Source organism: Quercus robur, chromosome 10, assembly GCF_932294415.1.
Source record: "Quercus robur chromosome 10, dhQueRobu3.1, whole genome shotgun sequence".
Lineage (NCBI taxonomy): Eukaryota > Viridiplantae > Streptophyta > Magnoliopsida > Fagales > Fagaceae > Quercus > Quercus robur.
The window spans coordinates 9,039,418-9,111,506 of NC_065543.1; the positions used below are offsets into that span (position 1 = coordinate 9,039,418).

The 72,089-nt window shown below is 32.9% G+C and overlaps 3 protein-coding genes across 5 annotated transcripts; 1 reads left to right on the plus strand and 2 right to left on the minus strand.

Annotated features, from left to right (window-relative positions):
- The first annotated feature begins 5,470 nt into the window (after positions 1 to 5,470).
- Positions 5,471 to 10,971, plus strand: LOC126703452 (isovalerate--CoA ligase AAE2-like). The gene is made up of 2 exons (XM_050402409.1): positions 5,471 to 7,045; positions 9,405 to 10,971. Exons 1-2 carry the CDS (start codon positions 6,842 to 6,844, stop codon positions 10,848 to 10,850), a joined length of 1,650 nt encoding a protein of 549 aa, XP_050258366.1. The 5' UTR covers positions 5,471 to 6,841; the 3' UTR covers positions 10,851 to 10,971.
- Positions 10,972 to 13,131: 2,160 nt separating this feature from the next.
- On the minus strand, positions 13,132 to 19,223 carry LOC126701757 (peroxisomal membrane protein 13). Its single transcript, XM_050400107.1, has 5 exons — positions 19,046 to 19,223; positions 15,208 to 15,444; positions 14,793 to 15,109; positions 14,137 to 14,229; positions 13,132 to 13,592 (listed from the first exon to the last, which is right to left on the minus strand). Exons 1-5 carry the CDS (start codon positions 19,068 to 19,070, stop codon positions 13,371 to 13,373), a joined length of 894 nt encoding a protein of 297 aa, XP_050256064.1. The 5' UTR covers positions 19,071 to 19,223; the 3' UTR covers positions 13,132 to 13,370.
- An 8,628-nt stretch (positions 19,224 to 27,851) lies between these two features.
- Positions 27,852 to 35,882, minus strand: LOC126703704 (protein NLP8-like). Of its 3 annotated transcripts, none has more exons than XM_050402760.1 (7): positions 35,406 to 35,882; positions 35,143 to 35,197; positions 33,805 to 34,972; positions 33,466 to 33,510; positions 32,643 to 33,356; positions 29,996 to 30,116; positions 27,852 to 29,416 (listed from the first exon to the last, which is right to left on the minus strand). In XM_050402760.1, the coding sequence occupies exons 3-7, from the start codon at positions 34,750 to 34,752 to the stop codon at positions 28,332 to 28,334; spliced, it is 2,913 nt and encodes a 970-aa protein (XP_050258717.1). In that variant the 5' UTR covers positions 34,753 to 34,972; positions 35,143 to 35,197; positions 35,406 to 35,882; the 3' UTR covers positions 27,852 to 28,331. The 3 variants fall into 3 exon arrangements, with proteins under 3 accessions (XP_050258717.1, XP_050258719.1, XP_050258718.1); XM_050402762.1 differs by having other exon boundaries at positions 33,805 to 34,977; XM_050402761.1 differs by having other exon boundaries at positions 35,143 to 35,264.
- Positions 35,883 to 72,089: the final 36,207 nt, after the last annotated feature.

A 72,089-nucleotide genomic window follows, 5' to 3' on the forward strand; every position in this document is an offset into this window, starting at 1 on the left:
TATCCTTGCCATTCCAGTGTCAACTGTTGCCTCAGAGTCATCATTTAGCACAAGTGGTCGATTGTTAAGTCCACATCGCAGTAAACTTCATCAAAAGACTGTGGAGGCATTAATGTGTGCTCAAAATTGGTTATGGGCTGAAATTAATGGTAATTAAATTTACTAGTTTAATTATGCAATGATTTATGTTGTTGCATTCTTTATTATATTTTTCAATTGTTTGATTGAATTTATTTTATCTTTTTTTTAGGTTCTTCATCTACCATAGATGGAATTGAAGATAAATTCCAAAATATCTTGGATGATTATGATGATGAAGAAGAAAGTGGTGTCACAATGATGGAAGAAAGTGGAGATTCTTTTTGAAGAACTAGGCAATTTTTATTTTGTTATGTATTAGGAGTTTGGATTATTTTATTGTGTCATACTATGAGATTTTTGGTGTGATATTGTCTTGTTAAACATTTAGATAATATTATTTAATTTTTGCTAAAAATTAGTTTGATTTGATAGGATAAATTTATTTATAATTTCAAGTATATTTTTATTATTGAAACATGTCATTTTATTTGAAAAAATGGTAATAGTTGTAGGGAAAATTAACAAGAAATAAAGTTTTACGGTGCAGGGTGGGGCTTCGCGGGTCTTCGCGGGGCCTTAAGGGGCGGGGATGGGGCAAGAAATTTTCCCCGTCATGCGGGGCGGGGTGGGGATGGGGCAAGAAAAATCCATGCGGGGCGGGGGCGAATGTCTCATCCTTCGGCCCCGCCCCGCCCCATTGCCATCCCTAATTGGTGCATGGACGGAATGGATAAAACCCAAATGTTTTGTAGCATTTGGAGTTTATAAAAAAGGAAATTAATTAAAATTACCTCAAACTTTTAGGATGTAATTTATGATTTGGGTTTTTAGATTTGTATATGTTCTCTCCTTAATTCTTTCTAATCTTATTTTTTGATTTATTTTCATGCTTCTGAGCTCCCAGGAGTCAGGACCCAGATTTCTTTCTTATGTTTTATTAATTGGGGTATAGATATACAGCAATTCGAGTATCACCCTGACCGCTTCTACTACAAGAGCATGGATGCTCACAAAGTCCACAAGAGCGTTCACATTGGCCAGAATGTCCCATGCATGATCCTTCTTCTTTTTCTTTTTTTCTTTTTAATTTTATTAGTATTGCTTAGTAAATCTAAGAGCGAAACTCCATTTTTTAGGTTAGGGTTGAATTATAAATGGAACATGCTCTTTGTATGATGGGCACAATGCAAAATAAAATAAAAATAAAAAAGTGAGTGTTCATAATTTTTTTCTCCAAATTTCTTATTTTATCAATAAGTAACTAAAGTTTTAATAAGTTCAATCAAACAAATAGATCTATAAAATAATAAGTCATACATAGATCGAATATTTTAATCTTAAAAATATATCATAGATTGATTAGAAAATAATCAATTTTCTATTTATCAAAAGCTATAATTTACAATAGATTCTAAAAACACATAAGCAATTTCTAGGACTTAAAACAGTTCAAATACTGAAACATAATTTATATTCTTAATAATCTTTTATAACTATGGTCACGCTATATCTCTGTGACTGGACATTAAAATCAGATGAAACTAGTTCCGTGCTAATGTATATCCCTTTATTAGCTAGGTCTAGAAACACGATAAGCTCATGATGTCCCAGATAGAGCTAGTTTCGGTACCAATAAATAACCTCATTGGTTGGGTATCAGAGTAAAAAAAAAAAAATTTGGAATAAGGTTAAATAGAAATAAGTGAGGGTTTTTATAGCAAGAAATCTACGAAGCATGGTCACATGGCCATAGACGACATGGCAATTCTCAATAAAATAGGACATGAAACCATGGAGATACTACAATTAATTAATTTATTAATATATATATATATATATTAGATAATTTTATTTATTTATAGGCATATTTCATGTTTATTTATAATTTTTCAAAATAAATAACTATCAAAAAAATTTATAAAACATATATAAAAATAAATGATTTTTTTTTTCTCTCAACATAATAAGGACACACATTCAGAACTCAGAAGTGTATCCAACATGTATTCAACACAGACACAAAGCTTTGAAGTATTTGTGTTTCTTAGCGAGAAATAATGAAAATTTGCATTTGAATCTCCGAGGTGCACATTCCCCATGGGTTACTCAAATTCCACTTCATGATTGAAACTCTAGATTTGTTTATGCAGGTTGCAAATACCTGGCCCCTAACGTCCCACCAATGCATGAGCTGCATTTTTTGTAGTTCCAATGTGTGTTGTGGGTTGGTGGGTTGTCGTTGCTATTGGTGGATGTGGGGTTTCTATTATGGGTTGCCGTTGATGTTGTTGGTTGCAGGTGATGGGTATTTGGCTATGATTTGTTCTATAGGTTCGAATTTGGCTGGGTTTGGTTTTTGAATTTCAATTTGGTGTTGCAATGATGGGTTTTGGGGTTTGATTTGGTGTTTTAATGGAATTTCGGTGGTGGTGGTGGTGGTTGGTGTTTCGGGTGGTTGGTTCGGTGGTGCTGGGGTGTGGGCTTGGTTGTTAAGGATAGAGACAGAGATGAAGGGACGGAGGAGATAATAATTTTTAATATTATTTGCTGGTATATTTTATATTATTTTAATGAACTCTTTGTAAAAATAAAAACTGGAATGTTAGGAAAGTTGTAAAATAAGATAATAATATAGTTAAAGTAGGTTTTTAGGGTGTAAAATAGGACTTTTTTTGGGCCTCCAAATGCTCTAATAAATGCCATGATTGTTATCTGCCCTACTAGTACATCCAAATTAAAGCCAAGATCATATCTGTAGACTACTATGCATTTATTTTATATTGCTTATAGAGCACTCAACACTCAAGCTTCTAGCCTCTAGCAAAGGGAAAATGGATAGCCAGAAAACCTAGTCTAGGAAAGTAGCTGAATCTAATGGGAGTGGAGTTGCAACCTTTTGTACCATGGGGAGCTATCAACTAGGCTTCCATCTTTATCTATTTATAAAATCTCTTTTATTTTTATGTATAATTATTAAAAAAATTTAAATAATTAGCTACAAAAAAAAAAAGAAAAAAAAAAAAGAAAAGAAAAGAAAAGAAGAAGTTAGCCCACCTAAATATTTAAGCTCCCCCCTCCTAAATATTTAAGTTAGTCCAATGATTCTCATAAAAAAACAATAGATTTTGTAAATGACAAAATTTAGTTACAAAATTGGTTATAGTTTAAGGCTGCAACCTTACTTAATATCTTTTTATTAGAGGTAAATTTTGACAAATTTACTATTGGACTATATATATTTTTTTTATATCCTCTATGCTTCCAAAATTTCTAAAAAATTAAAGATTAATAGCTATATTATCAATAAATTGTTTAATTGCAAGTTTTTATAATTTAAAATTATGCATAAAATATCATCTTATAAATTATATAGCAAATAATATCGGATTAACACAAAATTTTACATGTATATTAAGAGTGTAAAGAACATGCAATCCAACAATTAGATTTTCGAAATATGTAGTAATGTTAATATTATTAAGAAATGTTGTAACCTTAGGCTACAATAAATTTTGTCCATTTGTCAATTGGTATAGTACTTAAGGAGATAGCGTAGTTTTTTTTTTTCACCTCAAAATTTTTTTTTACATGTTTGATATCAAACTAGACAACTTTTGTATACTCATAGGAGTTTAAAAGATAATAGGTACCCCTAAAAATTATCTAGCGAATATACATATTTTATAGTTTGATAGTTTTATATACAATATATTTATAAATTATGACTTACACTAGTATCAAACTATTAAGGTCTATATATATATGTATGCGTGTTTATGCATGCTTGTGACAATTTGTCTGGACTCTTTGACTAATATATCCACAATTTGGCCCCTCCAAACCAAAAAAATCCTAGCTCCGCCCTTGCTATGGGTGTGAAAAAATAGGTGACAAAAATTGTGCCACCAAACTTTTCCTAACAAATTTTGTTCCTGTTAACTACCCTAATTCTTACAAATATATATATATATATATATATATAGTGACACACTTTGCTATAACTTACTTGTGATTAGATTATTTTTCATCAAGCACAATTTGTATGTAATCTAATCATAAGTTAACGCCAAAACAAATTGTGGCAAATTATGTGACAAAGAATGTGTCCATAGAAGAACTATAGTTCTTAAATACCCATAACTCATTGTCACAATTGTTTATCAAAAAAACATATAAATTTTAGAAAAATATTAAAAACCATTATAAATTTTATTACAAAAAATTTATAAGTTGATGTACCAATAAATGTGATTAATGCCAAATAACAAAAATTTTACATAAGGATGTCTTAATAAATATAGTTGACAATGACTTTGATTTGAAAAATGGTCCTGTTAATGGGGCCCTTAGAGCATTTTTTTAATAGATCATATTAGAAAAAAAATTTATACTAATTTTATAAAAAATATAAAAAAAATTGTCAAAAAAGTTGTAAGGACTCAATTTGTAACGATCCCAAACTGGTATTGGGTTCGAATGTTAAAGGCCCAAACAATAAAATTTGTAAAGCGTGGGTGTCCAAGAACTAGGTTAAATCTAAAAGAAAAACGATTAAACCTCACGTTTATAGATAGATTAGCACTGATATAACGATCAATTTTTCCTTGAAACAAGTTCAGTTCTTTGGTTCATAAGGTTTTTTTTTCTGAGTACTCTTTATTTTTCGATGTTCCGATCCCTTTCCTCAATGCCTTCTTTCATGTTATATACTACCCTCTTGATATCATCTTCACCACACACGTGTAGGTTGGGTTCGAAGGATCTCTTTTTGTCCCATCTAACACCTTCTGGAACCTCCAACTAGCAGCTGTAAGGCATCACTGTTCAAGCATCACCTCCACATTAATGCGGCCAGAGAGTTAGTTGAGAGTCAATTAATGCGGAGGCAGCTGTTGTTATAGATATTTGTTTACCTTTTCTTTCTTGCCCTTGGTCCCATATCCCACTTTTAGTGGTAACGTAGCTCCGAAGTACGTTTGTAACAAGGTGGCGTTCAGATCGTCCTCGGACTCATATTGTTGAGAAGGATTTTGTCCTCGAACAAATACTGAACTCTCCTTACGTGATATCTACTCTTCCTTTCGTTTGGTTACCCTTATAACCTGATATGGGCCTCCTCGGACAGTTTTACGTCCTCAGATGAGCCACAGGCCCAATTAACACGACTTTAATAATTTATTGATTATGCGGCCCCCCACAAAAGTAGTTAATTTTTTTCCCATAAAAAATTTTAAAAAATATTTTCTAAACTAACATCCTTAGAATATTCATTAACTTTTTTTTCTTTGAGAAATACCCACGTGCAAATATATCTAACTGTCAGTAAATGTTTATCCGCCAACTATGAACTACTTCACCAACTCATTTATTTATAACTTGAATGCAGGGCCCGCCTAAGGTATTTTGGGGCCTTAAGCGAAACTTTTAAATTGAGCTTTTTTTACTGTTTAAATATTTACTTTATATTATTAACTTTATATAAAATATTTTTATTTAAATTTTATTTTTCTTGCTTGTTAAGATGCAAAATTATAAATTAAGTTTTTGTATTCAACTTCTTTTAAAATATTCTTTTTAATTGATAATAATTGCAATTATTTCATTGTTATCTTCTTACTCTGTTTTATAAATTTATTGTTCATTTGTAAGATTTTTAACTGAATTTTTAGTTATATTTTTTTATTGCTAGTGACAAATTAATCTAGAGATCTGTTCTGAGATTTGATTTAAAAAGTTTTTTAAATTTTTTTATGCCAAATTCACAGATTTATTTAATAAAATCAAATAGAATAAATACTTTTCAAAAAATAAAGATTAAATAACGTCTAATTGGACCAAGAAACAACGAATTAAGTAGCTAGTGTTAGACTATTCTTTATATTTTAAAATAAGAATTTATGAATTAAAAAAAATAAAAAAGAACAAAATGATAAATCTAGAAGAGCGTAGTCACTGTAATACAACCACTAGAGGAGTCTTTACTCTTTACCAAACATTTGCCTCAAAAACCCAGAGAACCTCTACCGTGTTCTTTAAAAAGCAAAAAAAAAATTGTCTTCTTTCTCCCATTCTTTTCTAAATAACCCAGAGAAAGTAAAATAAGAAAGCTATGTCACAAAAAGGTAAAATATTGGCTTTGTTTTACTTCTTCAAGGGACTGTCGATTGCCGAGGGAGCTGCTTGTAACTGACTACCATTTTAGGTAGAGACGGAAGATCTAGCGGCAATTTTTGATTATCTGGGAGAATATTTCAACCTCTTTAGGTATTCAGTTTTAGTTTAGGAGTTTTGGAGAGATTGAGAGAGTTTGGTCTATGTTTTTACTTTTTAGTGTGTCAAGGAGACTCAATTTAGTCTAAAATTCGGAATAATTCTAACTGTTTGAAAGTGAGAGTCAAACAAAATACACACATATTGAGATTGAAATTTCATGTATTAATACTCTTTTGGGGCATAATTAATACTCTTCAAGATAATTAATAATCCAAAATTTTCTTCTACCGGTCTTTGTTTTTTAAATATAGTATTGGATAAATATTGACTAATATTTGAGATTATATTTTTAAATTTTGTTGACCTGGAGCTTGATTTTGGGGGCCTTCTATCACTTGGGGCCTTAGGCAATGGCATTAGTTGCTTCTACTGTTGAGCCGCCCCTGCTTGAACGGCCTTAACTTCTCATCAATATTCACTCAAAGTTGTCGCAAATTCTCTCACTTTTCTGAGCACGTACTCTGAGCTTAAAGTCGGAGAGATATCAATGGAATTGGAAGGCCTGGTTCGTTGCTCAACAAATTACGTTCCTTTGACTCCCATAAGCTTCTTGGAACGAGCAGCAAAGGCCTACAGAGACACAACCTCGGTTGTGAACGGTTCTGTGAAGTACACTTGGGGTGACATGCATGAACGATGTCTGAAAATAGCTTCTGCTCTGAACCAGTTGGGAATTTCTCGTGGGGATGTGGTGAGTTGATTCTTTTGATTTTGTTCATGCTTCATTGATTTGATTTCGGCTTTTGATCATTGTTTTTAGGAGTCCGTGTTTATTTGACTTTGGATATAAAATGAAAGAGAAGTGCTTTTTATTATATTTTCACTACAAATAATAGGTGGTTAGTTATTATTGATTCAAATTTGAACCTAACACTAAGATTATTTTTTTCTCCAATAATAACAATTAATAACAACCTACTAATTAGAATTTATTGAAAAAATATTGTGGACATATCATTTTGTCAAAATAGAAAATATTTTTGACCAACTAGCCTCCTGAGCCAAAAAGAGACTACCAAAATTTGAGTAAGGGCAATTACACACTAATTATACACACATGGCCACATGTCAAAAAAACTAATAAAATTTTATCTAAACATGATTTCACAGTTTTAACTAAAATACAATTTCAAAAGGTACGTGGCCATAGGCGGGTTACATACAAAACAGGGGGTTCAATTGAACCTCCCAACCTAGCCCAAAAAAAAAAAAATATATATATATATATATATATAAATTTTTTTGACCCCCTCAAAAACAAATATTTGAACACCCTAACCCTGACCATTTTTTTTAAACGCAACTGATATAAACTTGAATATGATTATTTTAGTGTTACTTTCACAATATTTTCACATTAATTTCACAATAAAAGTTAAGTGGTAAGTTGTAATTGGTTTTTTTATCTAGCCCATAACTAACATAATTTTTTTACCTACCTTTAACAACTTGCCACCTAAATTTTGTTGTGAAATTTTTGTGAAAGTGTTGTGTTAATAACACAGCTCTTAAATTATTTAATTTTATAAGAAAGAAAACAAGGTTTCAAATTTTTTCTCATTTGTTAAATAAATAAATATCTCCAGGACTTTGGCATTGACAGCGGAATGAAGCTAGTTTTTCACTGCACTTTTCTTTCTCATTAGCAAAATATTATACCACCGATACAACCAACACATATGTATTTACATCTATGATTCTTCCCTCATTCTCTCTATCTCTCTCTCGTTCTGTTTTCTTAGTTTTTCTCTCTATCCGATTAAGTAGCTAGTTTGATAAGTGCTCTTCTGACCAAGTCCAAGAAGTCTTTTGGTGCTTGTTTCAATTCCAAGAAAGTGACCAAATGTATGATTAAAAGACCATACTCTTTGAAAAAAAAAAAAAAACTTATATTAGTTTCTGTTCTTTTTCTTAATTTCACGTTTACTCCCAATCAAACTCCTAAGTGTTTTAGTATTCTTCTTTATCATATATTTTTGTTTAATTGATATTACATATAAATATAATAAGTTATTATGAATTTGACAAAAATGTATGATTAATTATTTAATTCTATTTGTTTATGCATTCAATGTTCGTTGTCTTAGCTATCTTTAAACTTTTAATAATTTTTTTAGACTATTGTATAATATAGTTGTATTGTATAATATATTGTATTTAGAATACTATTTTAGATTATTGTATATAATATGGAAGTAGTATATTCAAAAGAAAAATAATTATTTTATTTTTTACTTGCCCTCCATGACAAATTCCTAGCTCCTCTAGTGCTGACCCCCTTAGAAATATATCTTGGAGCCGCCACTGTACATGGCTCTACACATGGGTAATGTGTATGGGGTGTGAAATAAGGAGTGTGTACAAATTTCAGGACCAATGTTTGGTTGTTGTTGTATGTTTACCTAACACGTTATATTTTATGCTTATAAATTATTATTCTTTCTTGAATTTATGTCTAAATATTTGGTTTATACTTTATACTATTTATCTATCTATCATTTTTTTTTTTTTTTGGAGATGTAGGATTTTCCAATGTCATATCTGTTTTGGTATGGAATGAATTTTATTTTTTATTTGCCAAGCAATTATATTGATTTGGTCTATTAGCATTACTTGGTCTATTTACCAAAAAAAGAATGATTACCAAGTTACCCGGACTAGGTCAGTCGGGTCACTCAAATGGGTCGGTTTGTAGGATCCCTTGGACAACCTATTTACTTTGCTGTAAATTTTATTGCAATGGCATAGGTTTTTATTATTATTATTATTATTGAAGATCTAAAGTCATTGAAAAAAAAAAGTGGTCAAGACTAAAAAGCATTTTATAATACAATCTATTTAGTTTCTTGATTTGATTTTTCTATTTTGAAATTTATTGAAAGTTGCTTATTGCCAAGTTGATCCAATTACTTAATGTAGCTTGCCACTGAGATTGCCTATTTTTATAGCAAGAATATAAAGGAATTTGCATTTGAAACTCCCAAGGTGCACCTTCCCAGTGATTTACTCTAGTCCATTTCACGGATGAAACTCTGGATTTGTTTATGCAGGTTGCAACCCTGGCCCCTAATGTCCCAGCAATGCATGAGCTGCATTTTGCAGTTCCAATGGCAGGAGCTCTCATCTGTCCACTTAATACACGCCATGATTCAGCAATGTTATCAGTCCTGCTAGAACATTCAGAAGCCAAGATCATATTTGTAGACTACCAATTACTTGATATTGCTCATGGAGCACTCAAGCTTCTAACAAAGACAAAAAGAAAGCCACCAATTCTAGTCTTAATAGCTGAATCTGATGGCCCATTACCCACTGATCACATTTCCTCTGAAACTCACGAATATGAGAGTCTTCTGGCAGAAGGACACGATGGATTTGAGATAATACGACCAAATAGTGAATGGGATCCTATTTGTATTAATTACACTTCTGGCACAACATCTAGACCAAAAGGAGTAGTGTATTGTCACAGAGGTGCCTATCTAAATTCTCTAGCAAGTGTTCTTCTCCACGGGATTGGCTCATTGCCGGTTTACCTTTGGACTGTGCCTATTTTTCACTGCAATGGGTGGAACCTCACTTGGGGATTGGCAGCTCAGGGTGGCACCAATGTATGCCTCAGAAAAGTTACTCCAAAGGCCATATTTGACAACATTGCTCTGCATAATGTGACACACATGGGAGGGGCACCAACTGTCCTGAACATGATTGTGAACTCGCCGATCAGTGATCGAAGGCCACTTCCCCACAAGGTGGAAGTAATGACCGGGGGTGCACCCCCACCTCCACAAATTCTTTCCAAAATGGAAGAATTGGGTTTTGGGATATCTCACTTGTATGGCCTTACAGAAACATATGGTCCAGGAACTTCTTGCATATGGAAACCAGAGTGGGATTCTCTACCTCTCAATGAACGATACAAATTAAAAGCTCGACAAGGAGTTCATCATGTTGGATTGGAGGATGTTGAGGTAAAAGATCCTGTCACAATGGCAAGTGTACCAGCTGATGGTAAAACTATAGGGGAAATAATGTTTAGAGGTAACACAGTAATGAGTGGATACTTAAAAGATTTGGAAGCAACAAAAGAAGCTTTCAATGGTGGATGGTTTCGAAGTGGGGATTTAGCTGTGAAACATCCTGATAATTATATCGAAGTAAAGGATCGGTTGAAGGATGTGATAATTTCTGGTGGGGAAAACATAAGCACAGTTGAGGTGGAAACAGTTTTGTATAGTCATCCAGCAATTCTTGAGGCTGCAGTGGTTGCACGACCAGATAATCATTGGGGCCAAACTCCTTGTGCATTTGTGAAGTTAAAAGAAGGATATGATGGTGTTGGTGCTCAGGAAATAATCAAGTTTTGTCGAGATCATTTACCACATTATATGACTCTTAAGACTGTCATTTTTGAGGATTTGCCAAAAACCTCAACGGGAAAGATACAAAAGTTTATTTTGAGAGAGAAAGCAAAGGCCATGGGCAGCCTTTCTTGACCAAGAAGTTTGGCAAGTGTCAAAGCTTTTTAATCTTCTCGGAATGTAATATATTTTCTTTCTTTGTTCTATAATAAATCCAACAAAATATCTAATTTAGTCACTAAATGTATGTTTGGTATGATGTAATAACTCATGTAATGGAATAGTTATTAATGTATACTAGCAATTTCATCATTTAGTTGCATCTTTATTACATGGATCAATTATTATACTGGAATAATTTTTCTTTAAATTGAAGAATAACTATTTCTCTTTAAAATTGATGTAATAGTTATTCCTTAGTGCATATAATAGGTTTTAAAATTAATATATTTCTAAAAATATAAATTTTTCTTATACATCATCTTTTACAAACTTTCCATTGTAACAACCAAATTTATGAATAGTAATAATTATTCAATTACAATATCATTTATTCCCAGTAATCAAGATTACTATTCTTAATATAGTCTACATTTAGTGTACCCAACGTGCCCTAAAAAGTTTTAAGGGGCTGAAAACAACTTTAAGGGTAGAACTAAAATTTGGAACTTTTAGAGGAGGAAAAAACTCTACAATTTACTGTTCATAAAGCTTTAAAGGTTGTGTGTGTGTGTGAGAGAGAAACATAAAGCTTTAAAGGTAAAGGTAAAATTTGGAGCTAGTTTCAACAATTGTCATTCTTTACATTTCTTACTAGCGGCTTGGCCTATAGTAGGTATTTGGTTCACCGCTTTAAGTATTAACATTCATCATGACAGGAGCTTTGGCTCATGGAGCTATATTTTTTCATTAGAGATTACAATAAATTCAAAACTTTAAAACACTATTTGATGTAATTTGCCAAATATTGAAAACATTAAAGAGTTTTTCGGTGAACACTCTATATTATGAAAGCAGTACTATCAAGACTACTTAGTTCTTACAACAATTACAAACGCGCACAGAGTCTCCAGCCTCTCAAGCCTCATCCATGCACACACATAGAGTTTTAGTTTATCTATTGTCATGCGTCCCAATTATTGTAAGGGTACCCCCAAGGGTGCTGCAGCAATAAGTATAACGGTCTTGTTCTCATAAGGCTCATGTGGTGGCCCAAGGGGGATAATGTAGGGATAGAAAATTGAACCACGAGTATAAAAATGGTATTAGGAAACATAAATTGTATCAAGATTAATTAATTTCAAATAAATCAAATAATTAATGTCACACTTATATGTTTTAATTAACATATATAATGTACGATAAAAAAGAGAAATATAATAATTAATAACAAAGAACAAAATGTAAAAAGCTTTGATTTGATGGATAACAAAATAGCTAGAACAACTCCCAACATGAAGAGAGAGGACATCTTGATGGTGTAGATGGAAAAGTGGATAAGAGGTTAGTACATAGTGGACAATGACACGGCTAGTGATGGTGATGTGGCAGTTAATCTCAGAGCTGAGGTGAGTGAGAGAGGTCGTTGGGATAGCTGATGAATTCAAACCTTTTGTTGTTAATGAACGTTGAGTTTTTTTTTTTTTGGAGAGAGAGTTTGAATAGTTTTTTGTTTTGTTTGTACCATTTTTTATTATTATTTTAAAGGATTTTGTTAGTGATATGGCATAATTTGAACCCTTATATTATAAAGAAAAAGTGTGATAAAATGCTCTAAGAACTCTGGAAAATTTTAAGCTTAATGAAAGGAAACATCCCATGAAAAACCTGCTAAATTTATGAGATTTGGTCAAATCAAAATGCATTAAATGTACCCATCTACTCGTAAGGGGGAGTTTGATTTAGTTTTTTGTTTTTGAGCTTTTTGAATAAGTAGCAATTTACCGTTGTTGTTATGGGGATGCAAGGCAAAAATGCAATTTTTTTTCACGTTTACAATATTGTAAAGCACAATTGCAAAATTTCACCAATCGCCCTATGGTCACATTTTCAAATTGCCAACATAATTTTAGCCCAAAAAGCTCTAACTAAACAGACGCTTGCAAAAATCACCATCAACACTAACCAATTTTGTAAAGGAGATTTACAGCTATCTTACGGTTTGCATTTTCTAGTACACATTAGAAGGTTGGAACTCAGCTTTCGTAATTAAGTATTTTGAGTCTCTATATAACGTCCTTCTCCCAAAAAAAAAAAAAAAGAGTCTCTATATAACGAGATAGAATCTCATATATCGGAATCCTAGAGTAATGTTATTCTTAAAAGAGTTGATTGATTGGTGCAATTCGCCCAAAATGGTCAATTTCCCATTTCTTAGATATGTTGTAATTTTATTGTTATATATATGACAGGTCCATTTCTTATGGCCAACATTTCATTCTCCATTAACTGAGACAAAGCTCATTAGTTTAAAAAGCCTGTTTACACGATGAATCACAAACACAAACTAAATAATATCACACGGTCTATCATTTCCAGCTCATTTTGGTGTTCGGCAGAGAGAGAGAGCGATTTGCTTCTTGATCTTAAGCTTTTTTCTTTTTCTTTTTCTTTTTACCGAAGTCCACTCCATGCAAGCAGAAGCATACTATTGGATCACTGGCTACCATCATTTCCCCAAACATTGTCCCATGAACCACTTGGGGCGGCCTTTGGTCCATCAATGTAGTTCTGGTTTCCATTATAATTGTGAGGTCCAGGATGTGGATATCCATTGGGGCCTGGTGGATGAACCTTATTTGGCTTCGTTCTGATCCCCAGTATCCTCAGCACAAATCTTGCTAGCTCCCCATATAACATACCTGAGCGATCAAAAAGCTGCAACAATAACCATGTCACATAAAACTAGATAATGCTTCAATGGTGCTGAGAATACCATAGGTGGAGTAAATTACAAGGAAATAATATATAATGAAACAAAAAGACATCTCTAATCAATCACATAGAATTAAACAGGGAGAATTTATGTTCGAAACCTTCAATTTTCCTGTGTTTGAAAATACTGCATCTAGAAAGATAAAATTCAGATCGGTGATCTGATAATTAAATACATTATATGAAGGAAGTTGGGGAGGGGACTTCAAAAGATATTCTAATATACGCATTGGAATTTTGGTTCAAAATGTCAGAATTTGGAAATAAGCATCACCAATTAACTCAAATGTCCTGGATTAGTAACTAAAGCTATCACATCTGCTTTGGCCTACTGGTGACAAGCTTTATTTTTAGGGAGGGGGTGGGACTTGAGGATAATACGGATTTACATTTTCCAGAAAGAAAAGCTGGGGGGGGGGATGTGACCTATCCAACTGATCTTGCAGTATATGTACAGGTGCAAAAAAAAAAGTAATGGAGAGCAGACCTGAAGAAGTGCAGTCATGAACAAATGGAAAGCCTGTGTGTTCTGGTCTATAAGAATTGCTATCCTACCAAAAAAGTTTACCACACCCTGCGTCTGCAACAAAGAAAATACACAAAAATAAGTAACAGCATTATGGAAATATCCAAGCCCAATAGGCCTCATTACTCACAATTTCAATCAGTAAAAGATGTTCCATATAAGATTGATTTATCATGAACACACTAAGGACTAAGAAATCAATTAACAAAGGAGCGAGACACCTTCTGAAGCAATCCATTAGTTAATCACACAAAATGAAGATAGAAAAATGTGCACACACACAGCCAAGGTTACATTTATTTGGCACATCGGGTAACCAACTAGAATGATTTTTCTGTACTTATCCAGAGTAGATTTAAACAAACCTTTAGCTAGCACAGACACTGGCGAAGCTTCATTATCTTCTCCTCCCCCAAAACCCCTTCCCCCAAGTTGCAATTTAAAATTTGAACCTATGATTTATCCTAAGTTCCTAACACACCTAAAGAATCACCAACTTGCAAGGCCCAGGGGAGAAGTCATGTCAGATTTCATAAGGGGAAACAAATATAAGCACCGTGTTACATGTGTTAGTCATCCTACCTATACAAAAAATTAGACAAAGCATCATGTCTTACCACCCGAAGAGCTGAAATCCAAAACCCTGGAGGAGATGGAGGAGCACCGTAAGGATCATTTGGATCTTGACCTCCATAAGGACCATTCATACCCATACCATAGCCACCCATGGGGCCTCCAAGACCACTATTATACATTCCACCTCCATACATCCCAGATGATCCATAAAGACCACCACCACCACCATACCCTCCTCCCCTATACATGCTGTTTCCATACATCCCCCCTCCACCATACAATCCCCCTGCACCACCATATGATGAACCATACATTCCAGAACCATAGCCAGAGTTGTAGTTCATAGTAGAGCCATAACCTGCAAATTTAGGGAATTTTTTTCAAAAGATCCATGACCAGCAATAAAAAGAAGGGGTAAAAATGATCAACGAAAGGTAATCAGAGACCAATAGTTACCTCCATAGGTACTATTCCCATATCCCTGTTCCCAAGGCCTTGTAGGAACAGGCCTTGCAAGGGTATTCCTATTAATAGCAGCATTGTTAGCAGATGTAGAAACAATTTCTCCAGGTTTTGCAGTTCCTGAAGCCTCAACTACATCACTCGTGCTGCCAGCTGACGGGGGTTTAAAAGGTGCAGGGCCAGATGATGAGGCACCTGCTCGCTCCCAAGGCTTTGGTGGAGGACTATTACCTACAAAAATGTAACAGCATGATTCAATTCCCAGAGTATTTATGAAAAGGTTGACTTATTACATCATCTTAACCAAGCTAAGTGACAATACCAAAACATTAGTTCCAAGTACTTTATTATAGTGAAAACTTATTAACATCCCACAATGCCATTAATTCAGTGCTTTATTATATGGGGAGAGGGGGAGAGAGAATTGCCCTTTCTATTATATATGACATTATGTGATTCAGATCAAAATTGATCTTACGCCAAATGTTCTATGGATACAAGGTTTTTAATGCCCCAAACTCTAATCTGATCATGCACTACTTAGAAAATACAGCACCCTTGGTGAGACAAAGTACTAGTCAACCAAGTGACACTACTAATTCTTTAAAAAAAAAAGTGTATTTCACACCCAAAAAAATGACAATGAAGTAATTAGCTGAAGTGAGCACTTTATTCTTGCACAAGATTCTACTGATGGTTCATGTCTAAAACAAAACCCCCGTATTTCAAATAATTGATGACCCAAGAGATTGAGAAGGATTTTATAGCCAGGCACTTGGCACTGTATCAAGCTTGTACAGACTGAGACAGCCCAGCAGTGTTGTGTACAATAGATAAGCATCATAGGCACTCTAGTAGTGACTACAGAACATTTTTCAAAGGATACTACATTCCACAACTGCAAGAAGCCTAATGCCCATACAACCAACTAAACCTACTACAACATGTACTTTGATTTTGCACCCAAAATTCATGTTACTATTATAAACCTGACCTCTAAAGGCTAGGCATAAGGTGATGCTATGTGTAGTTTACTTCCATTGAGTTATTATCAACTGCATTGATAACAACAATAATGATGATAATGTTTCTATTCCAAAATACTTTATCTAATTTTTTATTATTCTTCAGGATGTCATGAAAAATTTACACAAAGTATATTAACCCATACATGGTCTCATCATACAAGCTCATTACCATAACCTGTAGTTAATTAGAAAAGGAGGATATCTGACATCCACTGTTACAGATAGTGGGGCCACCAGGAGGCAAACACAATCCCTAGATTTCAACTCAATATCCAAGTATCCAACCAGCAAAAGAACAAAATCTAGCATGAAAAAACATCTCATTTAATTTTTTTTGATAAGCAACATCTCATTTTAATATGTATAAGACGACGAACCCCCTCAAGGTATGGGCCTGTGGGACCACCCTGAGGGGCAAACACCAAATGCCTACACACCTCCACTGAGTAGGCAGAAGTTAAATCGCAAAATGCTTTAACATCTCATTTTACTATGAACTTAATGATTAACAATTTCTAAAAAAATTCTATGATGCAGATGGTAGAGTTCGAGGAAAATAAGGTCAAATACCAAAAGATTCGAGACTTGTGGTCTAGTTTTAATTTGGAGTCTTCTTAGCACCTTCACATGATACTCAGTTATTATTGAGTCTTAGTTTTAAGTTTCTTTAGTTTAGGAAGTTGCTGATCCTGTTTTATTTAAGTTCTACTAGAATGAGGGAAATTTGGTAAATTCCAGATATCATAAAATGGGCTGTCCTTGTTTTACCAAAGGCCATAGCCCATAAGTTTTATTTTGTATTTTGAGTCATTTTCCGATTTTCTTTAGAAATTCTTAAGTACATTTCTTTGTTATTAGTAGTCTAAGTCTTTCTAAGAATAGATTATTTAGGAGTCCTAGTCCTTCCAGGAAATGATTTAGCAACGGCCTATATAAAGGCTTTATTGAATTTCTAACGGTTTATTTTTAAGTTTTGAGGGTGTGATTACATTTTCTCCTAAGTGTGATTGTGTTTAGGAAAACCTAGATCTGATTGTATAGTGTTTACCTTTCTTTATTCCTCGTTCTATTCACTGTTTTAATACAAAACAGACATCAAACATATTCAATATTCAATCTTTTATTACCTAAACTTAGATAAACCCTTAAACATCAAACCGTATTCAAGAATCCTTCCAGATCTCATCAATGAAATCTAATTTTATTGCTAAATTCTTAAAGATCCTACATCAAAATTGGTATTAGAGCCCATTCAAATTTTGTCACGCATCATCTTAATTACCATCTGACCTATGAAATTCCAATTCAATAAGCATGATAGTTAACAGAAGAGTATGTGACCAAGTGATTTAAAGAAGAGAATGAGAGTTAGAATCCTTGTTTAGGATTTGTGATGCCATTGATGATATACTGTTTGTGTTATTTCAGTTCCTTTTCAAGAAATTTCAGGCCAAAGTGAGCAAGTCAAAGGTGCCATGGGATGAGAGGGAGGTGCAAAGAATTTAAATAGAAACAAAAAGGAACGAAAACAAAATGGGATTGCTATTGAATCTTGACACACCCATTACCCATATGACCATATGAGTTGATTGGCAACTTACACGCACACCCACTGGGCTTTGAACCTACAACCTTACCTTCCATCCCACCCTTATAGGGAAGAATTCGGAAGTGTCACTTGAGCTAGTACTCATTAATGTAAGGGTCAATATACATTACCTATTATGCCTATAACATACTCAATGATTTGGGAAATGAATTTTAGAAGAGCACCCAATACTACTCATGAATAGTCTATAGATATTGTATGTGAACTCAGCAAAAAGTGACAGCGAATTGCAATAGAAACTAAATCAGGGGGGAACATTTTCCTGATGGAAAGATTACCATATTTTCAAAGCATTCTTCTGCAGATACTCAGTAAATACACACTTAAATATATCAGAAATACCACTTAAATGACCATGGGTAATCTATAAGCCTTTATCTCATAACATACACAGTAGGTGATTGCCCAAAAGAAAATTGATGAAAAGCTATGAGATTTAGATATCCACACAACACCATACAATGTTCATGACTAGCCTAGCTACTGTGATGAACAAAATGCAACTACAAAAAACCCCATATGATTCCATTCCAATATAAGCCTGAACCAATATTCACAAACACGCAAATTGAAAGACCACCCAAGCTAGAAATTCAATCAAAACCCCTAAGCAATTTATTCCCTACAGAAAAAAAGTGCCAGCAAAAATTTTAAAGAAAATTTTGTTTAAAAACCCCGAAATATCAAATGGAACATTTTATCATGAAAGAAAATTATTCATGAGACTTCAATTTTAGGTAAACTTTTCCACGGAAACAATCAGAAGACAACAATTAAATTTCATCTAATATTGACAAGAATCAAGCTGACTATAACTAAAAATTAATAAGCTAAAACCAAAAGATTAGGATTCTTTTTTTCTTCTTCAGCAAAATCAATAGCTGAATTTATCTAAGAACCCAAATAGGATTCATGGGTTTGTCCCTAAACGAATAAAAAACTGTAATTTTCCTTCGTTTTCTCAGCAACCAAACACATCCCAACCTCTAATTATTAACCCAAAAAGAAAAACTAATCAAAGCCAGAAATTCCGATCTCAAAGCCAACCCATCGAATCCCCCAAAAGTAATCAATCTCCAAATCAAACCAAAACAAAAATTATAAAAAAAAAAAAAAAAAATACACACACACACAAATAATAATCCAAAATCAAATAAGCTAAATTTAACAAATAAAAGGGAGAGAGAGAGCAAACCGGAGGGTTGTTGATTGGAGGCCATTGAAGAATTTTGCAGAGGTTATCGAGACTGCATATATGTACAGAGAGAGATAACGATGAGAAAGAATGAGAGACACAGTTTTTTGTCTTGTTTCTTAGTTTCTCTCTCTATTTTTGAACTCTTTCTTTTTTCTTTTTTTTCTTTGTAAGAAGAAGTAGTAGTGGGAGCAAATATTAGGCGATTACACCGTATCACTTTTTTAGTCTTTCCAATGGGTGATGGTTGTTGGTTTGGTGTTTTTTTCTGATTAGGATTTAGGAGGGAGGTTGTTTCTGGACCGTCTGATGGAATTTTGTGGGGCCCACTTACTGCTGACGTGGATGGTCTGTGAATTGTTTGCGCTCAATAATGCTACTTAGTGGTGTAGTACCTACCTACAACATTCACTTAAAATAAAAATAAAAAAATTTTAAGACATTTTTCATTGAGTTTACCGGTTTTTATTATTCTAATTTGGATATACGATTGACATTACTTTTTTTTATATAATTTTAAAAATTAAAACAGTCAAAAAAATCAGGCCCAAATATTGGTTTCCACCAATTTTTACTGAATTGAATTAAGGTTTCGCTCTCATTGAACCACTCAATCTTGTCCATTTTTTAAATCATACTTTTCTACTTACTATTAATAATTTGTAATATCAATAATTCTCAAATATTTTTACTTATCATTAATAATCATGCTTTTTTTAATTTATGCAATAAAGATGTTTTATGATTTTTTTTTTTAATGCTAGGATTATAATAAAAATTACAATTTTTGTTATAATTTGTTTAGTGATGAATTTTAAACGATGGATTAAAAATGATGTGTCCATAACCTATCTTGTGGTTAGTAGGATAAGTTGAAAATTATTATATTTACAATATTTTTACAATAAATTTTAAGTAATAAATTTTTACTTCTAGTTAATAGTAAACAAAAAAGTAATTTTAATTATAAATTTAAAATTAAAACTAATAATATTTTACTAAATTTTATTGACGTATCACTTTTTCGTAATTTAGATACGTTATTGCGACTCTTACGTCACTGTACAGGAATGTACTTTGCTTTTTTTAGGTGTGTCACGTGTGTTTACGAATCTTGACCTGAAAGGTTTGACCTGGTGGGAAAAGAAGAGAGAGAGAGAAACAGGAATGTTCTTGGAAGGAATAAGGACAAGGGAGTTTACTTCTATGATTGCATTATATTATATACATGTGCTAAACATGCAATATGAATTGGGCATATAAGTGTAGAATAATGAAGTCCACTAAAACTTAGAATCAAGTTATAAGTGGGGTGTTTGCTAATTCAGTTTTGAAGCAGGGGGTTCAGTAGAGAACTTGGTTTTTTTATTTACTTCTTATGTAGAAGCCTAGTCTGGCTTGTAAACTCAACGCTAGTTTGTGTTTGTTTCCCTTTGCTTAGTTGAGGTGCCCATTAGAGCATTCTCACCAAGAATCTCAAAAAATTGAGGGAGTGTTTGGTATTTGTGTTTGAAAACATGTGTTTTGTTGTTTGAAAACATGTGTGAAAATACATTTGGGTAAAAAAGTGTGTGAAAATACGTGTAATGTTGTTTAAAAATTGAAAACATGTGTTAGAGTTTATCTACCAAACAGTCCCTTAGCATTTAGCATTTCAAAAACCTATTTTATTTATTTTAACAATTCACTTTACAATACACCAGTATCAAAGATTTTATATTTTTTACCACTTCATTAAAATATTAAAATATTAATATTTTTATAATTTTATAATTATTTTTATTCTCATCTCATCTTTTCTACTACCCACAAATCCATAGCCACTGCCCACACCCACTGCTACCGGCCACCACCACCCACACTCACACCCACCGTCACCACCACCCAACCCCCAACCACCAAAATCACAAACAAAAATAAACCCACAGTCACCTCCAGCCAACCCAACCCATAACAAACCCAACCCAGCAAACCCCTAGTCACCACCAGCCACCATCACCCACCCACCTACCACCACCATAAACCCCAACCCAAAATCAACCCACCATTAGTCACCACCACTACAAACCGCACCCACCCACCATTAAACAGAAAAAACCAAAACCCACTCACCCACCCACCTGCCACCACCGTAAACCCCAAAACAAAATCAACCCACCACTAGCTACCACCTCCACAAACCATACCCACCCACAACTAAACAAAACAAAACCACAACCTAGCCACCACCTTCAACCTTCCTCCTCCAAATCACAAAAACAACTACCATCACAAACACAAAAGCCAGCCATCACAAAATTTTAACCACCACCAAATCCGATCTACCACCAAACTATGACCCATGACCCATCGTGACCAAGCAAGGACGAGAGGGCTAGAGAGAGGAAGAAAGAGAGAGAACCAATGAGAAAGAAAGACAAAAAGAGAGAGAAGAGGGAGACCGGTGAAAGGGAAGAATATGAAAAAGAAGGTGAGAAGAAAAGATAAGTAGAGAAAGAGAGAGAGAGAGAGAGAAATATATTTTAATTAAAATAGTATTATATTTTTAAGATTTGAGCTACAGTGGACTATCATAGATAGCAGTCCACTGTAGCTTAGATGCTAATAATTTTAAGAATAACATCTTTGTTGTAGTGTGCTTTTTTGAAATGAGATGTTAAAAATAGCATTTTTAGCTTTTGAGATACTTGATGAGAATGCTTAGGCTTCTCTTGGGACTCTGCAGGCTTCTTTTTTTTTTTTTTGGATGTATTTCAAACCTTCAGGTCTGGTGGGTTGCAGTTCTTTTGCCGGTTTCCAGTGTGTTTTAATAATAATTTCTTAATTATAAAAATTAATTTTTTTAAAAAAAAAAAGTCTACTAAACCCAATCAATTTCATAATTTTTGAGTTAGTACACACCACTAGAGACTAGACCAAGACTTTAGTTTGAATAATTCAATCATGGGATTTTTTTTTTTTTTTTTTGGATACATTGTTATTCGGGGAGGGGGGAATTTCAACCTTAAATGTTTCTGTTGAAAACACAAGAAAAATGTCAATCAGTTAAGTTATAAGATTTTTGGTTAATCATGGAATTTAATACCTTGGAAATTAAATTTTCTTATAAAGCAGACTTTATATTTTGTCATTCACTCATTTGCAACTAAAATGTTTTATTTTATATTTGTTCATATGGAATTTAAATCCAACTCAAAAAAGACTGGGAATTTAAAAAATTAATTGCTTATCTTTTTGTGGAATTAAAATGGTGAAATCTTAAACTATATGTGAATTAAGTACTTAATTATATGGACGTAATCTTAAGCACGGTTAAAAAGGAATGCAAAACTCATGACGTAGCAATTGCCAATTAGAAACTGAGACTCTTTATTCACGCTCATGCGCAATGCATTTATGGATAAATTATTTGACATGCTCTCACAAGAGAAAATTTTGTGAAAAATTACTCATTTTCTAATGTTTATTTGCAATCTTGAAAATAAATTTTTTTTTCTTTTTTCTAGTTTAGTTCGCATGGAAAACAATTAATATATTTTGCAACTTTAATACATGAAGTAAACCCCAAATAAGAAAACAGAATATAATATTTTTGGATCATTTTGCAAGCTGAAATGGGAAAAATTATCTCAAACTCATAATATACGTGAAAATTAGGTAGGAAAGATGACTTGTGTGAGTAAAAAATATTTTTTGGAAAAAATACAATAATTGGTCAATAATTAATCAATGGTGATCAATATTCAAATCGTGTCGAATTTGAATTTCGATTGTGGTACAACAGGGACCAATATTTGTCTCGAAGTGGAACTACGTAGAAACACCCCGTGAATACCTAGCTAGCAAGTTCCCTCCTCAGGCTCACAAAAATGTTAATATATATATATATATGGAGCCGGCCGATTATAATAAATTAATTAGGAACTTGGACTCTTTATTTATATATATATATATATATATATATATATTTTATTTGAGATGGCCAGATAGCTTTTTCGATAAAACTTACACCTCAGTTTTGTTATCTTCACATTCTACAAAGACTTATATTTATAAAGTAACTATCGATCAAACCATAATAATATGTATTGATTGGACTCTTTAATTAAATATTAAGTAAGTCATTCATTTATGCGACAATTTCGTCTACTTTAACCATTTTAGAAGATGCTACTCTTTTTTTTTTTGGTGCAATGATAACATTTAACCTTTTTTGATGAATTAACGAAACAGTGTCCATTTCTTAAAAAAAAAAAACCTAAGCACTTTATGCTGTTTGCTTGAGAGAACTATATGGTAAACCAAGAAAAAGCAATCCCACTTCTTTAGGCAAAGAGCAAATGATGAGATGTACTCTTGAAATATTACTAACGTTAAAAATCTTCATTTTAATTAAAATGTGTGTCTTGCGAATAGAGAGAATAATGAAAGTCGTAGGATTTTGTCACGGTATAGAAAAATGATATTAGGTTCTAAAAGACTGTCAAAAAAAAAAAAAAACACAATTTATATTATTATGCATTTTTAAAATAATTCAATTGTTATTATAAGTGAGGATGAAGAATTTCAACCATGCATATATGTTTCTCATTATCAAAGAGATCAAGTAATATTACAAAATTACAACATTCTTAATTTACCTTGTATCTTTGATGAAATTTTGGGCTCGATTCTATTTCTATCATGCATGAACCAGCTGGGTTTAAAATTGAAAGCCAAGCCAAACCAAGTTCAGTAGAGAACTTGGTTTTCTGATTTACTTCTTATGTAGTAGACTAGTCTGGCTTGTAAACTCAATGCTAGTTTGTGTTTGTTTCCCTTTGCTTAGTTGAGGTGCCCATTAGAGCATTCTCATAAGAGCATCCACAGCAGTAGAACTAAAAATTTAGCTATTTGGTACCACAAAAAGTTATTTTTTATATTTTACATACACACATGCTGCAACAGTGAATCTATTTTAGCTTTCAACACAATAAAATAATATAAACATCACAATAAAATAATATATTCACTATAATAAAATAATATATCCACTATATACAACCACTACACACAACCATCATAGCCACAATCACCACCACCACAACCCACAACAAAGAAAAAAAAAATCAACCAAGCCCACACCCACCAAACCCACCAGGCAACACCCACACCCACCACCACGAAACCTACCCAAGCCACCACCATGAATACACCGATCTACCCACAAACCCACCCACACAAACACTGTATTGAACCCAATGACCCACTCACGAACCACACTGGCCCACCACAGCACACCACAACCCACCGACACCGATGAACCCAATCGACACTGACTATTCAACCACACCATAGCACACAGCCCTTGATGCCGACAAACCCAGCCACCCACCGATGCCGATCTACCCACACAACCACCACCACCACCACACCATAGCCCACATTAAAAAAAAAAAAAAAAAAAAAAAAGTAAGAGCAAGATGGGTTGGCAACATGGATCGGCGACGTGAGCCGGTGGCGTGGGTCAGCAATGAGGAGGTGGGCTAGCAGCGGTGAAAGGAAGTTGAGAGAGAGCTGAGAGAGTTGAGAGAGAGAGCTGAGAGTTGAGAGTTCTAAATGATAAAGAAAAGGAAAAAAGAAGAAAAATAAATAATATTTTAATAGAAAGTGAGAATAATTTTTTTTTTTTTAGCTCTCAGCTACAGTGCACAGCCATAGAGAGATGTGCACTGTAGCAATGAAGGTAAAAAATATATATGTAGCTCTACTGTTACAAGTGCTTTAAAGGATCTTAAAAAATTTAACATTTATCATCTCAAAAACCTACTTTATTTATATTAACAACTCACTTTACAATACATCCAGTATCAAATGTTTTATATTTTTTACCATTTCATTAAAATATTAATATTTTTATTATTTTATAATTATTTTTATTCTCATCTCATCTTTTCTGCTACCCACAAAATTTCAGCCACCACCAAATCTGATCCACCACCAAACTATAGCCCATGACCCATCGTGACCAGGTGACCCACAGTGTCGCCAACGCACTGTGACTCACCCACAGGAAACTGGTGAGAGAGAGAGGGACGAGCAAGAGACGGCAAGGGTGAGAGGGTTGGAGAGAGGAAGAAAGAGAGAGAACCAATGAGAAGGAAAGACAAAAAGAGAGAGAAGAGGGAGACCGGTGAAAGGGAAGAAAATGAAAAAGAAGGTGAGAAGAAAAGATAAGGAGAGAGAGAGAGAGAGAGAGAGAGAAAAGATATTTTAATTAAAATAGTATTATATTTTTAAGATTTGAGCTATAGTGGACTGTCATAGATAGCAATCCACTGTAGCTCAGATGCTAATAATTTTAAGAATAACATCTTTGTTGTAGTGTGTTTTTTTGGAATGAGATGTTAAAAAATAGCATTTTTAGCTTTTGGGATACTTGATGAGAATGCTTAGGCTTGTCTTGGGGCTCTGCAGGCTTTTTTTTTTTTTTTTTTTTTTGTTTCCTGATGTATTTCAGACCTTCAGGTCTGGTGGGTTGCAGTTCTTTTACTGGTTTCCAATGTGTTTTAATAATAATTTCTTAATTATAAAAATTAAAATTATTAAAAAAAAAAAAAAAGTCTACTAAACCCAATCAATTTCATAATTTTTGAGTTAGTACACACCACTAGAGACTAGACCAAGGCTTTCGTTTGAATAATTCAATCATGGGATTTTTTTTGGATACATTGTTATTTTGGGGGGGGGGGGATTTCAACCTTAGATGTTTCTGTTGAAAACACAAGAAAAATGTCAACCAGTTGAGTTACAAGACTTTTGGTTAATCATGGGATTTAATACCTTGGAAATTAAATTTTCTTATAAAGCAGACTTTATATTTTGTCATTCACTCATTTGCAACTGAAATGTTTTATTTTATATTTGTTCATATGGAATTTAAATCCAACTCAAAAAAGACTGGGAATTTAAAAAATTAATGGCTTATCTTTTTGTGGAATTAAAATGGTGAAATCTTAAACTATATGTGCATTGAGTACTTAATTATATGGACGTAATCTTAAGCACGGTTAAAAAGGAATGCAAAACTCATGAGGTAGCAATTGACAATTAGAAACTGAGACTCTTTATTCACGCTCATGCGCAATACATTTATGGATAAATTATTCGACATTCTCTCACAAGAGACAATTTTATGAAAAATTACTCGTTTTCTAATGTTTATTTGCAATCTTGAAAATAAACATTTTTTCTTTTTTCTAGTTTAGTTCGCATGGAAAACAATTAATTTATTTTGCAACTTTAATACATGAAGTAAACCCCAAATAAGAAAACAGAATATAATATTTTTGGATCATTTTGCAAGCTGAAATGGGAAAAAATATCTCAAACTCATAATATACGTGAAAAATAGGTAGGAAAGATGACTTGTGTGAGTAAAAAATATTTTTTGGAAAAAATACAATAATTGGTCAATAATTAATCAATGGTGATCAATATTCAATAGTTAATATGTGAAGAGGGAATGGGCTAACAGAGAGAATAAAGAAGTTACCATTGAAGGAAATTTTATTGTGGTGTGAAATATATTTGTGGTAGTATATTAAGTATGTAACATTCCCCCCTCCCCCCCCCCCCCCCCCCCCCAAAAAAAAAAAAAAAAAAAAAAAAAAAACGTTTTTCTCTTTCTTAGGCTTGTTTTTTTGTTGATACATAAAACATATTTTGTCAACTTACATTTTCTATTATGCTAAACATAAAAATTATTTTCCATCAAAATAAATGTAATTTTGTGCAATTGTACCCTTAATTTAATACTCAAAGCAGTCCCTTATTTTAAGGTAAGTGTGAATTTTGATTTGACACAAGCACAGCTATTTGAGGTGCATGGACAGGACTAATAGACCATTTTTGTGGTACTGACACCACTAATTTTCAGTATAGCAAAATTCAATGTCACCCTACTTGGCATCCATGATGGCTCACTCCTTAGTTGCCCTCAATTTCGATAATTCTATTTCTAGGATTATAACCTTTTTTCACAGTTGTCTTGTGTGGTTAACTTAACAGTAGAGAAAAAACAGTAAATTCCTATAAAAGTTATAGACCGTCAGTTACAATCTCTCACATAAGATAGCCGTGAAAAGACAGTGGTTTCAGAATAATTCCACCAACATTTTTTGTTCTCTAAAGGGACCAAGTGCTCGATACTATAAGTTCTTCATCAACTAATGTGTTGGGCTATCAAATCCGTTAAATGGACATCTGAAACTCTCTTCCAACTTCCAAGCTTTGCTAACTGGGTTGTGAAAAAAGAAAAAAAGGTCTTCAGATGCTTACGTTTACAGCCCATAATTTTGCAAAATGGCCTTTCCTTTGGGCCTTTGAATCCATCTTCTCTTCATCTTTTTCCCCAAGTTCACCTTGCTTACTTTTGGCTGTTTATTTTGCTCTTACAATGACATAACATCTTTCATTATGTTTTCAATTGCTGACGTGAACAATTGTGATTAATAGGTAATAAAATGTTATATAAAGTGATGAACTATATAAAAACAATATTTCCCTAATCAAAACATGTCATCTTAACAAGCTGTGAAAAAGGTAATAATAAAACATTACCTTGATTTTATAGATTTTATCAGACAAAGTTTACAATGGATTTTAAATTATTAAGCATATGGTGATGTCCTTTCATAGATGTGATACACCACGCCCAAATACATACAATGGTCTCATTCATAGGAGATCAATCAAAATGCCCTCAGAAGCCTGAACTGCTAACAAGTAAATTTGTCATTTTCTTCGTCATGTAGTGTAAAGCACAAAATCAACAGCTTTAAGCCATCTATTCTCTCATTTAAACATATGTAAAATCTCTATACAGACTCTGATTAGGGTACTACAGAACATCATACCATGAATCCTTCTGCAACTACAACAACCTATATTCCCAATTCTACCATATACAGACCTATACATGAACTTAGTCATAGAAGGGGTTTCCACATGACCCACATGCTCTTTTCCTCTTTTTCACTTATGTTCTTGCAACAGCAAACATGTAAGAGACATAACTGTACTTCAGAATGGGATTTGCTTTGAAATTATCAGCATCTTAACCCAAAACACATTAATGTCTCATATCATAATTGACAGTGGAGAAGGAAAAAGCATATAAACTTCAGAGATATGGGGGCCAACTGTACAGAATGCCTCTCACCTTTGCAGAATTCCGTGCATATGAACTAGAACCTGCAGGACCATGTAGAATTGACCTAAATACTACAAAAGCCAGACTCAAATATTATAAGCCTCCTGTCAAGAAGCAGTTGCTACTGCCAGAGCTGTTCATACTACAAGGCATATCTCGAACTAATAACTTGACACTTCGTGTGCCAATATCATCCAAAATCTCAAGACACTCTTGAAGATCTGAGTCACTTACTAACATTACCCATTCCTCTTCATCATCTAAATACTTGAGTTGGAATGTCCCATTTTGCAACTTGAATCTCTTTCCAACTTCTTCATACAGTTGGAAACACCCAGCCAAAGGCTCAAACTTGAACCGGATTGTATCTTCTCTGTAGGTAGCTTTCACAATAATTTTGGATCCGCTATCAACACAGCTTGTTTTGACTTTAGAGTTCTTCTGCTCCTCAAAGCTCTGAGAGCTTGATGAACTGCCACGCATCATTGAACTAGAACCATTTGATGAGTCTGTCATACCTGAAGAACTAGGCTGGTTATGTTCAACAATCCCATCATCCACATCGATCACAGTATCTATATCATCACCGGCAGCCAATGAGCTCAGAGACACAAAGTGGCAGTCAGAATTTTCTAATTTTAAGCTGTCCTTGTTCAGACTGTATTTTTCACCTGTGTTCACAAGATAAGAGGCCAAGGAGACACTTTCAGGAGAAGCCTGAGAAGCTGTCTCAAGGCTAGCCTGCTGGCATGGTACAGCATTGGATTTCCTTAGTTCTTCTCCACATGTGTTTGTATTGAGCTTACCCCTTGAAGGAGCTACTTGGTTTAAACCCATGGAACAGTCATCCTCTTCCAGCTTAATTAGAGAACTCACGCCATCAAATCCAGGTGCTGAATGTACTGAAACTGCATTTTGGGTGGCTAGCTCAGCATTTTTGACACACAAGTTTTTGTCAGGGAAAAGACTTTTCTGTGAAAGAGTTTCTTGGATTATGGAGCCTGCTGCCATAAACTCTCCAGTATTTGGGTCAAACTTCAATCCTCCCTCCACCCCCTGAACAGAATCAATCACAGTCTGTATTTTCCTTAAGGAACGGTTCACCTTATTTATCTTACGGGATGGCCATCTAGAGATTCCATGTTGTCTGCAAATCCTTTTCAGTGTAGTGGGGCAAACTATTGACATAGAAACAAGGGGAAAGAAGAAGATGAATACCAGATTTTATTCATAGGTTCCTTTTAAATAAATATTTAAACAATGCTTTTATGTAAACTCAGCAATAGGGTTCTATAGAAGGTTATTACTACAAATTCCTCTTGATCCTTCATATTGTTCCATGCTAAGCCTTTAAGTTAGCATTGTTTACCTACCCTAAATAAGAGTCCTCCAGCTATCATCTGTAATTCTAGATAATACACAATACAGTTTAAACAATTCTTATAACATTAAAGTTAGGACTAAATGAACCTTCCCACTGTAACTAAATAGATGGTGATGGATGTTAGGCAAATGATACTACATGCAAGCCTTAGTCAGAACTTTATGTACAAGCCCATATTTACCCGACTTTTTAATAATTTTACAGGAAAAAAACTTAGCAATATAACATTATAAACTAAACAATTAGCAATACCATTAAATTTGTTTCCTGTAATTTAGTCCTCACTTTAAATTGATGATTACCAAAGCAAAATAACCTAGAATAACTGCAACAATTCACTAAGAAATGAGAACACATGGACAATGAATCTCACCGCCTATGCTTTTTGCAGCATCCTTAAGACTTCCAGAGAAGTATTGCTGAAGAACACTCAAGCTCACATTCTTCTCTGCTGTACTTCGCTTTTTCTCATGCCTTCTAGATCCACTTGTTGCCTACAAGATTTATAAGAAACAGTTAAGAACTAAATCCCACAAGCTCTTCAAAATCATACACAAAGTAAATACAAATCTCTGCAGGAAGCTAGAATAAAATTTTTGGAGTCGTCAAAATTTTCATTTCCTACATTTTGCTTTCCATTCTATGACTAATGAATGCTTGAGGGAAATGCTTCATAAAATATGGCAGGATCCAGGTCATTTACGTCCTATGATTTCCCTAATAGCATAATTAATAACTACCAAGTAATATGAAGGCATATGAGATCATCACACAGGATTAATTTTCATCTCCTAGTAATTTCGCTCACTCAGCATAAAATGCCATAACACCACCAACCTTCATATATATCAAGTACAGATAGAAGGAAGTCCCTTTATCACTTGAGCATGGCTAAGAAATATAACTATGTATATAAAAACACATAAAGGTATGTACAGATAAAACAACAAAGAAGCATCTTTATCAGTGAGAGAAAACAAAGGCTCCATAGCTGAGAATGGTGAAAATCCAAAACAATATTGTGCGATGGTCCTAAGGAAGTGAACAGGGGTTAGTTCAGAGTGCATTAAGGACATTAAGGACACCAATTTTCCCCTTATCTGTGTCATGAGAAACCAGCAAGCTTATTTTCTCATAGTTATTGCATCACATTTCATGAGGCTGCCAGCCTATACTCAATCAAGAATGCTTATGACTTAGCTGAAATGGCTCTTACTCCCACTTCAAGAACAGGATGGAGGGTAAGATCAGGGGTTCAAGACCCACAGACACATCTGTGTAACTTACTAAAAATAAATAGATAGGAAACCAATCATCCCAAAAGTTTAATCTGTTAGGAATGTGGCCCAAGAAAGAACAGGCTAAAACATAAAATGCAACCAATACCTGCAACTAGAAGAGAAGAAATTTGGAAGCTTGGAAGAAATTGTAAAACTAAGAGTTGAACCTACATCCACTTAGTCAAAGATGGCTTTGATAATACCATGTGCGGGTTTGTGCCTGTCTGTGTATATTCCAACATTTTCTCTCTTTATTTTGGGCAAACTGAATTTCTCCACACTGAAGTATCAGGTGATTTGTGGTGTCTCCCTAAACTTCAAAATCAAGCAATTAACCTCTGAAGTTAAACTCAAAATACACATAGCCCCTTGCTGTTGAAAATTGAGGTTAAATTGGGCATTTTTAGCATGAGATAACTTCATAATCAAGCAATTAACCTCCGAAGTTAAACCAAAAATACACATAGCCCCTTGCTTTTGAAAATTGAGGTTAAATTGGGCATTTTTAGCATGTGATAACTTCATAATCAAACAATTAATCTCCAAAGTTAAACCCAAAATACACATAGGCCCTTGCTGTTGAAAATTGAGGTTAAATTGGGAATTTTTAGAATGTGACTATCAAAGTTATATGGCAGTTTTGTTTAATACAATATATTTTTTTAATTTGATATAGAGTAACATGATACTCAAATGTTAAAGAAATATCAATTTTCACACCAATTTTAAAGGGTATGGGGCTATTTGCGTTTATTGTAAAAATTTAGGTGTTGATTGCTCAATTTTAAAGTCTATCACAAATGATAATTTGGGGTCAAAAATTATGCTCCATGTTTGGTTTTCCAGAATGAACTAATGAGAGCTAGAACGAAAACACATTATCCAGTTTTACCACATCCTAACATGTGCTAAATGAACCTCAGCCCTCGCTATCGCATTCTAGAGTAAGCAACGTACTTTATTTTCATCATGTTCCACAGAACCCAACAATATGCATCAGGCAAAAGAAAATCAGGCATTCATATACTCACCTGGTTTTTTCATGTTCTAGGTTCATTTCCCTAAAATATTTTTTGACGTTCCCAAATGAACCTCTTAAGTGAAAAGCTAAGCTCAGACCAAGAACCAGCACAAGGTCATATAATACAAAACAAGCCCAAGCTGGGCTCTTCAGAAGTTTAACAAACCAAAGCTGAGCTTAGTGAGCTGTGCAAAGCTAATATCAGCTCAGTATGTTTAAATCCTAATGCAACATTGCTACAGCTATATTAACTAAAAAGTATATCCTAGGGAGAGTAGTATATGTTTACTTTTCAATCAGACAATCTATTGGTCTGATGCATATCATTAGAGGGTATCAACAAAGGGATAAAGAAGAAGTTTGTTATCTATCAAATTCTACAGAACCCAATAAAAAATAAATTGCTCCCCAGTATAAAAGCGACAAGTATGAAGTATCCTACTACTTTCATCAATAGTTAACCTAGTAATACAAGGATAAACCCACATCCCACTGGTACAATTGCAATATATTAGGAACCATAGAGTTCCATGGAACAATTGATGCTAGAACGTTATGCACGTAACTAGCCATTAACCAAGGCATGCTCTTTTAAGTTTCAAAAGGGTTAGAACACGCATCCCCACAAACCAACTTCCCCCCCACCCCCCCCCCAAAATAAAAAAAAATAAAAAAGAAAAAGAAGAAAAAAGAAAGGAGGATGTGAGTAAGAGCATTACTTGCTTATGAAGACTATCTGGTTCAATTATATCATTTCTTGTGTTAGACACTTCCGATGGCATCTTCTCGGTTGAATTCACACCATTATCTGATGATGTCAACTGAGAGTTTTCCCCAGGCATAGCCATCAGCGGAAAGTTTTGGTTTTCTGCATCTGAAACTGTCCTCAAACTCTTACATATTCTCTGCATGGTACCTGATAAGTTGTTCAACAAGAGTTGCTGTTCTGCACTCCCCTTCATATTGACAGGGAGAAATAACTCTAATATATAATCATCTTCACCAGTGTAGGTGCTCCTTAACCTGATTGAGACTGCAGCATTCAAACCAAATTTGCGCGCATGATGGACAAGTGGATACTCACTTATGTCATAATTCTTCACATCTGCGTAGAAGAAGGGATGATTTGATTGAAGTGCTTTCCCAGCTATACCTTGCCCCTCCTCAAGATGATGTTCCAGGCATGCATAAACAAAACCTTCCACCGTTCTATCATTCACATAACAAGCTGTTTCCTCAATGCACAGTATACATTTCTCATTAGAATTTGTGTTGCCCTCTCTAACCCGTACTCTTGCCATTTCATCATCAGTTCCCTCAGTGTAATAACAAGGTATCCATGTCAGAGCCAGTGGCAATCTATGTGCATGACACACAGCTCGTAAAACATCAATTATCTCTGCTAAGGCAGCTCTTTGGTTCTTTGACAGGCACTGCAAATAACATAATTACTTATTAGAAGCACCAAAATAGCACTGTACTTAATAGATACTAAAACAGGTATATGCAGGGAAGAGGGCAGGGAAGACAAATGATTTGTACCTGGGGACGAAGTCGAGGAGGTTCAGTAGTCCTTAATTTCACAGCCTGCAGAGTGCCACAATCAGAGCAGATCTAATAATAATTTTGAAACCCTTTCTAATTTAATACTATTTCATGCAAAGAATACAAGTAATTTATTTTGTAGAATATTTTCTGGAAATGCACCTACAAGAAATGATACAGGAGCTGCTTCATAGCATTGAAGCAGAACTTTCCACTGATGATCTAATGGTGTAATTTATGAGGTTTTGAACATGGCCAAAAGATTTAACACAGGATAACAAACAAAAAGATTAAAAGAAAATTCTAGCAGTAAAGAAAAGGAAAAGGGATACTAACCTGGAGCGCATTGCAAACAGTTTCCAACTCTGCATTAAAATTGGACTTCTCTTTGGTAGTGACAAGTTCCAACACAGCACAGCATGACATCTCAAGAGAATCAAAAACTGGCACAGCAATTGATCCACGGACCTCATGCTGAGCTGCATGATCTGCCCGCAGATACTCAACCTTATTGTAATAACTAACATTTGAAGTCCATTCTGGAACTTTGGAGATAAACACACGACCAGGAAGCCCAAGGAATGAACCTGATCTCCTTTCAGTAGGAAAAACAAACGATCTTGAAATTTCACGATACCCTGCAAGCATTTCATCGAGCAAATAGGGTTGCTCCCAAGTGCTTAAGATGTGCTGATCACCAAGCCTCATGGGAACCCAAACTTGTGCCAAAATACCCCCACCAGATGAAGCTTTGAACAAAGACAATGCCTTAAGCATCTTCTCATCAACTGACATACTAAGTGGCCTAGGTATCATACAATTTCCCATATCAAAGCCACTATTTTGAGGAAAAGAACAATTATTTTGTGCAGTTGCCAAGCCATTTGCATCGTTCGAATCCACTGAGAACCCATATTGCATGTCCATTTGGTCAAACATCAATTTCTCTCCACAATGGAAAGAATTCCCCACGGGATTGAAAGTTCCACCAACTTCATTAACAGGAAAAGCACCACCATTCTGTTCCGAGAAATTCAAAGCATCCGAAGACACACCATAAGGGGTTGATGGAAATGACGACAACCCATAAGAGGTGAGAATCTGATCTGTTGCACTGGGGCTATTGTACCATCCAGCATCCGTATCAAAATTCATGAGATCCGAGAAGCTATCCTCCAAATTCAGGCTCCTTGATCCTTCAAATGATACTGAATTCTCCAACTGAGGTCTTGGAGATTGCCAAAACCCGGTCCCCTTTCCTTCAGGCGAAAGGGGGTAATCCATCTTCAGATCAAAAACCAAATTCCCAATTGAAATTACTAACACTAGAGATCTATAAATTGACAGTGGCTCAAAAAAATTCTCCTTTCTATGTTATCTTCTCTGTCCTCCATACTAAGACCCTTAAAGCTTCTCATGAACCTGTCTTTCACCGACTACCACCGCCTATACTCAAAATTTCACAATAAAAACAAGCCTTTCCCAAATTCAAACAGTACAAAACCTGCACTGTCCACAATGCAAAATCAAACTTCTCACTACTTCCAAACATCAAAACAATAGCCAAATAACCAAAAAAATTATATAATAACAACCAATCACCTACTACCATATATTAATTTGTCTAACATAATCATTCAATTAACTTTTCCGTAAAAGCAACAGGACACTAACCTCAAAAAGATTAACTCAAAAATTGAACGCTGACCACCGAACTCGCCGCAATTCACTGTACCAAAAGGCCACAGTTCACAATAAGCAACAACACGCAAAACCCACTTCAGATTTATCCTATTCTACACACAAAACAAACCGAAAGCTATTGAGATTAAGCTGGAATTCAGTGGAAACGAATGAAACAGGAAAATTAGAGACCAAAGTCAGACACCCAAAATACCAAATACAAAAACGAACATAGTAATTAGCAAAGAACCGACCTTTAAGTATGTCAAAGTCTCAAACTTTATGAGTTCTTGTCCAAAAAACTTCGAAATTCGGCGAGCTCACTGGGTCCAAATCCCAAAAGTCCAAGAATTTTCTAGAGAGAGAGAGAGAGAGTGACTTTTTTAGAGAGAGAGAGAGACTGAAAGAGTGACACAGGAGAATAGATTCTAAAAATGGAAACCCTAAGGGGAGGGAATTCAGTGTAACGGCTCGTTGGAGTCTGAGTCTGAGTCCGAGTCCGAGTCCGAGTCCGGAGTCAGTGAATTGTACTTGTGGTGGCAGAGACAGACAGAGACTTTTTTTTTTTTTTTTTTTTTGAGGAAGACAGGCAGAGACTTTCTAAGAATAGAAAGTTTGTTTGTTTTTGTGATTGTATTTTTGTGTTTTGGGGGGAGCTAAGCTAATTACTATGGTGATTGCTAGGAAGTCTTAAAACTTCCGCAAAGTGAGAGTTTTTGAAAGGAAAACAAATGAATTGTATTCGTGTGTATGTATATGAACATATGATTGTTATTTTTGGACAAAAGTATTGTTTGGATCTAAGGATTATCATATGGTGGGACCTAGTTGTGATTCCATTATTGTCCTCCATTTGATTTGAAGAAAAACAAAGATGGGATTTTTCCTTACCATTATGTATCTACTTTTATGTTATTCTCTCCGTTCCAGTTTGTTTGTCCTTTATTCCATTTTCTATTTTGAGATATCTCAAAATATTATTCTGTTTTTAAAAATAAAAGTTATTAATTTATTAATGTACCTAGTATACCCCTACTTTATTTTTAAAACTATTTGAAAAAAAAACTAACAAATATTTAAAAGATCAATCTAATTGAGACACCTTTTTAGTTGCCTCATTAAGAGCAACTATTTTTTTTTAAAAAGCTGATAAATTTATTTAAGAGTAGTTTTGTAAACTTATATATTTTTATAAGGCAGACAAGACAATAAATAATATTTTCTTAAAATATTTGACTTTTTAAACTGGACAAAAAAATTGGGACAGAAGGAGTATTGATTTATATTTCTCTTTTCTTTTCTTTTTTAGCAAATATATATATATATATATATATTTATATATTTCTTTCTTCTTTGTTTCTTATATGATAAACTACATCTTTGGATCCAATATCCTAATTAACCCAATAGGAACTAACAAAAGAAAATGAGAGACTTATACATGGACAAAAGTAAAACCTCCCTCTTTCTCTCTTTTTAGGTAAGAAAAGGATGGATGGAAGAAAGTACAAAAAGTTAAAACCATTCCTTAATTATTTGGAGATTTTCTTATTGTTCACAAGTAACAAGTTGAATCTAATCTTTCACTTTCAAAAAAATGAATGGTATCAATGACTGTTTAAAAATAGTAATAATAATAAGAAGAAGAAGAAGAAGAGGGAATTTAAAGTATAAAAATATGCTAGATATATCTTTTATTTAAGAGACAAAGACTTGGCTAATTAAATACAGTATTAACCTAAAGTGTAATTAGACAAATCCCAGTAACATTGGCTAAATTCATGGCCAAGATTTTTTGAAAGGACCAAAAGGCATCTATCTAGTCTCAAATCTAGTTTATAATCTTCTAAATATGCACAAATGTTATTAAAAATAATCATAATATGTTAGTGCATGTGTACGTGTGTGGGTATGAATTCGAAAGGTTTTTATCTAAGTTTAGTTAATACCCTTTAAAGTTATACCAAATTTAAAAAAAATATATATATATATATTATTAATAGAGTACAAAAATTATTTATCCCTGATTGCTTCGTTTGATAAGAAACAGGATTTTTTTTTTTTGACTATTTATATACATTTTGAACATAATATTTTATTTGTGATGTAATGAAATTTGTTAGTGTTTTTTTATTATACATTTTTTGAATAAATCCATTCGTTATAATAATAATAATAAAAAAAAAAGAATCTATTGAAAAGTCACAATCCATTTTCTAAATTATATTAAAAAATTCATTAAAGTTTATAAGCAACAAGTTGTACACTAATAGATTTTAATAGAGTGTTTTTATATTTTTTTAGATATAGATTCATGAATTTACATGTAAAGATATTTAACATAAAATTAAAGTGTAATTAGAATGACAATTTACAAAAGCAATTTGGAGTTTGTTTAATTAAAATCTAAAGACAATTGGCATCATTTTAGCATATAACACTTGACACAAACTTGAAGTGCAATTAAAATCTAATTTTAGTAATCTTTATTGAGCTTCATTTTTAATGTATGACTAGTTTTTAACTTGTGTAATGTGCATGAAAGTTTGAGAGAAAAACATTTGAGTAAATTAAACTACCCTTTTTGAGGTTTATATAAATTCAATTTTTAAGTCCACACCTTCTCTAATTTTGAATTTACTTAAGGAATATTCCAATTAAAAAAAAATACTTTTACCTAAACTATAGAAGAAATCACACTCCTTATCTTTTGAGATTTGTGAATGCATGTCATCCTGCCCCTGTTGAGGTATATATAAATTAATGGGAATTTTTTTTTAAAGAAGAATATTTCATTAGTGAAAACTTAATTTTTGCATTTATACAAACCTCAAAGAAAAATGTCATTTCATGAAATGATTAGAAGGAATGTCATTTTATAAAGCCTCTTGGTGTAATTTGCACAAAAACTTTATATGTGATACATGTTTTATTAATATATATATATATATATATATATTAATAAATAAAAATTCAAAATACAGTATTTTCTCAAAAAATAACTTTCCTTATTTTAACTATAATTTTCTCAAAATCTCTCATTAAATTAAATAAATTAATGAAATTTATTTAGTATTGGAAAGCTTTATCCAAAACAGGTGAGCTAGGATTATTTGTAACTCTAAAAACTTATGAGTTTTCAAAACTTTACGTATCAATATTAAATGAAGTAAACAAAAAGCTAAAAGTCTCCATTCTATACAGAGTATAGATTATATGGGTTCCAACTCAATCCTATCAAATGATGATCATAAAATTTTCTGAGCTATTAAATTAGAAGAATGCTTTTTGATCTTTTTGAAACTGGTAATTTAAGTACATCAAAAGGACAATATGTCTGGACATATCACACTGTAAATAAGATCAATATATGATGGATATATATATATATATATATATATAAAATTTCAAATAATATATTAGGAGTGTACCATTAATTATATGTATGATACTATTTTGACATTAACTTTGTGTTTAGATGGAGGGTGATTTGGAAAGAGAAAAACAATGAAAGATGATTTGAATATACTAAATTATTAATATAGTCCAACAACTAAACATATAGGTTTGGTAAGAAATATAAGTTGAAAAAAGTCTTGTGCCACAATAAAAAAACCACAACTTATCCATGTGACGAATTGTGGTTGGTGGAGGGATGTCCCACCACAACCCCTCTACCAATCACAACTCGCCATATGAACGAGTTATAGTTTTTTTTGTGCACTCATAAGTTAAAGGATGAAAACTTAAAAAGAGAGACCATGGATCCTGTAAAACATGTGATTAAAGAAAAAGAGATTTGATCAAGTCTTTACTCGGACCCACCATGGCGAATGGGAGTAGGGATAGGTGCTACATTAGGCTAGGATTTCCAATTTTGTTTTTGTCCTTAGTTTTACAATGTCGATCATGCACAATGGGTAAAGAAATACATATATATTCTAGTTCCTTCTCCTTTACTCCCTTAGTGCATAAATAAAAATACAATGTTCCTTTTTCTTTCTCTTTTTCCAATCAAAGAATAAGCAGAGATATTATTCCTTTCACTCCTCTATTTCCATCCTTTCGACCAAAAAAAAAAAATATATATATATATATATATATATTATTATGTAAATTTAAATTCATTCTCATAGTTAAAATTTTGATCTACTTGAATTATTAATTTTTTTTTATACAAGATAAAAAATCTACTCTAACTTAATCTATATGTATATGTGTGTGAAACTCTCTCGTGAAAACTTGAATCTTAGCTCTTACCCCTCACACCCCACAAGCACTTATACTTATGGAGTAATCATCGCGTCAAGGGTGTGTGGTACTAATATATGTATGTAACAAAACACCTCGAGTTTATGGATTTTTTTAAGGATTAATATGGAGAACCCCCACCCCAAAAGAAGAAGTAATACTAATATATACAGATGCAATAAACGACAAAGTATTTAATCAAACAAACAGCTATCACTAAGAAGGACAAAAAAAACAGCTGTGCAACATTCTAAAGTATCATACTTCTTGTTGTTTTGCTTTGTTTTTTTCATTTTTTTTTAATAACATAACATTTAATTTACCAGAAAAATATGAACTGCCACACCTGAAGTTGTTGCACTTAAACATTGAAGAAATCAATTTCAATAGCATGCAATTCCAGGATTCTCTCAATTCCAGCATTCAATAGCATGCAATTATTCCAGAAAGTTTATAGATATATTTCACAAGTGCTGATTCATGTATATATATAATATATATAGTAGTAACTAGTAATTAATCTTAGGTGTCTATTAAAGAAAACAAGGTATGCATTAATTCTCAATTTACTAATTGTTAAATTATATAGTCTAGTTTTGATTAATAAAACCATATCTTAGCGTGTGTCATGTATATATATGGTAAAAATATCGTCTCAAAAAAAAAATGTATATGGTAAAAATATGGCTTTTTGGCTAAGTCTTCATGTAGTTCTTTGTAATTGAAAATTAACTTGCACAGTTGCACTCCATTTTAATAGCTTTTACTTATTTGGCACTTATACTCCACAGATGTGCTAAAGAGTTTCCCCTAATAAATTTTAGCTTAATAATTATGTTATCTCTGTATTGAAGCATCTGTTGGTAATATACATGAGAGGGAAATATAGATAGTGTAGAAGTGTATAAATCATTACAGATACAACTTAAATATAATTTTTTTTATTAAAAAAAAAAAATCTAATATATGGGACTTACATCCCCCTTTTGTAAGAGATGGGAAGGTCCTTGGGTCCTTTTCTCAATCATTATTCAGTCAAAAATAATCATCATATGATTTTTTTTTTTTTTTTTACACTATGAAACTTCATATACTTACTTTTAAAAAATACATAGTATCAATGCCAAAACTTTGTAATACAACTGACACTGTTTAATATTTTTTTATGGAGACATCAAGGTTTGTTAAGTCTTTCATCCAATTATTACTATCAAAATAAAAAGAAGAGGGAAAAATTAGTATCAATGACTATGAATGAAGCAATTTGGGCTTTTATAAATAATTAAGATGTAATTTTTCATGTGGGCTTGTTTGGATCCCCCTTTTTTTTTTTTTTGAGAAGAATCCCAAAATAATTCTTATTTGAGGGGAGCGGATCGAGTTAGCTAATTAAATAGCATATATTAACCTATAGTGTAATTAAACAAGTCAAGGTGACACCAGCTAGATTAACATGTGCTAATTAAATAGCATATGTTAATCTAAATTCATTCTCGTATTAACAATTACTTGGACCTATGATGATTCTCAAAAAAAAAAAAAAAAAACATGGACCTATGATGAATATGGAATATGAAGAATATTAGAAAATTCCACAAAGTAAGTATTAATTATAAGATATGGTAAATCAGGGAACAGTTAAATCATCTCTCTAAAAAAATAAAAAAATAAAAAAAAAAAAACTTTTCAGCCTCGAGCAAACGTCCAACATTCTATTCATCAATTTATTTTTTAATTAAAAAAGTCCAACGTTCTAAAGAAACTTTTAATTTTTTTTTCTTTTTTTTAATGACATAACTTTGAACTATTTGCCATAAGAATATTGAGAAAAAGCCATAGGACTTGTTGCGACTTTCAAACATAACGGAAATCAATTTCAAGTTTCAACAACAATATATAACAGGATTCTCTCTTTTACCATTTCACCAGTTCCTTTATTATATCAAGCATCAATCAACACAAAGTCTATAATTTACGCAAGTGCTGATGCATGCACCATATTCCATATATAGTACTAATTACTAACCCTAAGTTAATTACTATATTGTTATTATTATAATAAAAAGTTAAAATTGTGTGTCCCATCAACTGTAAATCTGTAATTACATGCATTGTATCCTATCTGACGGATGTATACGGTGCCAGGTCAAATGAAACTGCAATTTTTTCCTTTTTGATGAAGAAGAATATTGAGCATAAAATGGGGCCCATTGTCAATATGGCGCCTTATTCATTAAGCTTGGTTATGCTCACAACATTTTTACAGAAAATCTTAGGTGATAAAATGTTACTGGTTGTTATTAGTTGACTTCTATTATCACTTAAAATTTGTTGTAAAAATATTGTGGATTATTTTTTTAAAAGTTATTATAACTTTTTTCTTTGAGGGGGAAAAAATTATAATTACTTAGTGGCACATTTTGACTAATGTAGACAGTTTCTATAGTTTTTACCAACCATTTTTCCTCCAACTTTATTATTTTTAATATGATTGTACGATCAAGAAAAAGATATATGATTGTACTAATGAAGACTTTGAAGCAAAACTTGGTTCTATTCAATTTGACATGTTGAACCAAGATTTTGTCTTTGAAAGTAGATTTTAGTTAGTTTAATTAATTGGTAAATTTTTTTGTCAATGAATAAGAAACCGAGGGTAGGTGTCTTTTAGCTCAGCACATAGTATAACCTGCTCTCTTTATTAAAAGAATCATGGTTTGAAACTTCAAATCCCCTTTTCGGGTCTCCCCTATGATTTTAACCATCAAATTATAAAAAATAAAAAAAGACATGAATTCGAATGAAATAACCAGTTAGTATCTTAACATACTTAAAATGAGCCACTGGGCCTTATAGCCTAGTGGCACTTGGTTTTGTTGTAACCTTCAGCTCGGGGGTTCTATCTCTAGCAATTACCCAGCAAAAAAAAAAGATAACAAAGAACAATTATCTTGAAGGGGATACCATAAAATTTAAATCTTATCATATCTAAAAAAAAATAATATTATATTCCAGAGGATGCTACTCCTTGTAGATGAATTCTTCTTATAACTTCATTATTATTGTTTAATGCCTTTAATTGGGTTTGTTGGACACCCCCCCCCCCCCCTCTCTCTAAAAGAAAGGATTTTGGTCCAGTTGATTACTACTTGGTTACTCCACTTTTTCAACAGTGGAATAAAAAAATCTTTAAGTCTCATGGTATATGGGCAAAGGATCCATTGCCAAATGAAGGAATAAGAATGATGGTTTCTATGGTAATTAAGTTATTTTGGTTTGAAGAGTTTTGTAATTCAATAATGTTATCTAGTTCTTCTATATAGGAGAATCTAGATACTAATCCCCCTCCCCCACTTGTTTTGAGGGAAAAATAAAGTTATTTTGGAGCTTAGGAATTTAAAATATTCTCTTTGAGGTCTATTTAGGATTGTTATTAACCTCTCTCTCTCTCTCTCTCTCTCTCTCTCTCTCTCTCTCTCTCTCTCTCTCTCTCTCTCTCTCTCCATACACATGCATGCGCACACACACACATATATCTTTCTTATATTTTGTGAACATTGTTAAATTTTTGTATTTAATACTAAATAGGCAATGGATACAAAGTTTTACCTAAAGCTAGTAGGAGTCTTTTTCAACCTATTATGTGATGGCTTATAAAACTATTTATAATTTTATATGTATTATTTAAAAAAGTCATACGACTCATTAAATATGTCATGTAAATAAAAGTATGCACATGGAATTTTTTTTTTTGAGTAACATGCACATGGACGATTAACGTAATGGGTTGGAGTAATTTTCCTCCAAATCAGTTTAAAGATAAACCTTTATATATATATATATATATATATATAGGATATTACATTTGCTTGGATGTTTCATTTATACCAAGCTTATTAGATGCCTCCATGGAGTAACATCATCAACGCCTACATTCAAAATATCGGTTTTGAATTTTGTGTACCTGTTCTAGTTTTATTTAATATTCTAATCATGCCATCCATATTCACACTATATATATATATATATATATTTTTTTTTTTTTTTAAATGTGTCATTCAACTTACCTAAATAACCCATTTGATTCGTACAGAATGATATTAAAAATTTGAACTCGATCAGTCCCATTTCACATAATTCTATTCCGACATTTGGCATAACAAATTCGCATAAAGTGGGCTACAAAGTTACCTAAAAGTAAAAATTATCGTTCCTCAAAAGCGTGAATCTCATTCCAACTTCAGAGGTTGGGAATGACATTAAATCCACAAAAATGATTTCCCGGCCCATTAGTTTATTTTTGCTTACTAATGTGCCATATAATTAATATGCAAGTCCTAATTAAGTTTATCTTGTGTACAAGTTGTAGAGAGAGAGAGATCCATGGCTGTTACTACTTTTTAGCTAAAATCACAATAAAACAAAAACAAAAAAGAAAAGATGAGCGGTACAACTTAGCATTCCAGTAAAAAATAAATAAATAATATTATGGCATCTTTTTTTTTTACTGACTATTATTATGGCATCTTTAATGAGGTTAGTTCTTCATTTTTTTGAGGAATCTTCAATTTGATTCCAGCATTACGATATTAAGGCCTTATTTATGTTTCACTCAATATAATTAATCACAAAGCACCCATCAGCCATGTTGGATGTATACATATGTTTGTCACTTAGGAATTTGATTGACAAACAACTGATAAAGTTTCGTCAAAATTTTATTAACGGTTGTTGAAGACTAGAGAAGACGCTATCATGGTGATGAACTGTGAAGTAATAATCAATCAATTTATACTTTTATTAAAGGCTAAAAGAGAAAATATGTGTGAATTACGTAGGTGATAGTAAGCAATCACCTTATATTGTAGTGGTTTATCTCTCTCTTGAAAGGTTTAGTTGTTTTTTTTTTTTTTTTTGGAAAAAAAGGTTTAGAGTTCAACCCAACATAAAAATGGAGATTTATGATCTCTCATATTCTCTTCTAGCTACTAATCCCATAAATTTTTTTTTTTAAAAAAAAAAAAAAAAAAAAAAAACCCCCACTAGCTAGGAGGTGCTAAAGCATTAATAGCTAAAGAAACAAAGGCCAAATAAAATGGTTTGAAAGTTACGACTGCACACCCTTAGTGTGATGGTCACTTCACAAGTATAAGCGTTTGTGGGATGTGGGGGGCAAGGGTCAGGATTTAAGTCTTTAGGAGAGAGCTTCATACACATATACACTTAAATTATGTTAAAGTAGAATTCTATCTTATATAAAAAAAATAAATAAATAAAAAAGTTTGAAAGTTTCCTTTCAATAAATGTCAAATTATCAAGCATCTCAGTTTACAATATATAGAATAACTAGTTGTGTAGCCCTTGCATTGTGTTAAATTACTGATTATCCCAAAAACTTAAGTTATTGGTAAATCTAATCATTTAACCAATACTTCTAATACTCTCTCTCACATGTGAGCCAAAATTACCTTTTATTGTACATATATAAACCCGCTGGAATATTTTTTTCAATTGAACTCTAAGGACAAAACTTAGGTATAGTACCTTAGGCTCTCCTCTTAAGATTCAGCCATATAGTTACTTAACTAAAAAATACACTTCCATCCTATGAAAAAAAATTCAAATGACTAAATCCTAAAAATGAAACCTTAAGAACAGCACCTAAGTACTGTACCTAAGTTTTGGCCGAACTTTAATATTGATCCAGTGTTTACTGTTAGATATTTATGAAAACGTATATAGCTTGTCTTCTTTTCTTTTGATCAAGTATATATCTCGTTTTCAATGCTTAAAATGAAAGAATTTTGAGTTTACATGCATGCATGCATTTGCTATCGTAGTCATGAAGCCGTCTGAAAAATAACAATTTAAAATAGAGGACTTTTAATTACATTTTTCCTGAATAAATATATAAAAAAGTAATAACTGATTATATATCGTAAAGGTCAAAGATTCAAAATTAACAACCGATTCTCTAATTAATGAAATTAATTTTAATATAATAAGTTTAGAAAAATTATTATGTACTCTCGGAATACCATAAATGCATACTCTCCCTTCTTATATGAATGGTAGATCCCACCATGAATTTAATTAGTGAGACCTACCATTCATGTAAAAAGAGGGAGTATGCATTTATGGTACTCCGGAAGTACACAGTAATTTCCCATAAGTTAATAGGGACAAAATTTGGCTCTAATTAAACTGGTTTAGAGTTATGTTTTTTTTCCACTCATTATATGATATATATTAAAATTTTAAAACTATCCATATGTATTATTTAAACAAATTATATGACTAATTAAAAAAGTAATGCGATTAAAACTATACATAGATGACATCTTCAATAGTTACATAGTGGTAAATAACCCCAAATCTATTTGGAATCTAACTTTCTCCATAAGTTAGTAATTTGAATCAAATATTTAAATTTTGTGGTCCCCACTTCTTCTCTTCGTCTTCAGCATTTGCATCTCTCTCTTGCATCATCAACAACTAATATTTTTTTTTTCTTACAAAAAAATATTGATATCAAATTCATGCAACTTTTGCACTTAATAATTAAATTATAATCTTCTGTACTTAAATAAGAGGAGAAGTTAGTTTATGCCGTGTATCCAATAGTTAAGCACTTTTAGATCTACACTACTATCAGTTTCCTTAAGGTCCTCTCCTCTCTTTTCGTGTGTGTTTGTGTTAAAATACTTAGTATTCTCAAAAGGAAAAGCAATAGACTAATACCATATCAGAAAATAAGTGTGAGTTAAAAAGGTTTAAAGTCAGTGTTGTGTATCTAAGAGTTAGACCTTTTTAGATATATAACACTATTAGTTTATTTAAGATTTTCTTCCCTCTCTCCATATGTGTGGTAAAATACTTAGTATTTAAAAAAATAATAATAATAATAAGAGGGAAAGTTGAGTGTGAATGTTTTGTAAGGATAATTGTTGCGATCATTAATTAGATGAAACAAAAAATTATTTGAATTTTCATTAATTTATACGATATTGATTTGTAAGATAAAATCTACGACTCTAAGATCTCCTCATTTCTTGAAGTCTTGAAACCCCTCAAGAATCTATCCTTACACATTTATTTCGTAAGATTCTTAGTATTTTTATATGTCCTAATATTTTTGTTCTTTTTGGTTTTTATTTTTCAATTAATTTTTTGGTTGGTTAAGGGCCTCTTTGATATAGTTTATATGCTGATTTTTTTAAAAAGTAATCCTTTATGCAAATTTTCAAAACCTCATTTTTTAAATATATAATTGTACTTTTACCTAAATTATTTTTTAAATAAAAATAAACTATCCCCAAAATACACTTAACAAAAGAATATGTTTTTAGTGCCTATTTGATAAATCTTACATTTTATGGTCTTTTTAGGTTATAAACTTTTATGGTTTATTTGATATTTTTTTTAAGTGAAACTCACTTTAGTAGGTGGGGTTTAAATAAATTTTATTGTAAATATATAAGTGAGATTTTAAAAAGTTATACTTTAAGTGAATATCTAATCCAACAATTTAAAAAGAGATATACACAGATTTTAGAGAAGTTACTCTAAAAACTTTAGAAAATCATAATTTGTTCAAATTGATGAATTGAAGTAGAATAATAGGAAAAGGTTTACATTCAAATTATTTTGGAAGAAAATTCCTCCAACTCACTAGGTGTTGGTTGATAAGGATAAAGTTTGGCTCTAAATCAATTTTAATTTATTTTTTTTCAATTCATTACATAGCAACTTATAAAATCATTTATGCGTATTACTTAAGCAAATCACAATTCTCATTAAAAAAAATTAATATTACTAAAATTACAAATAAATAGTCTTCTTAATTATCATATAGTAAATTATAGGAAGATATTTTCATACCAGTTTGGAGCCAAACTTTCCTTAAATAACCATGTACTTGTATTATTTAAACAAGTCACATGATGAATTATTAATAAATCATATTTTTCTCAAAAAAAAAATTAATAAATCATATATTCATGTGACTAAAAGTATATATAAATGTTTTTAATAATCGTCATGTAATAAATTAGAAGAGATTCTTTTAAAACTAATTTGAAAGAAAATAGCATTCTCAAAAAAAAAAAAAAAAAAAAAATTTGAAAGAAAATAGTATTCATAATAATATGAGATTAATTAGAACGTAATTTTTTTTTTTTTTTTGCTGAATAGTACGTAATTACTTGTTAGAACAAAATCTTTTTCATATCAATTTAAACAATTCTTTTTATAGATTGATGTCATGATCAAAACAAGAGTACGTAGGGAAGACGTGGCCTAAGTGGGATGACAGCAAAGCTGGAAGTTGATACGATTGTCTATATTTTAAGATCCCCTAAAGTTCTTTTTTATTCTCCTTACAAGAATCAAATTTCGGCTATCAAGTAAAAGTGTACTTAATTATTTTAATTTGGGCAGTCGTACAGTGTTAGAGTTTAGATGTGGAATCCAATTTTAAAATTATTAAAACTGTTTATTATAGTCTCTTTGATAGTGTATTTTCATATTGTGTGAAGTATTTATTTTTATGAAAAAAAAGTCTTTTTTATTTATTTATTTTTTTTTATAAAAGATCTCTGATCTTTTTATCCACAATCGTTTTTTTTAATGTAAAAATTATTGCAACAAAATTGAACCGGCCGTCATCTTCTCCTTTTTATTAGTTTCTAGTTTATGTGTATCTTTGTATATTTTTCTTGTTCCCTTCTCTTCATTTTCAATCCTAACAACATCCTATCATCATTTTTCTTTTTCTTATTTTCCTTTTAAGCCTCTTCCTACTTTGCATCCTTTAAACATTGGGAAATTTTTTCCCCCCAAAAATATCAAAGCCACTTTCAAGCCAAAAAACTAATAGAGGGCAACCCAACATTCTCACATATAAAAGAGCTTTGGACATATTCACCATTGAAGTGTATATCCTCCTTTTTTTTTTTTTTTTTTTCTTTTTATATAAATATTTGTATGAGTGAGGTTTAATTCCAGGGTCAAATCACTTATTTATTTTAAATAAAAGATCGAAAAGCTTGCATTGATCACTATAAAAATAAAATAAAATAAAATTAAAAGGAGTAATTTTGTCACACTTACATTTTTTTTTTCTTTTTGTTTTTTGAATGTCACATTTATATTTTTCTATTACAATGGAAAAAGTTTAAAAGACATTAAAATTTTACTAAGCACTAATTTTGTTAGATATATTATCATTACAACAAAAGTGAACTATGGTGACGAAACGTTTTGTCACCATATGTCCTTATTTCGCCACCTAAGACATATAGTGACGAAACCACATTCGTCACCTAAGCCCCACCACAAAACGTCTTGGTGACGAAAATCTTTCGTCACCAATAAAAATATGATAGATGATGAAATATTTTCGTCACCAATAAAAAATAATAGGTGAGGAAATTGTTTCGTCACCTAATATTTTGCGTCACTAAACCTTACTTTTAGTGATGAAATAAATTCGTCACCAATGATTTTTCATTTGTAATTTTTATTTATTTGACCATATAAGGTGATGAAACATTTCGTCACCAATTGTATTTATTTATTCGTCACCAATTGTATTTATTTATTTCAATAGATTGGGTGACAAAATAGTTCGTCATCAAATGTATTTTTTTTCGAATTTCAATAGATTAGGTGACGAAGTTTGGCGTCACCAATTTCTACTTATAGCTAGATATTGGTGACGAAAATTTTTGTCAACAATTTATTTTTATTTATTAGTGTTCTTTACACTTACAAGAAGGTATTTGGTATCAAATGATACCATTTCAATGATATCAAAATCCAATAAGTGTGAGACATGTTAACAAAAAATAACTAACCTACTAACAATTGAAAGACATGTGCTAGTGGGTAGATATTTTTTCAAACATGTCTCTCCTTTATTGGATTTTGATATGGATGATATGATATCATTTAATACAAAATACTTTTTCGTAAACAAGAGTGTTACACCCAAACCCAGTTTGAATTTAAGTTCTTGCTAGCTATGAAGTATAAGCCCTTATCCATCTTTTCATTCTTCAAAAAACCACAATATTAGTAAAGAAAAAAAAAAAACCACGGTAGAAAATCAACTTTCAACCACCATAAATTAAGATTCGCATCTTTCAACCACTGTTAGGGTGATTACGTACATTACAATGCCTTTTAATCTATTAATTCCAGCTTCATTAGAGCATTGCAACTGTACTGTAAGTCTATAACTGATTTAGTTTTGTAATCATGGATTAGCAGCAGTTAATTAAGTTAGATTCAGAGAAGCACATGCATGTCCATTCATTCTTGTATTCAAATACATGGTAGACTTTACTCAGATGGTATAGGATGTGTACTAGTATAATTAATACATACAAATGCATTGTATTAGAGAACCGCGTGTGATCGAATACGTACAATTTTTTTTATTCATTTTGTTTTCTGTGTCTCAGTTTTCTTTCTTTTTCAGCTTTAATAGCTTACGTACGTAGCCTTTGTTTCCCTTTGACAAACTCTAGTGTCCAAAAGTGCCAGTGACCCATAAGTCCTCCTTTCCAACTCTTACAATTCTTTCTAAAGAAAATGAAGAATTCATGTCATAGCTTATGTAGCTTTTGGTCTATCATCTATGGGAATATCAGTCCTCGGATTCGAGAAATATTTTCTTTTTCTTTTTTTGCATTTTGATCTAGAATGCACGGACGCGGCTGGGAGGGCGCCGCACCAGAGTCCGACGCGGCGCGACGCGGGACGCGGCGTCCGACGCGGTAGACCGCGCGTCGGTGCCGCGTCTGCTTTTTTTTTTTTTTTTTTTTCTCAGATTCGCGCCGACTCGGCTCGATTCGCACCGATGCGGCTCGATTCGGGCCGAATCGGCTTCGATTCGCGTCGAACCGGCCTGTTTCTGCCGATTTCGGCCTGTTTCGGCCATATCGGTACATATCGGCCGGCGACCGATACGGCCGATACGGCCGAAACAGGCCGAATTCGGCCTTGAAACTCGCCGGAGAGGCCGAATTTCAGACCTCAGATGCGTTTCTTGCCTTATTCTTTCTTTGTTTTGTGAATCAAGTATATTAATGTGTTTTTTAAGAATATTTTAATAGTAAAAATATATAAAAAATATAAATAAAAATATTTTTAATCATTTTTTATTCGCCGAGTCCCGCCGCACCCGCACCCTATTTTTTCAAAAATTGCCGAGTCCCGCACCCGCACCCGCACCCGCACCCGAGTCTCGAAACGCACCCGTGCTTCATAGATTTTGATCCTATAGTAGTGTAAGGAAGCTCTTAAACCTATAGTGTGAGGAATGTGTCCTTTTTTTGGAACCTGATGCAGGTTGAAATTGAAATTGTGCGTTTCACCAAAGCTTTTGTTAACACACTGTAACCCTATTACCCAATGGTTAATGTATTGCTTTTCTCAACTACTCAATTCATCAAATAGGACTTGAACAAATTTCGAGAAGCTAATTAACAACAATTTTCATCAAATTTAACTAAAAACTTAATTATCACATCTTAGTCCAAATTATGGGGGCAGTGTCACAAAATTTAGGAGCAAACCATATATATTGGTGTAAAATGTAATTGTCTATTTTAATTAGGGATAATTACAGTAAACCCACCTGTGGTTAGACCCGTTTTTACTGTGCCTACCCGTGGTTCAAAACTTATCACTTTGCCCACCTGAGGTGCCTTCCGTTAGGGATCTGTTACCCACCTTTTCGTTTGCCATTAGAAAAACACATTTTTAGAGAAAAACAAACATAACAAATATCAAAAAGTAGGGTTTTTATTTCTTAAGAACTTCTATAAGAACAAAACACAGGAATAGCACAGATCAAATGCTCAATGAAATCACTTTTAATCAGGAGGATGACGCAGAGGTGGGAGTATAGGACAATTCCTTCAATAAAGACTTCATCAAATAGTTCCTAACAATCCAATTACATGCTCCACACTTGGAAAACCCATTGAAACGTGGATTAGGAAGCAATTACAGAACCCAAAAAAGAATTCACGAAAGGGTTTATAAATTCTGAAACATTTCAAGTATATGTATGGATTAGGAAGCAATTTCAACGATCGCGATCCGAGATCGTGATCTCGCTGGCGCGATCTCGCGAAGGCAAGACCGCGATCAACGTCGCGATCTCGCAAACGGATCGCGATCTCACTGGCGCGATCTCGCGAAGGCGAGATTGCGATCAACGTCGCGATCTCGTGACGGCGCGATCTCGCGTTCGTGAGATCGCGATCGACGCTTCGCGAGATCGCGCCGTCGATTGCGATCTCGATCCGGCGCGATCTCGCGAAGGTGAGATCGCGATCGACGGCGCGATCTTGCGAAGCGTCGATCGCGGTCGTCGGACTGGAGCTCGCGAGATCGGCGACCCCATTACTAGCACATACTGGACTCGCAGGAATCCACAATCTCCAACAACTATATTTATATGTATGAATTTTTTTGTGATTGGTTGCAGAGAATGAAGGACAAGGATCAACAGCAAAATATATTTCTGGTAATTTGTTTTTTGGGATTTGGAATTTTTTTTTTTTTTTTTTGGGTTTGGTTTGGTTTGAATAAAAGTTGGAGAGATCTATAAAAAAACAAATGCTCAATGAAATCACTTTTAATCAGGATTAGCATTTGATCTGTGCTATTCCTGTGTTTTGTTCTTAAAGAAGTTCTTAAGCAATAAAAAGTCCTAACTTTTTGATCTTTGTTATGTTTGTTTTTCTTTAAAAATGTGTTTTTCTAACGGCAAACGGAGAGGTGGGTAACAGATCCCTAACGGAAGGTACCTCAGGTGGGCAAAGTGATAAGTTTTGAACCACGGGTAGGCACAGTGAAAACGGGCCTAATCACAGGTGAGTTTACTGTAATTATCCATTTTAATTAATTAAATACGTACTACAAAAGAGTCATACAATTTACATAGAACAACACTTTCTATTTTAAAAAAAGAATTCTTAGGAAAGCTTGCAACATAACCAAAGGATCTTAGATAATTTTGCTAACATATTTTACATTTTTACTACAGTTCTACGACTATACATTTTATAATAACTTGTTATTTTTTCTCCACCATTCACAGTTGCACATATTATCAAATTGAGTCAAAGTGTATCTCCACATAAACTTTCTCATTTGCCATGCATGCGTATCTTTTGGGTAGAAACTCTGTTATGATGTTTTCTCTATAATTGAAACCCTAAAGGCTTTGAGTAGATGGAGACTTTGGATTAAAGTTTCCCAAAAAAAAAAAAAAAAAAAAGAAGCTTTAATAGTATATTAGGGTGATTTTGATTTTATTTTCTAGATTTAACAATGTACAAATTAATTGCGTAAAATTTTGAAATTTTAAATGATCTAACAACCTACACATAGTTAAATTTGTAAAAATTAATTTTAATAATGAAATCGATCCATTTCAAATGAAGATGATATTTTTTTCCAAATTTACGTCCATCAAGAATTTTTTATATATTTAACAAAGCAAGCAACTTTCTAACCCTAAAGTCAATAATATTTAGAGCTAAAAGTATATATAGTCACTAGAAAAATGAGTATAATTTACATCATTATATCTAGGTAACATTTGTACTTTACTTGATGGTAATTATTAAGTAGGTGTGGTGGGAATGAGATTGAATCATTGACCTAATACAATTTGGGTTTATATGTTTTCTTTAGTGGGAAAGGTTTAAAAACATTGGGCAAGTTCTGAAATTATTTTTAAGACTCTCATTCTCTGGAGGAAAAGAATGATGAAAAACAGGAAGGAAAATGTTAGAGTTAGAGTTACAATAAATTTTTCTATAAAAAACTTACTACTAATGTGATAAGAAAATGATCGGTATCATTTAAACAATATATTGAATGAATGTACGAATTACTCTTTTTATAATTGATGATAGATTGGTTTGTATATAAGAGTAATGTATTAAAATTAGTATAGTATTCATACCATCACTCAAAATAGAATAACCAGGTTATCAAATGGTAAATTATTTTTTTAAGAAGAGTTTGAAAAAATTGTAGCTAAAAATGTCATACTTTGAAATAGCATGATTTCAAACCACATGTCAAATGGGCAATCATATAGGATGTGTTTATTTGGAGGTGAAATAGGGTGGATGGAAAACTTTAGAGAAAAAATGGGAAGGAAAACTTTTTTAGAGTGTGTTTGGTTGGGTAAGGAAAATAAATGGTGGGGTCCAAGTGTTTTATCCTCAGGCCCACCAAAAAGCTTTCTTCGCAAAATGGAGAAAAAACTGAAGGGAGAAAATGAGGCTGCTTAAAGAATAGAAATGCCCTTGTGAACTTGCACATAAGCTTTTTTCGTACATTGCTCTTTTAGAGAAAAAATGGGAAGGAAAACTTTTTTAGAATATTTTGGTTGGGTGGGGAGGAAGAAAAATAAATGGTGGGGCCCAAGTGTTTTCTCCTTGAGCCCACCAAAAAGCTTTCTTCTCAAAATGGAGAAAAAACTGAAAGGAGAAAATAAGGCCGTTTAAAGAACAGTATTGTCCTTGTGCACTTGCACATGGGCTTTGTCCATACATTGCTCTTCTTCACCTTTTTCTTTTTTCCCTTTCCCTTGGATGTTGCCACTTTTTTTTTTTCTTCCTCCTGGATGCTGCCTCTTTTTTTTTTTTTTTTGGGCGTTGCCTTTTTTTTTTTCTTCCCTCATTGCCTTTACTTTCCTTTCCTTTCCTTTTTTTTCTTTTTTCTTTTGATTTAAGTGTAAGTTGCTCATATTTTTTTTTCTTTTGCTTTCTTTTGTATTTTTTTTTTTTTGGTTATTTGTCACTCTTTTGGTTTTAATTGGACATCATTTTTAACAAAGGTACATAATTAAATTTATACAAATTCACTTTTTCTATCTCTCAATTTTTTCACTCTCAACCAAACAAAAAGGAGGAAAATTAAAATTTTTTTTTTTATCCTCCTACTTTTCCACCCCTCCAACCATACAGATCCATAGTTTGAAGTTGTTTTCTAAACTTATGAGTGTTGAGTTGTTCTTATTTGTTTTGAACCAAAAAAACAAAAGGGTTAAATCATGCTATTCATTTTGGACAAAATGTATGTAATTGTGCATTAATCATAATATAGGTTACTCTTCTGGGACCCGTGTACTTCTCAATCACCATGGCCATTAAAAAGTTCTCTGAACTTGGAGATGCTTTTAAGAGGAAGAATTGACTAGTTATAAAACAAAAGGAAATGGGTATTTTGTCATGGGACCTTGGGATGTCGGCGAAGGATCATTCACTAGCAAATGAATCACATCCTACCACCATAGGCCCTACCCTAACATGCCCCACTGGGCCCACTCTAGTTACAACTTAGGAAAAGGAATGAAACACTCATGATTCGACCTCACCCTACATAATCTCATTGCCATCCGTAGGATTAATTCTAGTCTTATAATTACAACTTTTATTATCATGTTATACTTTGTAATTAGATATTTTTAGTTAATAGATTAATTTTGGACAAACACCTATTTGCGTCCCAACAGTTCAGAACATGCAATCAAACCTCTTAAATATTTAAAACTGGACACTAAACTTTGCAACGAAATTCTTTGCAAAAAATATATTAAAAAAAGAAGAAGAAGATTACGTTAAATTAGTTTCTGATCCATGGTAAGAGATTCTCAAAATGGACATATATATTTGCTTAACAAATAACAAGTACAAATTACCGTTGTGGGTTCATCTAATTTCAAACCTAGTATGTTTTTTGTTCCAAAAGCTAATCATCTAAACTATTTCTTCTGGTTTCATTGTCAGATTTCATAATCTCATTATGGATGTATGTACTTTAAAAGAAAGATACAGGATTGTTAAGGAAAGAAAAAATAGAGGTGGAGAGAAAAATTGGCATTGTGCATTGGAAATTGTCAAAAAGATTATGATTGTGAATAGCATTATAACCCGTACTTTGTGTTAAATTCATTCAAAAGCCAATGATGTGTCCCTCTCGTCAGTCTTGTCAATGAAAGAATGAACTTGTGTCACGCATACCACTTTCTAATTGACCCCGCATAAAGAATGAACAATGAATAATAGAGGTTTTGTAAGTGAAAATGTCTAATAAGCCCCAGGTTTCACCGTTACTGGCAAAAAGAGAAAATATTTTATAAGACATTTTATCTACGTCAACACTGAATGGTACAATGTTTCAACTAAAATGTCTAGGTTCACCCTCTACATGTTTGTGATTGAATTAATACTCACGATTACGATATGCTTTGATTATCTGTGGTTTAGTTTTTACAAAGGTGGATTCAAAGGGCCTATCTTGGAGAGGTTTCATGTCATTTAAAAAAAAAAAAAACCTATGCAATAATAATTCCATTGTCTCAAAGAAATCGGACAATAACTTCAATTATATCATCCGCCATTTTTCAAAGCAATACCAAAAGACCGTAAGTTAAAATTGAATTAAAATTATTTGAATATGATCCCACAAATGAAACACTTCTTATTATACATCAATTACAACAAATGATGACAATAATAATAATAAAATTAATATGAAAATTTTTATGATTCTTATTCTTTTGTCTTTTTATTGGCCTTAAAACTACTTACCAATCTTATCACGTGATGCATACTTCGACATCATTCACTAATGACTTTTGAATATGGTGATGGAGGGGATCATGGACTTTTACTCCCATGAATTGTCTTAATCATCTATTATTGCAGAATAAAAATCTTCTTAAAAAAAAAAATTGAAAGAATCAAAGTATTGTTAGCCTTTTTTTTTTCCAATAAGAAAAGGAGAGAAAAAAAAAAAAATCAAACTTAGCTTTCTTGCAAAGGGCTTTCGACATTTTTGTGTAGCCCAAACAATAAGCCTTATATCTCTCATACATTTTGGGTTTTTTTACCATATCTTGAACAGAAAGATTTAGAAAGAGGCCCAATAGACCACTAAAGAAGCCCGTTAAGCCTTATGGGCCTCTCAAAAGATTTATGATCACCATATATTACTATTCCAAGGGAAATGCGACGTCGTTTCTTTCTGAATAAAAAACAAACAAAAATTTGAAGGAGAATTCGAGGTTTCGAAACTCGATTCTTGCGAAGTGAGATTAATGGGTTCCGTGGAGAGCATTGTTTCCATTCTCATCGATGAAGCAGAGAATTGTGTGTGTTTGTATAAATGGCTTCCCATCAAATTCGGATTCACAATGGCCAAAAAGGAAGCGATTTTCTATTTGATAATTGAGGATAGTACCGGCCTGAGAGATTTGCGCTGTAACGCGGAATTTGCTTGAAAGGAAATCGCTTTGTTTGCGGAGCTATTCAAATTTCAGGTATGTAACATTCTTTGTTATACTTGGTGTATTTGTGTTGACGCAAACAAATGTGTATATATATATATTTCAGTGCTCCATTTATGTCGACAGAGACTACATGTGACCGACCCTGATTAGTAAAATTCTTATACCGAACTACCTCTTTTTTATTATAACTAAACCAGCAACTTTCTAACATTAAGCACATAATACTTACTTACTTACTTAGACTCAATAATAATTAAAATAACCTATGAAAGGTGCTAAGAAGGCCCTGCATGAAATTTAGACCACAATTCTTGAATCTTTGTATATTTAATTTTTGTTTTCCTTGAAATCTTCCGTTGTGCACGTCAAAAGATGTTCTCTGCAGAGAAAGCAATATACATAGAATCTCTGCACTATTTTTGTGTAAATGGCTAAGTGGGTCTTCCATTTGCTGCTTCCCATGTCAAGAGCCAAGGAAGTACATGGTGCTTCTGCAATTGGGTATTTCTTGGTCAACTGTCTGAAGGTATAAGATGTTTGAAGGCATTAGGATTCTTCTAAGCAAAAACATGATAAAATAGCATGCTGATGCAGTTGATCTGATTTCTTGGATTCTTGTACTCTGTACCAGAAAAATGATCTAGCTGAGTCTCTTGAAAATCAGTTGAAAGTAATTTTTAGGAATATAAAAACAATATCTAAGGTTGACTTTTATAGGAATATCCATCCCTTCCCTTATTATTTATCAAGAAGGAAGAGATGTGAAGGTTGTAAAACCATCAATCCAAGGTTGAGTATTATTGAACATCTAATGTCAGCTGAAGTCTTGATGTATTTCAATTTACAGTTATAATATACTTAATGAATGAAATTTAATTTGAGCAACCATTCTAATTGATTCTGATTTTATATTAGTGCAGTTTCAGATGATTTACAAGGAGATTTTATTTGTTCTCAATGATTCATCCTTTTTTATTTTTTATTTTTTATTTTTTTTGAGATGGTTAGAAATATTTATTGTGGCTGATCTTGCAGCTTGAACCTCTTCCCCCTAAACACCCACACAGCTTATATGTGGGGAGGTACCATTCCGCCTACAAGGATAGTGGTCGATTCATACTCTTAATGGACCTAATTTACATGAGTGCATTTTCAGTTGATTCCTTAGGAACGTTCTATATGTCATGCACATTCCCCTTATTTTGTTTGTTGAGCTGCTTATGGTTTTCCAACTCAAGTTATTAACATGATATTAATCGATTATTTGTTCCTTGATAACGAATTTAATGGCATTTTTTTTACACTTTTTTTTAGCTTTGTTAATTATTCTTTAAGTATAGTAATTTTTTCTTTATGATTTATAATGTTCTATAAGTTTGAATTTCTACATGTTCTCATTCAGATATTGTGAAAAAAATAATGAATTTACATAAGTTTCAAAGGATCTCATGTGTGTGTGTGTGTGTTGGGGGGGGGGGGGGGTGGGGGGTGATTTTGCTTAGGAGGGTGTTCAGAGCTCTTTGAGCTCCTCACTATTCTTCTAGGTGTGTGTAGTCCCCTTGCCTTATATACACCGAGTAATTACAAGGAAGAACCTCTTGATGGTGGCCTGAGATGTATTGTATTGTGCTTTGAAGCTGTTTTTAATTTAACTAAGTCTGAGTTGGTTCCAATTAGCGGTGCCTAATATAGCTAATCTGGCGCCAATATTGGGTTGTAAAGTGGAGTCTACTGCTATTAAATATTTGGGGCTGCCGTTGGGGGCTCAATTTAAATCCACAGCTATATGGACCTCAATACTAGAAAGGATGGAGAAACAACTTGCTGGCTGGAGGAAGAGGTATTTATCTAAGGGTGGGAGAATTACTCTCATTAAAAGTACCCTCTCGAGCCTTCCTACTTATTTTCTATCTTTGTTTCCAATCCCAACTAGTGTGGCTCATAGATTGGAAAAGTAATGGTGGGGCTTTTTGTGGGGTGGCCTGGCTGATGAAGTTAAATTGCATTTGGTAAATTGGAAGTATGTTTGTCAGTCAATTCAATCGGGTGGTTTAGGTATCAAAAAGTTCACCTCTTTTAACACTGCTATATGGAGCCAAAGGCTTTATGGAGAACTGTGATAGCTAATAAATATGGTTTTGATGGGGGTTGGGGGAGGTTTTCTCAAAACACCATATTTGTGGTGGGAAGGGATCTTATTTCTTAGCCTTAGGATCCGTTTTTGGGATAACTTATGGTCTGGGGAGCTAGCTACCTCTTAAGGAAGCTTTTCCGTTGGTGTATCACATTGCAAGGGATAGGAATGCATATGTGGCTGAACATTTGTGTTGGCACAATGGGGATTGCTCACTGGGATGCACTTTTTGTTAGACCGCTTCAAGATTGGGAATTGGATAGCGTGGAAGTTTTTTCTGCTCTTCTTTACTCTACTATGGTGGTAAGGAATAAGGAAGATAAACTGGTGTTGTTAGCTACCCGTAGTGGTTCTTTTGAAGTTAAGTCGTATTATACAGTTTTATCCTGTAGAAATAGCCACTCTTTCCCTTGGAAGGTGAAGTTCCTTCTAAGGTAGCTTTTTTTGCTTGGACAGCTGCAAAGGGAGAGATTCTTACCTTGGACAATTTAAGCAGAATATTTATGTTATTAATAGATGCTGCATTTGTTGGAATGATTGGGAATCGATGGATCACCTTCTCCTTCATTGTTTATGCCTTTAACCTGTGGATAATTTGAGAAAGAGGAATTTTTACCTTGGATAATTGGCATTTAGCTTGTTTGTTATTTCATGGGTTATGCCTAAATGAGTGGTTGAGTTGTTAGCAGGTTGGAATATTTGGCTGGCATAGACCAACTTCTATTTTGGGTGCCATTCCACATTGTATTATGTGGAATATATGGAGGAGAGGAGTGTTCTACCGTTGAGTTGAAGCGCATTTTCCTTCTCTCTTTTCAATTGGATGACTGCTTTGTGTGGTCTTGCGATACCTTCTTTGTTGGATTTTTTAGATTTATGTAGTTCTGGATAGTTGTTTTTTGATAAAAGGCATGGGTTATAAAAAAAAAATCAAATCACATAATGATTTAGAATAAATTAATGATGACAAGTCCGATTTTGATACAAAGCTTAAGCCCTAATCAGATCTTTTTTTTTTTTTTTTTGATGAATTGCAAATCTTATTCAGAACAAAAGATTACAATGGGGAAGCCATAGGCCTCATCCTTAATAACAAAAACAAAACAAAAAACAAAACAAGGAGGGCCAAATCCCACATCAAAAGACCCAAACATGTTGTTCCTAGAGGACCAATAGGCTAAGGCGTGGGCAGCCCAAATCAGATACAATCTTAATTGTGTAAACTATACAGATTACTTAATATCAGACCCAATCCACTATTGTTATAAAAAGTCCATTTATTAGTCCCAAGCAACTTGTGCTGCCCAAATCATCTAATCGATTGCACCAGCCTAGTCCATTGATAGCACAGTGCAGTGCTGTTTCAAAATCTGAGGGACCAACCACTATGGTACGGTGCAAAAGCAAAACAACTCAAATACGGAGCTCATCGATGAACAATCCTACGCATGGCAACACAAACATAAAAAACTCCGGACCAAATACTTTTTAGTATATTCAACTGAGATTGTTTTAGGGTTTAAACCCTCTCACCCAATTGTAATTGTCAATTTATGAAATAAATGAATAAGAATTGAGCCCCACGTCTTGATGTGTATGGTCTTTCGTGTGGAAAAAAGTTTACAGAAAAGAAAAGGAGACCCAACACTAGGGAAATTTGATGCCAAATAATATTAAATTGAATTGCACATGTCAAAAAGACTTTCCCAAGTAATAATGTTGTAAACTTTGAAAGGTACACTTGTTATCGGATCTCATTACATATGCTTTGAATCTATTATAGGTTGAAAGATTGAAGTATGAAGTGGTGGAAAAATAAAAAATGATTGAAGCGGATTTAATTACATTCGCTCTGTGACCCTATTCCTTAAGAAATCGGATCTCTTTACATCCGATTGCCACCAAATAGCTCAATACCTTTTTTTGATCAATGTGTCTGATTGAAGCTACAAATAATTTAATAATATATTCTCCTAAAAAAATAAAAGAAACTTCACAGTTCTTACCTAGTAGCTAGGAACCACAATTTTGTGTCGGAAAGTATTCGGATGAGAATAATAGGATTTAGGATCCGATATGAGGAGTTCGGTTTAATTTAGGCAGTAGACAAAAGTCCTACGACTATTTCTCGGATCATTTAATCCTCTGAACTGTAAATGATCACAAAACAACTCATGTTATTGGGTCCTATAAAAATAAAAAAATTCATGTTATATATTGGGTATCATTTTAGCTACACTATTTTATGTTGTAGTACAATAATAATAAAATGTTATCTCAGATATTATATTAACATGATTCTAAAAAAAAAGACATTATAATAACATTCACTTTGAGGTCAGTTGTAGACTAAGAATTGAGAGATACCCCTTATCTTATCAAAAAAGATCGAGAAAACTCCTTCAGTCAAGGAAAAATGTTATGCATTTCCTCTATTTTAAATGGCTTCTTCAATTTTCAAAGAGTAAATCTTGAGGATATCATTTATTCAACATTTTGAAAAGAAGATCTACCAATAATTGAGAAACCTAGAAAGAGAAAAATAAATTCTATAAAATGTAAAAAAAAAAAATGTTTTCCCTAAAAATTCTCCCCTCTAACACATTACTAAAAAAAAAAATTCTAGGACTACAAAAAAAACCCGAAATTTTTGTCCCAATTGTCCACATGATAGGCTGAATGAAAAAGAAAAAATGGTTAGTTCATGTGAAAGTAATAATAATTGTCATAGTATGCCATCTAAAATAGTTATGCCAAAAGTTGTAACTCTTTATATGATTCTAAAATTAGTAATTTACTTTACTTTTAAACCAATAGTTTCTTTCTTTAATGTACTACCTTACCAATAACCCTTCCCACGGTAAATTGGAGAAAATCTAGAGATCCTCAACTGTCCAACCTATTGAAATACATTCAATTTCTTTTATATTCAAGAGGGCTTATTATTTCTCAAAAAAAAGAAAAAGAAAAAAAGATTATATGTGCATTTGACATTAGATTATAAACTAGTTTTTTCTTATTTTATATACTATTTACAAGTCCTACACAACTTTTTGTTTTAGCTTTATCTCAAATAATCTAATTTTCATAATATTAGAACAACTAGGGGATCTCAAATAATCCAACTTTCACAATATTAGAACAACTCAAATACGGAGCTCATTGATGAACAATCCTGCCCATGGCAAGTTGGCAACACAAACAAAATAGCCACCCAAAAATCAAGAGTACTTTTTAGAATTTTCATGATTAAATCCTCCCTCCCCATAGTAATTTTTCAATTTATAAAAAAAAATAATAATAAAAAAAGAAAATAAAAGAGCCCCACATCTTGACGTGTATTGTCTTTCATGTGGAATAAAGTTTCTTTATTAACTAGGACAGAAAGGAGACGCAGTACCACTCTTGAGGGTTTGTTTGGATAGAACTTATTTTGCTGAAATTGAAAACTGAAAACTGAAAACATTGTAACAAAATAATTTTTAAATGTGTAAATAGTACTGTGGGACCCATATTTAATGAAAAAATTGATAAAAAATGAAATTTGTGGGTCCGTGAACAATATACAGATGCACTGTTTATGCAAAATTGGTCAAAAGTTGCGGCTACTGTTCATGTACAGTACATGAACAGTAACCACGTTGGGGTAAAACGCGTGCTCCCAAAAAAAAAAAAAAAAAAAGAAGGCAAAACGCAGCAAACAAAACGCGTATCCAAACTAAACACTCAGTCCTAAAGTAGTAGTGATGTAGACTTTGAAAGGTGCACTTTGTTATCGGATCTCATTACATCTTTGACTCTATTGTAGGTTGAAGAATGAAGTATGAAGTATGAAGTGGTGGAAAATGATCGAATTACATCCGCTGAGCTCTGTGACCCTATTCCCCATGTAATCGGATCTCATTACATCCGAATCCGATTGCCACCAAATAGCTCAACACCTTATTTTTTTAATCAATGCGTATGAAAGTGATATATTGAAGCGACAAATAATTTAAAAATAAATAAAGAATCATCACTTTCTTTAGTGAAACTTCTTATCAAGTTGGTGGAAACCGCAATTTTGTTTTGGAAAAGTCCATTGACTCTATTCGGACGACAATAACAGGATCTGGAATCCGATATGAGGATTTCCGTTTATTTGAGCCAGTACGTTGTTTCTCATATCATTATGGGGTATTTAGTAATATTGTTTAAACAATAACTTTTAATATTTAAATAATATTACACATTTTTTTTACACAATTTTTTTTTTTACTTTACAGCCACTTTAACCAGCTCAGGTACATCTATTTCAAACTAGCGTTGATGTGTTAGCATTGTTATGTGTGCAATGAGGTTTTTTTATTTTATTTTATTTTATTTTATTTTTAGTGTACATGAAATTAGGAATTTAAAAAAATTGGAAATTTAATAAAAGAAACTGCTGAGTCTTGATAAAGTTAAAAAAAAAAAAAAAAAAGTTGGAACATGGTTTTGTGGGAAATATCAAAATGGGCTGAGAATTTTTTTTTTTTTTTTTTAATTTTAATTTTTAGATAAGTTTATTTTGAAGGCATGAATTAGTAAGAGAGTATCTTATTTTGTAGGTATTTTACGTAAAGTTGTAGATATATTTTTACTAAGTTGTTCTTAAATTTTGTTATTATTAAACATAGGGTCTAGGGGTATTTTTGAACTAAATAAAAGTTCAGTCCAAAGAGGATAATCCTGCTATAGACAGTACATAGATATAATTTTGATTATAAACATATATATATATATATTTATATAAATGAAAGCATGAATACAAATAAATTTGACACATAATTAAGCCCATAAAAGCATAAACTTAACATTAAAGAAATGCTGGTGACACACACTTTTGCACAACTTTGTGCCACAACTCGCCACATGGCGAGTTGTGGTTTGTTAGAGTGTGTCCCCACATGGCCGACTAACACATTCTAACCAACCACAACTCGCCATGTGGCGAGTTGTGGCACAAAATTGTGTAAAAGTGTGTGTCACCAGCATTTCTCCCTAACTTTATGGTCGCTTTGATTTTATAGGTTCAAGTATGAGCAGGGTTGTCAATGGGCCGGATCGGGCCAGCCCGACCCATTTTTACTTGGCCCATGGGCACAATGGGCTGGGCGTAATGGGCTATTAACTAGTTAACGGGCTGGGTCGGGCTGGGCCAAAAGAGAAAACCTCAGCCCATGACCCTGCCAATGGGCAATGCCCATTTGGTCTTTAGCGAGGTGGGCTATCGGGTTGGGCCTAATGGGCTACCCATGGGCTTGCGTTAGCATATTATTTTATTATTTTTATAAGGAAAGAATCAATTTTTATAAGGGAATAATCAATCTATTTTTTTAAAGGAAAGAATTAAAGAATTTAATACTTAATTACAAATTTTTTTACAGTCAAATCTATTTAATTTTTTGTTTTGTTGATGGAAACCTATTTAATTTTTTTATTAAGGCTTTAAATAGTTTTTTATTCTTTTCTTTAATAAAAAAAAAAATGTCAAATGGTTAATTCAAATTTGCTAGACTACTAGAAAAATAAATATTTAGTAAACTAAGTTTAGCACAATTACTTTGAGTATCTTAGTGGTTGAGGGAGTTCTCTTAAGTAATTCCTCTATAATATCTCAGGATCAATTCTTCATACACTTCCTATATATTTTTGTTATGAATTATGAGTTATTGGGCTGGGCCAACGGGTTAGGTCAATGGGCTGGGCAACGGGTTGGGCTACTGGGCTAGCCCACCGGGTATCCATGGGCACAAAAACTAGCCCACGGCCTGACCCACTAGGCTAGTGGGCTACCCATGGGCCTCAATAACAACGGGCCGGGCCGCCCATTAGCCCGATGGGCCGTCGGGTTTCTGGGTCGGGCTGTGGGCCGTGGGCTATTTGATGACCCTTATATGAGCTTGTGGAAAATAATTGAAGTGGATCTCAATACTCAAATCAATACATCCAAATAAAATATTAGGCATACAATATTTCATTAATTTGAATTGCAAATTTACTTTAATGTTTGTAAATAAATTATATTTTTCATGGGTTTAACAAATTATCTTATAAAAGGCAATGTCCAAAGAAGCACATACAGGCAAAAAGCACATTCATGTAATTAAATCTATTTTTAGGTAGAATAAAACATTTTATTATCTTTTTGAAATTCCATATAAGCAGTCGTTAATTCTGAGAGAGAGAGAGAGAGAGAGAGGGGGGGGGGGGGGGAAAAGGCAAGTTGCTGAATTTGACAAAGAACATTTAATTAGTTCTTAGTTTGTGTTGATCCTTCTTAGATTTTGAAAGAAACCCTCATCTTTATTTTTGGTTGGGGGGCATCGGAGGGGATGTCCTAAGCCATCCAGAAAAGGCCAAGCCTTTATAAGAGTTACTCCTTACCTCATCAATACACATGTAAGAACTCCCTTACTCAAGGAAAAATGTTAGGCAAAAATACCTATACCAAACATAATTTCGCTTTGATTAGAGAAATAAAATATTTTGCTACCAATTAAACTAGCCTCACAAAAAAGCCTCATATAAAATAAAATAGTAATACTTCCAAGTCAGATGGGCAGGTTCAAACGAAATTGAACATAAAACCGAGCTCCACATAACCCATAACTCTAAACTGGTTGTGAAGTATCCCTCAAACTAGGCCCCTATTTTATCAATGTAAGGTCACATTTATCTCCAAAGCCAAGGTTGTTGGCAGTTGGTTTAGGTAGTATAAAGTTTTCCCATGTAAAATGCTAAGCGTAGGGGTGTGCAAAAAACCCACCGACCCGTCAAACCCGACCCAACCCAACCCGATCCACCGGGTTGGGTCGGTTTTTAAGGCTTGGTGGGTTGGGTTGGGTTACAAAAATAATTTTTATGGCGGGTTGGGTTGGGTTTGGGTCATAAAATTACAAACCCGCCAAACCCGACCCAACCCGACCCGACCCACCCATATTTAATATATATTAAAAATGTATTTTTATATTTAATAATTTTTTTAAAATCAATTGTAGGGCACTTTTATATATATATATATATATATATATTAAATTAGTATTAGTAGGAGGAACTGAGGAAATGCTACTCTACAACTGTTTTTTTTTAAATTATTATTATATATATATATATATATACATACATATATAAATAATATTATATAATTAATAAAATTTTTTAAATAGCCAGTTCTTCCTATCCTATATAAAAGTCAATTAGTTCACACAAATCCTAATAAATTACTATTATTGTTTAGTCATTAGTGTTGTTTGCCTTTAAAGAGTTACATTGATACTAATCTTTAGTTTTTTTAATATATTATTATATATATTTTTTTTCTACTCAATTTAATAATAATAAAAAAAATTTCAAACCCATGGGTTCAACCTGACCCAACCCGACCCATGTGGGTTGGATTGAATTTTTTTTTACCCACCAGAGTGGGTTGGGTCAAAAAATCCCCTCAACCCGACCCATGCACACCCCTAGCTAAGCGAATGCTTTGGCGCGTGCTTTGGTTAGGTAATATTGAACTCCTATTGGCTCAAGTATGAACTCCTGAAAAGTAATTGAAGTCGATCTCATTTTACGTACATTCTCGTGGGACCAAAATACCAAATGCCTCACCACTTTTTATTATTATTAACTTCTTCTTTGGTTCGTTGGAGATGGTGACTAGTGAGACTCATCTTAGTTGCCACGTTAATGGGTATGATTGGTTCTAGCCACAAATAATTTAATAAAATATCCTCTTAGAAAAAAATTATTTCTTTCGTGAACTTTTTTTTGATGAAATTTCTTTCATTAGTGAACTACCTAAGTACCTAGTAGGAATTGAAATCCCCTAATATAGGTTACAAAAAACTTAATTACAAGACAAAATCTAGGACCCGCTACAAGGTTAATTTTAGGCAGTGCACAAAAGTCTTGAGTTGGTTCTCGGATTTAATCCGCTCCGAAATGCAAAATCTAGTCTCTTTTCTTTTCTTAGTGCGTTGGCTTTGTCTCTCCTGTCATATACGCAATGAATTCTGTCTAGAAAATGGACAAATGTTTCAAATGATTTTTTTTTATTAGTTACGCTTCAAATGATTTTTATTTCTACAAATTTATTACCGACTAAACCTTAATCCTTATCACTTGCAAAATAAGAGTTGAGAGATACTAAATTAATTATAATACAAAATTACATATACCATGTACAGGTTAATTAAATAATATTGTATAAATTAGACAAAATCATCTTTTTGGCCCTAATATTTTGTGGTATTTTCATTTTGGTTTTTATGTTTGGAAGACTTTTAACTTGTTTCATGAGTTTTTTAACAAATTTTCATTTTGATTTCTACGGTTATCTCAATGATAAAATATGCTTACATAATTGGCTGTTTGCAGATTTAGTACACTTATGTGGCTCATAAAATTTTAAAATAATTAATTAATTAGATGAGGCAAAACATAGATTGTTATCTTGTGAAAGAGCCCTGAATTAATATGGATAGATATCTCATTATGTTTTGGAATATAGAATTTCTAAAATAATTTAATTATTAAAACAAGTGGAGAATGAGATACTTGGACTCTAATTATTATTAAAAAAGAAGAAGAAAGTAAAATCTCAACGAAACCATACAAAATATATGTGAAATAAACGACTTCCTGTCATACACAAATACACAAGCATTTTATTAATGGAGACAATACAATCTCAATAAAACCATACAAATATATAGGAAATAAACAACTTGATGTCAAACACAAACACACAAGCATTTTATGAGATAGGAAAATGTTTATGTAATGGATTGGAGTAGATTACTCCATACTGATTTGAAGGAAATCTTTCTCTTACTAGATAAAAATATTACCATAAGTACCGAAAGCATGGAATCTCCCAACAACATAACTGTATCAGACCTGACTATAGAAGAAGCGGAATACGAAAACGGTGAGCAATAAGACACCATACATAGCCCAAGTGAAAAACTTGAGGCTCAGCGGCAAGGCTATCGAAATTGCAAGGAAGAATGCAGTGGTCAGAAAGAAGACCGCAACTTTCTCTACCACTTGAGACTGGACCGGAAACTTGGAGCTGATTAGTTTGGCGACAAAGAGAGTAGAGAAGGCGAGTATTACAGTGAGAGAAAGCAAATGGAAAGATAAAGGAAGTTGGGACGGAACTTGTGTGGACTGGAGTGCAATTCCAAGGGCTGATGTGAAGCAAAACCCGAATATCAAGTCTTGCCATTGTAGGTTTCGCTGTTCCATGTTTTGCCTAGCAACAACTGGAACTGGAGTCACTGGTGGTGATTCCAGGTCTGTGGTTTGTGAAGGTTGTGGTTGTGGTGGTGGTGAGTGAGATGATCTAGGCAGTAGTTGGGACATAGCAACATGGGTATGAAGATGGATAGATAGAAGGAATTCTTTGAAACTATGGACAATGTTTCGCTGTTCCATGTTTTGCCTAGCAACAACTGGGACTGGAGTTACTGGTGGTGATTCCAGGTCTGTAGTTTGTGAAGGTTGTGGCTGTGTTGGTGGTGAGTGAGATGATCTAGGTACGAGTTGGGACATAGGTGTTTAAGATAGATAGAAGGAATTCTTTGAAACTATGGACAATGTTCGTGTTATGATAACATGCTTTATTTATACCGAAGAAATAGAAATGCACATTGACTTATTAGAAATTTTTAGGTCTAAAAGGCCATCGGGTTGAAAGTCGGATTTTTTTTTTTTTTGGGATGAAAATTCGGATAGTTTTATTTTTTTATATAAAGTCGGATCTTCTTAATCTATAAGGTTGTATTTAGATACGAGAATTTTAAATTAACAAATTTCAAGATCAATATCGTTTCTATAATTTGTTTAATATAAACTTAAAAAAGCAAGGTATGGTTGATTTGATTGTTAAGGAATATAAACATTTGTGTTATGAACTTAATATTCTTCCATTTAATCATTTAAATCTTTCTATTGATAACTCTATTTATGAATTTTATCTATATAAAAATTCTTTACACTGAACACTTTATTCAACTCATTTAAACTAAAACTAAAAATCGAAGTCTTTATTTCCATACAAAAGACCTTTGCAAGAGCATTAGATTTTATTATTATTTTTTTTTGAAGTTGGACTCAAATTTCATTTAAATCAAAGAAGCATCAAAGTTTACAGAGTCATACGCAATTGATGGAACCTCTTCCATCCAAAACAAATTAGAACTAACATTTTGTGCAGATCTAGCAAGCACATGTGCCACTTTATTTCCATCTCTCTTAATGCAGCTCACAGATATCCATTCAAAAGCTCCCATCAAATGTCGAATGTCCCCAACAATATTCCAAGTGCTGACTGGTTGTCCTTGGCCGAAACTATACTCTTCGTAGAATTGACATTGTCTCCCTCAACTATCAGTTCCGTGAAGTCGGTATCTGTTGCAAACTCCATCGCCTTACGACAAGCAAGCAATTCTGCCTTCTCGCTGCATTGGACTACAGGGCCCTTATCTGTCATCGCTGCCATAACTTCTCCCCTTGTGTTTCTAATCACAGCACCGAACCCAGAGCTGGTGTTATCTGAGAAAACTGCTGCATCATAGTTTAGCTTATACACGGACTGAGGTGGTGGTTACCCAATTGTAAAAAAATTTTGTAACTCTAGCATTTTCCTCCTTTTAAAGACTTAAAAAAAAAAAAAATTAGTGGATATAAAATCAAAAACAAAATATACAAATCCAAAAACATTAGTCCAACAACAATTAATGATAAACAAAACTAAAAGTCCAATCAACCAATTCTACCAAAACAAACAACCTAACCCTTTAAAAAATTTTAAATAAAATAATTTTGTCATTCCCCAATAGCAGACGCACACACTAAAGACCAAAAAAAAAAAAAAAAAAAAAACCCTTAAAGCAGTTAAGTAGTAGCAAAGCCGAAGGCCAGAGTTGCTACACACAGCCAGCAACAGATCTAACCCCTACTCCAGGTTCTAGCTCCGTCCCTGCGTATATGCCATGCTATAGTAAAAAGTATCTATATATATATATATATATATATGGCAATGACTAAAGAACCAAAAGTCACTTTATTAGTGGTGCAGCTAGCATTTTTTTTTTTTTTTTTTTTTGGTATAAAGATTTTGGTTTAAAGAGGAAACATCATGCTAAAATATTGAAAACAAAATTAACTCAATAATGATTATTAATATAAAAAAAATTTACTTCTTTTATTAAAAAATATTTGATTAACATAGAAAATATAATATAAATACTCCATATTTTATAATTTGTTCTTTTTTTTCCTTAGTTTCCATTTTTTTTTGAGTCTCGTATTAGAGTTAGTATAATCATTGCATTGCTTAAGCTACTTCATAGAATAAGTTGGTTATAAATTTATAAATATATATATATATATATATGTGGGGTCCAATAATTTGTGGCCCTGGCCCATTTTTGCATTGGGGTCCAAGGCTCGAGCCGAGGAAGAGTATAGCCGAGGATAGGTAATAAAAGTCCAAATAGTCTTGAGACACAGCCGAGGATGATTCTGTCCTCGGCATATTCGAGGTCCCCCTGGAAGGAAGGGCAAAAAAGATATAGGAACAATTCGGGAAAAAATCTAAAATATCTATGTCAATAAAGAAGGAAACGCTGGATAGTATAACGACCAAGGACAAAGGGAAAGCTGCCATTACTGCCATTCAATACTCTGCACCTGACAGAACCATGCTCTTCAGTTTTTACAACCACCCCCAACCACTTTGGGTATGGGCTGATGGGACAAATATCAGTCCTGGAAAGTCGAACCTACACGTGGACGCTGGATGAGGGATACAGGCTAGTATAAAAGGAAAAGTAAGCAATCCAGAGAAGAGGCTGGGAAAAATGGCCAAAAACCAGAGCCTCCTAGCCCGCCTCCAGGAGAAAGACTCCTAGAGCGAACACGATTTATTTATGTATGAACACCACGAAAAACCACTGTCTTGTGACCAAGGCCTAGCCTTTCAAACCCACGCTCTATAAATGATATTGTTTGGACCTTTTTACATGCGAACCCAACCTTATTACGGGTTGTTACAAATCGTGCCCTTACAATATATATAAAGTAATTAATAAATATTCATTTGAATACTTAAAAGTAAAATGAAAAAATTAAATTAACTTTGAAATATTAACAATATTGTCATATACTTGAAAATTACAAGTGTTTTGTGTATGCCTTGATTTTTTAATGATATTAATGAATTTTTCATTTTGAATTAATTTTAAAGTATCAATGTTTGATTTTGACCATCTTAGACTTCATTTCCAATTTAAAAGGAAAAAAAAAAAGAAGAAGAAGAGTTTCTTGTAAAAGATCCTAAAAATTAAATAACATTGTAAAAGATTTTAATATATATACTAGTAAGTACATTGATTAGGAGATTGTTTGTTACTGTGACGATTCAATAATTACAACGTGGTGAAGAATTTGAATCTTTGATGCATGAATGCATTACGTTAAGAAGTATCAATCTTTGATGCATGAATGCATTACATTGATAGTAGGCTCTAATTAGCTTAACTGGTAAAGTCTCTAATGATTAATGAAGAGATCTGAGATTCAATTTCTGCCTACACTAAAAACCAATTGGTGTATTGGTTTGATGATAATGAGCTATTATCAGAAACGAACGCCACATGTTGAAACTTTCTAAAAAAAAAAAAAAAAAAAAGCTCTTGATAATATATCATGTTAAAGTTTTTTTTTTTTTTAGTTGTTTGGATGTAAAGAGTTATTATCAATAAACAAATTTTGAGTTGAAATATTAATAAAAAATTGAAAAAAAAAAATACACAACCCTTAGGGGTTAGTACCTGGGTCCTCCACCACAGAGTGAGTCGTGATCCACCTGCTACGAAAGGAGCCAGAAAAGGTCCAGTTTCAACGTTAATGGCCTGTTTGGATATTTAAAAAAGGAGGGGGAGTAGAGTAGAGGGAGGGAGAGTAATTTAATTACCTTGTTTGGAAGTTTTTTAAGGAAGAAGGGGAAGGGGTTTGGAGGGGATTCAACTCCCTCTAACCCCTCATTTTTAATTCCCCAAAATTGGAGAGATTTGGAAGGAGAGTAGAGTTGATAAATTATTGACCAAATGAATTCCCCAATTTATCATTTTTAAATTAACAAAATTACAAGCCGATTAAATAATCTTTGTTTGTTTCCTGAGAAAATTCACT

Excerpts from the sequence above, each read along its gene's own strand:
- LOC126703704 (XM_050402760.1), bottom strand. The coding sequence starts at position 34,752 with ATGGATTACCCCCTTTCGCCTGAAGGAAAGGGGACCGGGTTTTGGCAA. Across the intron at positions 33,511-33,804 it reads CTGTTTGCAATGCGCTCCAG|GCTGTGAAATTAAGGACTAC; the intron begins GTTAGTATCCCT and ends GGCACTCTGCAG. Across the intron at positions 30,117-32,642 it reads CAGATAGTCTTCATAAGCAA|GCAACAAGTGGATCTAGAAG; the intron begins GTAATGCTCTTA and ends TAAATCTTGTAG.
- LOC126703452 (XM_050402409.1), top strand. The coding sequence starts at position 6,842 with ATGGAATTGGAAGGCCTGGTTCGTTGCTCAACAAATTACGTTCCTTTG. Across the intron at positions 7,046-9,404 it reads GAATTTCTCGTGGGGATGTG|GTTGCAACCCTGGCCCCTAA; the intron begins GTGAGTTGATTC and ends TTGTTTATGCAG.
- LOC126701757 (XM_050400107.1), bottom strand. The coding sequence starts at position 19,070 with ATGGCCTCCAATCAACAACCCTCCG. Across the intron at positions 15,445-19,045 it reads CTCCAATCAACAACCCTCCG|GTAATAGTCCTCCACCAAAG; the intron begins GTTTGCTCTCTC and ends ACATTTTTGTAG. Across the intron at positions 15,110-15,207 it reads TGGGAATAGTACCTATGGAG|GTTATGGCTCTACTATGAAC; the intron begins GTAACTATTGGT and ends CTAAATTTGCAG.